The sequence below is a fragment of the Typopeltis vanoorti genome, chromosome 15, assembly GCF_054136105.1.
Source record: "Typopeltis vanoorti isolate ZY-2024b chromosome 15, IOZ_Tvanoo_1.0, whole genome shotgun sequence".
Lineage (NCBI taxonomy): Eukaryota > Metazoa > Arthropoda > Arachnida > Uropygi > Thelyphonidae > Typopeltis > Typopeltis vanoorti.
This window is the reverse complement of record NC_143563.1, coordinates 40,105,106-40,177,194: the sequence shown is the minus strand read 5'-3', so window position 1 is coordinate 40,177,194 and position 72,089 is coordinate 40,105,106. Positions and strand designations below refer to the sequence as shown.

General features: G+C 34.7%; 1 long non-coding RNA gene across 1 annotated transcript; it reads left to right on the top strand.

Moving 5' to 3' along the window:
• Window positions 1-32,063: 32,063 nt before the first annotated feature.
• LOC150098677 (uncharacterized) lies at window positions 32,064-65,154 on the top strand. The gene is made up of 7 exons (XR_016549442.1): window positions 32,064-32,161; window positions 32,481-32,598; window positions 35,748-35,900; window positions 48,960-49,075; window positions 55,129-55,247; window positions 64,612-64,781; window positions 65,057-65,154. It is a non-coding gene; the product is annotated as an uncharacterized LOC150098677 (long non-coding RNA).
• Window positions 65,155-72,089: the final 6,935 nt, after the last annotated feature.

Here is a 72,089-nt window from a genome sequence, read left to right as displayed (position 1 = left end):
CTCCAATATTATCACTATCAGATCTTATATTTCTATCATCTAAGGCACATTGTACCGCATCAATCCACCTATATCTTGGTCTTCCTCTAGGTCGTTTTCCTGCCAACCTGGCAGAGAACACTTGTTTTGCTAATCTTTCCTCGCCCATTCTGTTTAAGTGACCATACCACCTGAGATTAGCTCTACTAACGCATTCCTGGATCCGACAGTGTCAAGTTCTTTCCTAATATCCTCGTTTTTAATATGATATTGCCATTGATGCCATCTGTTCATGCCTATAATCTTTATCAGGTCTCTCATATCTGCAGTCTCTACTCTTTGGTCAAGTGTTTTACTTCTGACCCAGCTCTCAGATCCATAAGTTAAAACTGGTTTGAACACTGTCTTGTGTACGGCTAATTTAGTGTTCCGACTAATTTCTCTCTTATTCCATATGATATTGCCATTGATGCCATCTGTTCATGCCTATAATCTTTATCAGGTCTCTCATATCTGCAGTCTCTACTCTTTGGTCAAGTGTTTTACTTCTGACCCAGCTCTCAGATCCATAAGTTAAAACTGGTTTGAACACTGTCTTGTGTACGGCTAATTTAGTGTTCCGACTAATTTCTCTCTTATTCCATATGAATTTATTCAATTGACTTTCCATACCAGCTTTCTTGATTCTGTTGTCTATTACTATATTTAATTTACCATCTTCACTAAAAATCGTGCCTAAGTAGTTGAAATGATTTACTTGTTCCACAGGTTTCCCTTTCACAACACAGTTGACGTTTTCAACAATTCTACCTATTTTCATTGTCTTTGTCTTTTTGATGCTGGCCTTCATACCATATCTATTACAAGAGTTATTCAATTTAGTCAGAGAATCTAGCAGACTTGTAGCGGATTTGTTCAGAAGTATAACATTGTCCGCATAAAGCAAAGAACTCAGATTAACATCTCCAATTCTGATATCATGTTTAATACCACTTTCCTTCAAAATGTGATCCATATAGATAATGAATAACAGAGGGGATAATGTTCATCCTTCTCTGACACCAGATTTAGCATTAAACCATCTTCCTGTACTTCCTTCAATTCTAACTGCTGACTTACAACTAAAATACAGACTATAAGTATTGCTTGATATAATGCCCCATTGACACCATATAACTGTAGTATATTGAATAGCTTCTCTCTTGGCACCTTGTCATATGCCTTTTCCAGATCGACAAAACTTAAATACAGATCTTTGTTATATTCTCATGCTTTGTCAACTATTTGTCGTAAAGTGAAGATCTGATCCTAACAGCCTCTATTTGGCCTGAATCCAGCTTGTTCTTCACCAAGCTTTTCTTCCACAATTCTTCTCAACCGTTTCTCAAGTATGCTTGCATAGATCTTGCCAGGAACACTCAGTGGGGAAATACCTCTATAATTCTCACATTCAGTTTTATTTCCCTTTTTATATATGGGTACTATGAGAGCTCTACTCCAATCATCGGGAATTCGTCCCTCTGTCCAGGCTTTCTGAACTATGGAGTGTAGCCACTGTAAGACTTTTATACCACCATATTTCAGCATTTCTGGTCGAATATCATCTACTCCTGCTGCCTTTCCACATTTCAAACCTTTGATGGCTTTTTCTACTTCAAGTATGGATATGTATTCCTGACTGTATGCCTGTTGAGTGTTTTTTACCACTGTGCTATCACTGCTTGTTTCATTAGCAATTTTTCGAAGTAATTACTCCATACTTCACGGATATCTTTTTCTCCTGTTTTCATGTAAACTTTATCATCTCTAACTCCTTTTACAGCACTCTTTCCTCCATTCCTAAGCTTCTTCAACAACCTCCAGAATACCTTACCAGCTTCTTGATGTTTATTTTCTATGTTCTTGCCAAAGTCCTCCAATGACTTTTGTGTAGCTAGTTTTAAACAGTGTTTAGCATTCTTATATTTGTCTCTGTATTCTCTAAGAGCACAAGCTGACTCATTTGCCAGGAACTTTTGATATGCTTTCTTCTTTTCCTTCACTGCCTCTTTAATTTCCTGTGTCCACCATGGAGTTCTGATTTTTCTATCCTTGCAGACAACCTCACCACATGCCTCTCTGGCTGAATCAATCAATGTTTTCTTCAAGGCTTGGCACTGAATCTCCAAGGTTTGGTTCCTGTTTCAACCGCTTTCATTTTTTCTTCAATAATCTTCATGTATTTTAGTCTACAGTTCACATCTGAGAGCTGCTCAACTTTTATTTGCTTTAAAACTTTCTTACATGTTATTCTTTTCAATATGAAATTCAATTTTATCTTGCTCAAGACTAAATAGTGATCGCTTCCAATTTCAAATCCTCTGTACATTCTGGTGTCCTGGTACCAGGGAGAAAACATCACTATCAACAATAACATAGTCAATGAGACTTTTCTTGTTCCTTGCCTCTTCTCAACATGTGAATTTGTGCACATTTTTATGTTGGAACATGGTGTTAGTAATAACCAGTCCCTGTCCTGAGCAGAAATCCAACAGGTATTTGCCATTATGCTTTGCTCTTTTCTCCAAATTTTCCCAAAATATTTTTGTTTGTCTGACAATCATTTCATACTCTGCTATTTAGATCCCCAACAAGGACCAACTCTTCCTTTTTTATTGTGTCAGTTGCTTTTTCTAAAGCATCGAAAAATTCCTCCACTTCTACCTTAGTAAAACCTTCTGTGGGACCATTGGCACAAATAAGTCTCATTGTGCAATTCGCCATTCTGATATTTGCCCACATCACTTTACTTGAGACTGCATCCCATGCAAGAAGATTAGCCGCGTATTTTGTGTTGAATAGTATGGCTAGTCTTTCTTTTCCTTGATTTTCATTTCCTGAATATAACATTTTGTATTTATTGCTCAGAAAGATCTCACCAGTTTTTGTCTTTTTTGTTTCAGTCACGCCTATTATGTCGATGTGGTACTTATCTAATTCCTCAGCTAGCTCTATTTCTTTGCCATTCAGCCTTCTTATGTTGATAGTACCGATCTTTAACTCTGGTGATGTTGATTTGGGGTGTGCTTTCAAATTTGTTCCAGTAGCTGACTTTTTGCTGTTCGCTCTGGCGAAAACAACGGGGGCCGTTGTTTAACCGGGCGACGCCCCAGACGGCATGAAATTTTGTGATGTTGTACCATCATTTTCTATATTGGTTTAAGCCAGTGTTTCTCAAAGTGTGGTACGCGAATGGTCGTTAGGGGGTACTTGGCAATTTCTGGCAATGCATAATTAAAGGAGTCATATTTTTCAACAAACAGTGCAATTAGAGACAACTGGGATAATAACGGCATTAAGTAATGAATCACATTCCCCCCTCCCCCCAACAGAAACTGCTGTAAAGACACAAGCAAAACCATATGTTGCCGGTGGAACATATGGTTTGCTTCCCCCCATCGTTAACGTGTTAAAACTAAGAAATATATAACGAACGTATTTCAGATATCATTGAATTTTCTTTGTCTTTGGTTCGCGCGATCTTTTGTTAATACCGCACCAATCATATGCAGTTCTTCGCTGCTCTACATATCTCAAGTCTTGTAAATTACTGGTAACTTTTGCTTGAAATAATGGGAAAGAAGATGACGCTGTTTGGGTAGATGATTTTGACGATGTACACAAAGAAACTGTTCTCAATGCCAAAAGTAGTGATAGCGAGTAGGAGCTTCTTGGTAAATCGCACCATTTTCAGTTTTTTTCTGAAAACTTTTGTTTCCAAAAATCCCCGCACATATCTCGCAACACGATTTTTTAGCTTCAATTTTGGAAAAAAAGTGAGAGTTGTATTCGAGTAAATACTGCAAATTTTTTTTAGCTTTCAAATTCTTACGTATGGATCATTGGTTAAAGATTGGATTTATAAAACCCCAAAAGAGAGCAATATAGCAAATACAAGTAGCTGTAAGCAACAAGAAAACGTTGATATTGCATCTGGATCAAATGAAATTGATGAGTGTGTCGTCTGACATCTCTAGAGAACCAACTAGGAAGAGGGATGAAAACTTCGTAAGTATGATATGAATTACTTGAAATGTGAATTTTTATGGACTGGAAATGAAGAGGAACCTATTCCAAATTTTGTTCTATTAAAATAAATCATATTTTTTGTTTATATGAACATATAAATTCAAATAAAATAGATATTTAATTTTTAATTAGTATTTTAAATTAATTTTAATTAATTAGGGGGTACTTGGTAATAATGAAAATTTAAGAAGGGGTACGCGGATATCTGAAGTTTGAGAAACACTGGTTTAAGTCAATAACAATACAATTTGGTCGGCTAAATCCGAAATTGCCAGCCCATCCTCTTTCGTTCAGTATCCAGGTAGATATCCAACAGGATGCACCACGAGAAGGTGAGGATTGGACATTAGGTCAGAAGCCTTGGTCGGTTCTCCGCATTCCTTTAAAGGCTATGTGGAGATCTCCTCTCAGTTATACAGCTTTGAACCTTAAGCACCCCATATATATATATATATATATATATATATATATATATATATATATGGAAAAAAAGTTAAAGATACCAAGTTAAAAAAAGTTAAAGATACCTGTTTTTACTCCATTTCCCAAGTAAGCAAACAGACAAACAAGTCAAGTTTGCGCCTGCAAGTGTAGCTGACCCTGCACGTAGTGCAAGACCAAGGCAACTCATGGTAAAAGTAATATATTCAGTGGCACTGGACAACGAAATTTTACAAAAGTCATGTCTAACCCCCCCCCCAAAAAAAAAAAAAATTAATTTAGTCATTTCTTATATATATTTTAGGTGCTGAACATGAATATGACAATGAAAATGCAAAATTGCCTATGGTTTGTGAGAGATCTGCAATAGTTTCTTATATTATAGGGTAATATGCACTTATCACATATACCGGTAAATATCCACTTCTATGTCTGGCATTGCTTGTATAGCTGCTCAGGATCATCTATAGTGAGCATCTAACAGTAGTCAGCCAGTGTGGAAGTGGACAACTTTCCCAGGTATTGTTTCTTTATCATGGTTATAGTGAATGTATACTAGTGGTGGTAATTCATTGCAATTTTCTGATGGAAACGTTCACTGTGGTCATCACTAACCATGATAGAGTTGTCAGAGAAGAAATCCAAGTGCGAATGGAACAAGTGTATTTTTAAGGATATATTGCAGCCAAGTTTGTGATACAGAGACAGCAAGTCCTCAACCAATTATTTGTAGTTTTCTGCCCTGACATTTCCAACGAAGTTAGTTGACACCAGACGAAACGTGTGTTGAAGACAGTCCAACAGCTCATTACCCTGTAGCAGGTTTTCGAACATCTCGTAAATTAAAAGCTCTTGGATCTTTGAGGACATACAAAAACTCCCTCTTTAATTTTTTTTTTTCTTTGCTGAGTCGAGGGAAATTGTCAACCAGGTACTTGAACGCTGATCCAGTCCAGTCCAGTCCATGACTTTTATGAAGTTTTTCACCAGCTGAATTTGAGGTGTAGATGGTAGCAGAATTTTGTGCGTTTCTGCCAGTGCTGGGTGTTGCGCATTCTTCTCTCTGTCTTTCAGAGATGTCCTCGCAGGCTATTCTCTCTTCACGTAGTGCAAAGTCCTTGCTCTGCTGTCATTCACAGAAAAACAGCAGTACTTCATATATCCCAGCTGCAGACCTGTCAACACAAACACTACCTTCAAGTCAGTCAGCCATACTTGTTGTATTGAAGACAGTCCAACAGCTGTTTTAAGTTGTCATAGTTTTCTTTCATGTAGACAGCATGTCCAACTGATATGGATGGAAGCTGGTTTCCATTATGCAGAACACCTACTTGAGACTCAATTTCAACGTCTATGAATAGTCATATCATATTCAGTGCGGGTCATTTTCAGGAAGTAGCAGTCATTTGCATGATTGCTTAGCTCCCTCCACACCATAGGAACAGCAAACAGCATCGATACTTTACCGCCTTTCAACCACTTCAGAAGATTTCTAGTACGCCTACTGCAGAATATGTGTAGGGCCCAGGTCAGTCTTACAGCTGAAATAAAGCTGATATGCCTTTTTCACTAACAGAGTGATGACCTTTTTGCAAACGTCACTTCCCCACAAATATAACAAAAAGTATTTGCACTATTAACACAAGTACAAGGCATCACTGCTGCTGGATTTGCACTGCAAAGATTGCTTGTTTAGTACTTATGACAGGAGTAAATGAGAGTGTGGGCCACACTTGCTCACTCTACATGACTTCACTTTATACTAATGGTTGTTTCATCTTACGACGGCGAAGTCGTGACTCACCTGCATTGCATCAGCCAATGATGCAATAGCTCCTGAGGGTCTTGTGTATGATATACTAAGGCAATATGTAGCAATCAGTAAATTGAAATACATCGTTGCCAAATTATACCTATGTACACAATGTGGACTGAGTCTCTCCTATACAAGAACCAATCAACAGATTTTATTGTAATTTTCATGTTCAGCACATCAAAATGAGTAAAGAATCACTATTTTCATTTCAGAGGCAAATTGTGTGTTGTCCACTGTAATCAGGGTAGTGGTCTGACATAGGACGATGAAATTCATCTCTAACCTAAAGACAACCATAAACACCCATGCTCGCTGTAAGATTCGAAACCATAGCCACTTGGTTGGAGAGTGAGTTTGCTAGCCACTTGGCCACCCAGGCTGACTAGGGGTAGCTGAGTTAGAGAAGATAGATATATATATATATATATATATATATAGGGTAAGTTGTGATAAAAGCAATGAGGTATGGTCAGGCAGGTGTGAGGAAATCACAACAAGTGGCATGGGTAGGGCTTGTTATAGACCTACAAGTGAATTGCTGTTTATTTACAAATGCCAGGAGCATCAGGAATAAGGGAGATGAAATGGTTTTGCTGATTGAGTTCATTTGCCCAAAAATTGTTGGAATAAGTAAAACATAGATGAGGATGGTATCCTGATAGGAATAGAAATGGAGGGAGTTTTCTCTGAGAATGGAAAGGACAAGAAGGGAAGAAGAATGCTGCTGAAGATAGCAGGGGAATTATGTCTCCACAAAATGAAGATGCAATAGGAAAATAGTGTCACTGGTTTGATTCAGCATTGTGTGAGGTGGAGAGTGACAGGCAGAGATATTTGGTCAGATGTTGCTATATTGGATGATTTTAAAAGTATGGTAATGTAGATTGGAATGCAGAGAGCGTATTTGTGTGTAAGGAAAATTAATATCTTGAGTTCACAAGAGAAAACTATCTTAGGCAATATATAAAGGAGGGCATTTCTGGATGAAAAGATTACCAGTTGTGTGTTACACTGATGGTAACACGGAAATTGATTTGGTTAGGCATTGTGGATTATAATGTTCAGAGGACATATTGCAAAAGTGCTAAAATAACTTGGAGATTTCCTGATTGTTGAACACTCACAGAGGTATTACTTTTACCCCTTTATATGGTAAAATCCAGGAACTATCTTGGAGGTGAGGAAGGGATGGGTAGGAGCCAAAGGCAAGTGATAAAAGTGACAGGTAAATGGAATGCACATGGAGGTTGGAGATTTGTGGGTTACAGAAACATTTTGTTATTATATGTATTAATTTTGGGAAAATTCCCATGTTATTCCTGTAACTATTATTTTTATGGCTATATAGCCTACTTTCGTTTAGGAGTGCCCCCTTTTCACAATGTCATTGGCTTTTTACTCAAAAATCTTAAGGCATTACTGATGTATTATAAAAACCGATATATGAAGAATAATATAGGAGGAAAATTCAGCCATACCTTTTTGGATGCTGTGTGCAGTCTCCTTATCCTGGCGATATACATTCATCTGCTGTTAAGCTGTTAAACGAAGGGGGTTTGGGAGAAGTGGGGGTTAAAGCAATGTGGGAAAATTATTTGAAAAAAAAACTTTTTTTTTATATGTATACTATTATTATTATTATTATTATTAAGAGTGGGCAGAGAGTGCTTTAGGAAGGGGGGGGGGGTGACAGAAGGATCTGAAATAGAAACTATTTTTTGGGGAAGAGGAAAGATTTATGGGAAAAGGTCAGGGATGTTACTGATTGATGGGAAAATTTTCAGTACGACTAATGGGGAGAAGCACAACGGGTCATCCCTGGAAATTGAGCAAGATGTGAAAACTAGATTTTTTGCTTAGAGAGTAGTGAATGAGTAAAATTGGTTTCCAACGTCATTTGTGAATGCTTTGTAAGTGAATGAGTTCAAACTGAATTGTGACAAGTATTGTGCAGATGATAATTGGTGCTTGTTGAAAAGTTACGTCCAACCTCGATAAATCTACAGAAACTACGGAGATCCTGTATAATAATCATAATAATAACTTGCTTCTGTGGATGAGAGACACCAGACATTTATACACATTATAAATTCTACGTGGAGACTGTTGATAAATTATTTTATTGGTTTAAACATTTCCTAGTGTTGAGTGCATTGTAGTACATGTCTTCAGGAAAGTGAAATTTAAAAAAATGCATTGAGTTAAATAAAAACAAATGAAAACGAGTATAACAGAATAGTTGAATAATGACCAACAATGGTGAGCGCATGTAATTGAAAACCATATGATAATGTGATTGGCTAACTATTTCATGTGAAGAGCGTCCAAGATCTGAGTGCGTGTTGGTTTTGATGAAAGAAGACACCAAACTATCTAGGATCATACCTTGTGTTCTTGCTGCATGTTGAGTTCTTTTAATATTTTTGCTGCTGCTTTGAATATTCAGAAGAAACAATTGTAGTCAATGTACGCCTTTTTTTTTTTTTTTTTTGTAATGTATGAACATATTACATAAGTAATATGTTCATACATTGAAGTTCTGGAGGGTTAACGTGGTACAATTCTTTAGAAAAGATCACAATAGCAATGACCACTTGGTGTAACTTTTACCTATTTTGATATTAAAACCTAATATTTTTAAAACTACATGCTTAGGAGGAGTTATATATAAATTCACGCGTCTGTGCAAACAAGAAGATATCGGAAATGTTCTGTTATGCATTTCTGACATCGTTATGCCTGGGAAAAAATTCTGTTTCCTGATTTGTTCATCTGCAAACTCCCGTTTACGAATGTTTTTGGGTCTATGGATTTTTTTAAAAAACTATCATTGGTTTTTATCCCAAAAGCAAATCGAAATCCGTTCTGGTTATCCCATGTTCAATGCAGTTCTGGATGAGTCCAAGAGAGTTAACACCAACCCTATAGGCAGAATGCAAAGATTCTCTAGAGACTGGAGAAGAGCAAATGAATCTGTAATGGGGTTTGTATTTAAAAAAGCAGGAAAAAAAATTAATTTCAGCCTTGATGAAATAAATATAGTGCAAAATCGCTATAGAGAATCGAGAAGAGAAAATCAATCTACATAAGTTTTGTCTTTAAAAAAGCTGAAAAATACTGAAATATATTTGTAGTAAAGTGAAGAGATCTGTGTTTTGATGTTCCACAAACCAGACCATCATGATTCTAATTTTACTTTATTTATTTTTTTTTATTACGGAATAAGAAAATACTTCACCAACACTCAAAAAATACATTGCTTCTCTCAAAAGCTGTGGTGCACCTAGAGGGGGGGTCTAGCCCCCTCCCCCCCACACACCAAAGAAAAAGGTAAAAAATACTAAAACATTTTCCAAAAATCTTTTCCTAATTAAAATTCTTTTTTTTTTAATTTATGTTGTGTCGTGTCTCTATTTTGTACTACTTATGCGTTAGCGATCGTTGCAGATGCTCAGACATAGGTCGTATGCGATGCGTAGTGTGTATTCTCAAATCGTCTACTCAATCCAACCCCCAAGATTAAATCATGAGTGCACGACTTCTAAAAAGCATCAAACACACTTTACATACATAACAAAGGAAGTGATATCACAATTGGAAGATATTTTTACACGTTTACTTGAATATTTCAAAAAAAGAAGGTCCAGAATTCTATAAAATACGCTTCCCAGTGTTAAATGATAATTTAACTCATTCTGTTTAACTCATTCTCTTATGTCCACAGATGATTTCACTACAAAATGGTTATTGGATGTCATCAAGAAGGTTGCCCAGTTGGTATGTATTTTGATTCCGGGTTCTTCCAGATTTGTGGTTACAGTCTTCTTAATCTCATTATATCAGGTATTCTTTTTGATGAAAATAGCCTTTCCACCTCCTCTGGCATTGAGCCTGTTATTTTTAAGCAGTGAATAATTTCTTAGTTTGGGGTTGTCACAGAACCGAAGGTGCGTCTCGTTAATTAGGAGGATGCCAATTCTGTAGCATTCTGCTAATGATTGTAACCCCAGAAGTTTGTTACTGAGTCCATTAGCATTCCAGAATGCAATCTGTATGGATTTATTTAAGACAGTCGTATTAACCATTGTGCAGCATAGACAATATGACTTGAGTGTTTTCCAGGAACTTGTTTGTATCACTCTGGTTGGAGTTAGTTTTGCTCAAAGCAGTTAGCATCTCTTCTAAGGCAGCAGCTAGAATAGCAGCAGAGATTTGACTGCTTTGAACAGATTCTGCTGGTTTTGTATGCGAGGAAACCACTGCGGTGAGAGCCGTGTGTTTACCGCAGAGGGTTTTCTGTTGCCGGAAGTGTTGCAGTTCCTGCTTCTCTATTTTTTGTCAAGTTAACTGGGTATAGAATGCAGCCTTTGTAGTTCGTCGGGTGCGGTCCTAAGTTTTTTGCCCTGTTCTTCATAGGATTCATAGAGTAACTCTAGTTCTTTGAAATATTCTTCGAGGGACCTGTACAGTTCACATATCAATGTTTACACTTTGTAATTTCTTGTGGCATTCATTCTTGCGAGAATATCATCCCATACGCAGGTCATGATCCCAACACCTCCAGTGACTGAAGTTGCCGTAGAATCCCACTTGCTTCACATCGCGTAACTTTCTCCTGAGTGGTGTCATTTTCAATTTCGGACCAAGTGAAAATTATTTCCTTCATCCCTCACGAAGACTCCGACAGGCATCATCACGAGCTGACCAACGAGTAGGTGAAGGACGTTTGATTACTTTTGCAGAAGTTTCCAGGTGCTTTGTTAGAACACTCTACCTATATGTTGAAGATGTGAAAAATACGTATAGTTTCTGAAGGACATCAAAGAAATCAGAATCCTGTCGGAAGAGTACCGACAGCATTCGGCAACACAAGTAACAATTAGAGACAGAGAATGTCCAGCTCACGGTGTGAATTCTGCCAATGGATTTATTTCAAGAATTCTTGCTTGCAGTCCTGTGTACTTGCCTGACATGTTACTAGCATTATGATATGCCTGCCCTCTGCAATTTACTACATCAATTCCAAACTCATTTGGTGAAGTCAAAACCGCCTCTTGTAACTCTTCAGATTTGTGACTTACGTTAGGAATGAAACGCAAGAAACGCTCCACAAGAGTTCCATGTTCTTTCATATATCGTACAGTCGTTTGATTACTTTTGCAGAAGTTTCCAGGTGCTTTGTTAGAACACTCCACCGATGTGTTGAATGAAAGACAGCTGATCAACATGAGACAAGTCTAGTGTTGATTCAACACTTATGGAATAGCACTTAGCTATTTTAATTTCTTCCAAAATAAATTTTTTTACTTTTTCGCCCGTTATTTTAATAAATTCCTCATAACTGGCAAAGGAAAGATAAGAAACGAAACCTTTTCCTTTTTTCCGGCTTTTGGCAATGTGCTCAGCAAGAAAGGGATCAAATTCACTAATTAACTCTAGACACATCATTACATTTCCATTATGCACAGAACCGAAAATGTCATCCTTTCCCCTCAAAGCAAGTCCTCTACTGGCCAATGTTTTTACAACTGCGACTACTCGTTTTAACACCGCCTTCCAGTACTTAATTTCTTCTTCCAGTTGCTGAGTTATTTGTAAGTCAATTCTCCCTGCAAGATTTGCTCTTTGTTTCAGAGCTATCGGACAGTTCATATGACTAGTTGCTTTCTCATGATGACTCACTCGTGGTTCTGCATTTTTCCAGTCATTAAATCCACTGACAAAGTGCTATAGTCAACTCCCCTGTACCAAAAAGGCGCCAAGGCGCACAGAAGATCTTTTCGGTACTAGGAGAGTAAACAAGAAAATCTCTTATTATTTTTTTTCCCATTAATCAGATTCCTCTCAATGAGTTTCGTAGAAACATGTCTTACTTTGTCAGGATAAGCTCTTTGTGATTTTGGAAGATCGCTGTCTAAATTTTGTGGAAACCCGTTAATTGCTATATACTCGCGTGTTACGTTATTTAGAATCCACTCAGCTGGGTCATCACTCACTATCACCTGTGCTACCAAATTGTTGGGATTTGCTGTAGGCATGTCATTTGAAACAGATTCAATTTTCGTCTCTCTCAACCACCTCTTGTTCTTTTTCCAAATCACATTACTGTTAGCAGATACCGACGCAAAAAAACTGTCCAGTTTTCTTGTCTTTGATACTACTTCGTTAATTTTCGCTTCCTTTTCTTTTCTCCTCTTCTTATATTCACTACCACTAAGTCACTTTCTACCGTCACTCATGTTTTAAAATTTAAATAGTAATTTAAAACACGCAGGAAGTATCGGAATGAGTTACACAATTTATAACATTTTAAAAGCAAAACAATAAAACAGTACTACCCCCACTCTGATGACAATATATGACAAGGGCACTGAAAACTGAAAATAATTTCAGATTTAGCACGTCTTAACTGCCACAAAGATATCAGGATACTGAACTAAAGAGTTGAAGGAAGGGCAAAAATTAATAATCTTAATTTAAATTCGAAATAATAAAGAAAGAAAAGTTGTTACAGTTAGTAAGAATAATACCGACACAAAATTAATTAGCATCGATCTCTCCCGACGGCGACCCCTATGGCCTTTGTGTCAAGTTACCGACAAGAATACAGTAGCTTTCCGTGCACGTGAGACTCTCGGTCTGTATAGTTATGCAGAATCTGATTACATGCCAATATGCTTGCAGACTAAACTTACAATGAAGAAAAGAAAAAAATTTCTCTACTTGTGAGTAGATGCGGCATATAATGAACATGTTATAATTACCAAAATGAGAGCCTGGAAATTTCCGTCGCCCTTCAAAATTTGCCGCTCTAGGCCCGGGCCTATAAGGCCTATACTTAAATACGCCACTTGGTTGATTCATTAATATTAATAAGGGTTTTGTTTTCACTGCTCTGGGGATTATAATCACTTGCAACATATTGGTTGTCCAGTTGAATCCCACCGCTTCACTGAAATTCTGAGTTCGCATAGATTCCAACACCTTTATCCATCTCCTTTTATCAACTGATTTTGCTGAATGATGGTACAGCTTTCTCCAGAAACATTTACAATCATTGTTTATGTATTTACTTTTGAGTGAAGAGAAAATTTGATTTGATGCCACTGGAAATTATAAGCTGAAAAATATACAAATCATAATTTTAACCTTGCATATCTCCAGTGGTATAATTTTTTTAATTGCAATAACTATGTTGAACCGTATTTTCTGTACTAAATTCTATGTATATACCGTATATTCTGGCGTATAAGACGCACTTCTTTTCTTTGAAAATAGGTCTGAAAAACAGGGTGCGCTTTAACAGGGCTGCGCCGTGTGGTTGTGCAGATTGTGCCCCGCACAAGGGCGTTTGAAGATGAGAGGCGCCATTTCACCACGGGAATTAATAATATATATATATATATATATATACAGGGTGTTCGGGATAAATTTGACAGTTTCGTAAGGAAAAAGAAAATCTTCTTTGTATCTATTAAATTTAATGAATTGACAAAAAAACATTACAGGCAGAGTTAATTACAATACTATCAACAAGATTTACTCAAAATAACCACCATTAGCATCGATCACAGCTTCAATTCTGCTTCGGAACCTCGAACAAGCTGATGCTACAGTCTCCCTGGGAAGGGCCGCAAAAACTGTTTTAATTTTATCCATTAACTGGGCTTTTGTATTACTGGAAGTGCGATTGGTGTCTTTTTCAACTGCGCCCCATACAAAATAATCCATGGGGTTAAGGTCTGGGGAGTTTGGAGGCCAAACATTTGGACTGGTGAAGTCGTAGAAATTTTCAGACAACCATTTTTGACTTTTCCCAGAGGTGTGGCAAGGGGCCGAATCCTGCTGACATACATACGGCCTACCATTGGCTACCCTTGTTATCCAGGGCTTGACTACAGTTAGCAACTCCACGAACAAAGCCCGAATTCCAATGCCAGGGTTCTTCAACACCTGTTCCTGCAGATTTGCGAGGAATTCTGCTGTACGAACGCAATCAGATCGTCTGCTAGGGATCTTTCTTCTTGCTACATCCTCGTAGTCACCATTGCAAGTCTCTAGTTCATGCCTGATTGTTTTTACTGTATTCAGGGAGCATTGGGCAGCAGTCGTAATATCCTTATTTTGATGGCGGGCACGAATCATCATGATACAAGTTATTCTCTTCCATGATTCAGGTGGGTTCCAGCTATCCATCCTTTCTGACATCTTGTATATGAATGAAGAAGGGTCCAAACTTTTAAATGAAGAGAAGTGTGTGTTAATACATGTAACTTACGGAAAAATATAATTAATTATAAATATGTCAAATTTATCCCGAACACCCTGTATATATATATATATTTTTTTTTTTATTTCACAGTATATATATATATATTTCACTGTATATATATATTTCACATATATATATACAGATTTTATTTCACAGAGTAAGCATCGACTCAGCGAAAATTGTATAAATATTCTCGATTGTTTATTATATTTTTAGTGGAAATTATTGGTTTAAGACAGACCGTGAATTCATTCTTACGCTCTTCTTTACCCATTGTGGATGTGTGATTGTGACTGAAACAGTGACATTATTCTTCAAATTTGGAAGGTAAGAAACTATAATATAACTAATTTTTTTTCGACAGTAAGCATTTGGTGAGACTTTAAAATAAAAAGGGCGATAAAATTTAGCAGCCAAAATAAATTTTGATTTTAATTGAACCTCTAGTTTTCACGAAAAACATTTATAACAATTTTTTTAAAAATAATAATAAATGGTAAATGATTGTTATTTTTGTTGTATAGTTGAATAATTTTAATTTTTTTTAATTTAATTTAATTTTTTGTAATATATATAAATGTATATATATTTTCTTCTTAACCCCTTAACCGATTATCCCGTATATATACGAGTCGCTGCTGAGGGAGCATAGCTAAAAATCCCGTATATATGCTGGGTAGAACAACTTTTACCGTTCTTCTTATTTTAAAGTCTAACCAAGTATGTTAACCCCTAGATGTCGGGAAAAAAAGCCAAAGAAGTTTTTTGGTGCACAAAACAGGAAAAGACAATCAGCGCCTCAGGCTGACGCGGCTCGACTTAAATTAATAAACATAGGTTATTTATGAGCTATAAAATTGTTTAGATGATCTAGGTTTGTTTACACATACTGCAATTGGCCCGTTTTTGGTGTATTTTGCATCATTTCATTCTGTGCATTACAGTGTTACTGTTCAGTTGCCTTTTGTTTTATAAAATATATTTATTGTTGTTTAGTAAATTTTTTGTCAATTTGGATTATTATTCACGTAAAGTAAGTACGTCTATTATATTTTTGCTGAGTGTGAAAATAAGTTAAATTGTTTCATTTTAGTTAATTATCTTATTTTGAAAACAAAAGATTTTTACTGAAATAAGAGGGCCAAAAGGCTTCACTTCGTCGATGCACAATTATTCAAATTAAGTGGATATTGAATCCAACATTATTCCAAAGCCGAATAGATAAACTACAAGAGTTGCGTGATGAATATAGAATTTCGAATCGAAACTCGTGTAGTTTCTCTATGCGGCTTTGAAATAACGTTGGATTCAATATCCACTTAATTTGAACAAAACATTTTAATGTTATGTTGGGTAGCGGTCTAGAAAATAAATAATTTTCAATAAAAGATTTATTTATATATTTCTTCTTATTTCTAATTTACTAATTTCTTTAATAAATAATTTTAATATTCTAGAAATTTCTTAATTATTAAACAGTTACCAGAATGTAAAAAATATTAAATAAATATCACTGAGAAATCAATCAGTGGCTAATATCTCTATATGTTAATTTTCAAAAAATACCTAAAATGTAAGCATATTTATTATTCAATACATCTGAAAAATCAAAATCTGTAATTAAAAAATAATAGTCAGTTTTTGGGCTGTTCACTTTAAAAAATAATAGTCAGTTAAGGGGTTAAAAATAAGTTTAAGGGGAAATTTCAGAAATTATTCTTTATTTTGTTATGACAACTTTTACCGCTCTTCTGATTGTATTTTAAAGTATAACCAAGTATGTTAACCCCTAGATGTCGGGGAAAAAAAAAGCCAAAGAAGTTATCTGGTGCACAAAACAGGAAAAGAATTGCAACGAGAACAACTGGAACATAAATTGGCTGAATCACTGAATAAATTTTTAACTTCAGGACCACATAAAACACGAAGAACAGAAAGTTCTGACGAAGCAAATACTCCATGTAGCTCTACTACAAAAAAAAAAAAAAAAGAGGACACAAGATAACTACGAAGAAACAAATGTTACATGCGAAAATGAAACTGGCCTGACTGGACTGTCTACAGAAGTTGCACCAGAAGAAATATTGGATTCCGATTCAGCGAAACCCGAAACTTCAAATTTTACTTTAAATTTTAATGTTAATGATCCAGGTACTTTGCCAAATCATCTAACTACCAAAGTTAGAGATTGTTTAGTTGAGCATTGCCCGCGTCAAGTAGTTAATAAAGAATTTCCCAAAGATGAATCTGGCCGCAAGTTTTCAGATTATCGAACTTTAGCAAATGGAGAAAAACTTTTACGAAGTTATTTAGTTTATTCAGAATCGCGAAATTCGTTTTTCTCTTATTATTGCGAAATATTTGGTAGTCAAACTTCCCAACTTACATAATGGACTGCAGAAAAAAATTATTCCATGTGCTGCTCATTCATTAAATTTGGTAGTTAATGATGCAGCTAAGATATCCTGTGAAACTGAAAAAAATTTTTTTTTTTGGGGGGGGGGGGGGTAATACAGGAATTATATAATTATTTTTCAATATCTGTGAAGCGTTGGGCTATATTAAAAAAACATATTCGTGTTTTAAATTTAAAGCCACTTTCTGCTACTAGGCGGGAAAGTAGAGTAGAAGCAATAAAGCCACTTATAAATAATATCAAGGAAATTTACCAGTCTCTTTTTGATATTACGGAAGATGAAACTAAAGATATCGATTCTAGAGTTCAGGCAGATAACTTAATTTCAAAGATTTATTCGTTTAAATTTATTTGCTCTGTTCATGTTTGGTACGAAATCTTAAGTCTCGTAAATGTTGCAAGCAAAATAATGCAGAATCCGACATTTGATATAGGAAAAATTACAGAAAATCTTGATTATGTTATACAAGAATTAAATACTCGCCGAATAGATCAATATTTTGAAAAATATTATTAGAACTGCAAAAGAAGTAGCAAACGATCTTAATATTGATCCTATTTTTCAAGACATTCGCAAAATAACGAAAATGTTTGGTTACGAAGCATCAGATTAGACAAAGCATGATCCTAAACAAAATTTTTAAATAATTTTTTTCTTCGCGGTTTGACACGACAATAACTTAAGTCACGGAAAGATTCATACTCTTAAAACAACAGCGAGGATTTTAAAGTTATAAGAGACATTAGCAAATCAAAAGATTGGAGCTATATTGATGGTATGACTTTATTTGAGGGGTTAAAAACTTTGCAATGTTTTATTAAAAAAGAGTCGGCTCCTCAGGATGTTATAAATTATATATACGAAAATAAATTAACCGACACGTTTCCTAATACTACGATTGTAATGCGTATTTATTTAACCGTAGCATCGGGGGAAAGAAGTTTTTCAAAACTGAAACTAATAAAAATTATTTGCGGTCAACACGTCTAACGGATTTATCAGTTATATCAATTTAAAATAATATTATGGATTCATTAGACATTAAAGATATTATTAAAAATTTTGTGGCGGCTAAAGCAAGACGGATAAATATGTAAAATAAATCTACATTTATCCTAATTGTTATTATAGTTAGAAGCATATCTCCAAATTATCTTTATGAAATAATATTTCTTTTTATATTAAAATAAAAATTAATATTTGTTTCTATATATATATATATATATTCTGTTGTATTTATATATTAACGAAATAAACAGTTTTGAAATTTTTTATTATTAAAAATTCCTTATTAATGAATTTTAGTGATTACAATGTTCTACTATTGTTAAATAAAATTTATTTTTATTTAACATTTAAAATTTATTTTTTAAAATTAATTTTTTTAAAATTTAATAATTTTTTAAAATTTATTAAAATTAATTTATTTTTATTTAAAATTTTTTCGCAAAAATTTTTCATGGAAACTCATTTTATAGGGGCGCTGAAAAAGTTTTGCACAAGGGCGCCTCCTACCCACGGCGTGGCATTGGGCATATCTCCGAGAGGGTATATCAGTTTCATAGTATGATTATTACAAAACAATGCACTAATTTGGCTTTGGACACACAAAACTGCAATAGGAAAATTTGTTTCTCATACTTTGTATATAAGAACTGTAACGATGAAACTAACTGTTACTAAATTCCGATTTTGTGCAATCTTCGTTAAAGTTTGGGAAAAGTATAAAATATAAAAGACAGAAACGCTAATTACTTGAAAAAGAGGGCGAAGTGTCCTAATTGTACCGCTCATGTCATTTGTCTTTTTTTCGTGTGTTGACACATCATAAAGATGGATAGAAAATCATGAAATATTTTCTGTCCATCTAATCAAAAAAGTAATTAACTAATGCTTTTTTTGCATTAGTTGATGACTACTCTTCATATGCAATTCATTCCCGAACGAAGCGTTTCCTGTATGAGAGATGAACGTAACAGTAGCTAGCATGAATTGAGCGAGTTCAAAATGAACAAGTTTCAAGTTCCAATAATACCACAGAAATGGATGAAAATCCATAGATAAACGATGGAGATTGTCTGCCAACGTAAAATTATTTGCCTTAGCTGATAGTGGCATTACTTCTTGTGGGGAATTTGTTTCTTCGAGCAATGTTGTAGAATGTTAGTATTAAAGGAATGTGGTGTAAACTCGTGATTCATTCTTCAATATGATTTTTGATTCAGATTATGTTAACAAATATCGCTTAAACATTAATGAAATTAGGGAAGAATGTCAAGTTAAACTGTTTTCTCCTTCTTTCTTTATTTTTTAATCTTATTTGTCTAAATTGCTGACTCTTATTTCTTGAAGATACGAATATGATATTAAGATATTAGAGTATGCCATTAAGAGCCATTTGAGTTTTTCTGCAAAAATTGATATTAAAGGTTTTAAAAACCACTTTCTCTCGAGTGTGTTAAAATTGCTTGCTCAGAGCTTGAACTGCTAAACTAACAAATATGATCAAATGATATTCATAAAATCAAATTTATGTATACGATAACACTTACATTCATAATTGCATTGAAACATAACCCTATACATTTATCTTTAAATGAACTTCTGTGTGGAAAATCTTAAATAGCATAAATCTTTTTACCATAAACAGGTTTGGCAAAAACTGAAAGCAAAATTAGGACTTACGTATGACAAAAAAAAAGTCTAAAAATACAAATTACACAACCAGTATGCAATCATTTCTGTAATATGTAACGAAAACAATCGGAAAGAAGTACAGCAAATAGAATTTTGATAATGCTAAAGTATACAAACGGTATCCGGAGAGTTCATCGAAAAGGCAATTAATCGAATGAACAATTCAACGAAAATGCAATTCATAAAAAAAATTCACCGAAAATTTCAACTTTTCGAAAAGATGATAAAAGTGATCCATTTAGAACAAAAACTGAACCATGCAGAGAGTGAGATAGCAATGCTACTTTAATAGGGAAAAATTACAGAAGAATATGGTTTCTCATCGTCTTTCTTGTCCGATAACTGTTTCATGTCTGTTCATGGGACCGATTTGCCTGTTTCCGGGAGAAAAAGCCCAGCCTACGCAGGCGGCTCCATTATTATTGTTACTAGTAGTAATATGCGACTTCAATACAGCAATTATTACGGGATGAATTTTATTCATCCCACAATAATTCAAATAGAATTATTATGGGATGAATAAAAGTTTCAAATAGCGAATCTGAATCAGATTCACTATTTGAAACTTTTACAATAATATGTCGAACCGTTCCAGTTTTTAGTTCAGCTATATTCCTGGCAACAAAGAAATCACGTGTCCAAATTATGTATTACAAAATATCTCTGACTTAAATGGCTTAGTAGAAGTTGTTGGTACAAGAAGCTGTCTGCACAGTTCAGTTTTTGTTCTTTATGAATCACTTTTATCATAACATTTTCTAAAAAAAAGTTTCAAAATGATATTATTATTATTATTATTATTATTTTAACGGTGTCTCCATGGAGTCAAAAGACTCATCGCGGGAGACCCGACATTGACACACTAACCATTATTTACACAATACCTGTCATACCTCTTCTTAAATTCATTCACAGTTAAAGCATTCACAACCAGTTCTGGCAAAGCATTCCACCCATTCACAACCCTCCAAGTAAAAAATCTAGTCCTAACACCCTTGTTAACCACACTCTTACACAATCTCCAGGGATGGCCCCTCGTTCTCTCACATCCTGTATTGGTCTTAAGAATATCATCAGTATCAATCCTGTAAAATCCCTTTAACAATTTAAATACCTCTATCATATCTCCTCTCCTACGTCTATCAGCTAGTTTTTGGAGCCCACAGATCATCAATATATCCTCATAGGGAACATCCCACAGACCTGCAACAATCTTTGTAACCCGCCTCTGAATCCTCTCTACCACTTCCGCCTCACCAAGAAATCCTGGCGACCAGATCTGTGCACAATAGTCCAAATGCGGCCTTATTAATGCCTTATAGAGTGGAATAATAACTTCCCTATCCCTGCTTGTTAGTGTGTTCCTCAACAACCATGTAATTTGATGTGATGTTTTGGCAATCTTAGCAATATGCCCTTTAAACTTAAGTTCTCTGTCCACAATAACTCCCAAGTCTCTTGTCTCATCAACTTCCTGCAGTTCAGTTCCGTTAATATAGTAAACAGCATGCGATGTCATTCTCCCGAAGTGCATCACCTTACACTTAGCCACGTTGAACTGACAGCCATTTACCTCAGTCCATAGCGTCAGCCTATTTAAGTCATCCTGTAAAATATCCACATCATTTGAATTGATTATCGCTCTTCCCAATTTTGCATCATCAGCAAACAAGTGGATATTTCCATTCAAGGTATTTCCAATATCATTGATGTACAAATTAAACAATAGAGGACCAAGAACTGAGCCCTGAGGTACACCACTAGTCACTTGCCTTTTCCTGGACTCAGCTCCTCCGTAAACCACTCTTTGATATCTGTCCGCCAGCCATCCTTTAATCCAAATCACCATCTTCGGATCCAAACCCATTTGCTCTAATTTATGTAACAGAGTTCCATGTGGAATCCTGTCAAAAGCCTTTGCAAAGTCAATCAGTATCACTGAGTAAGGATTTCCTTTATCCAACTCCACTGTTACTTTATTATAGAACGTAAGTAAATTACTTAGGCAAGACCTACCTTTCACAAAACCATGTTGCCCCTTATAAAGTATCATATTGCTGTCCACCCAGTCCTGAATTCTAATTTTAACTAATTTCTCCAAAATCTTAACCACCACTCCAGATATATTGATTGGTCTATAATTTGCAACATCAGTCTTAGAGCCTCCCTTGTGCAATGGAACTATTTTCCCCTCTTTCCACTCTATTGGCACTTTACCAGAACTGAGGCTTAAATTAAACATCCTGGTTAGAGGAGTTGCTAATTCTCTTGCACATTCTCGTAACACATGGGCCGATATGCCATCTAACCCAATGGCAGTGTTAGCATTAAGGTTCTTTAATATATTAAGCACCTCAATTTCATCTATCTCTATACTCTCATCAGTCAATGGCACATCTGACACTGCACTATCACTACGAAGATGGTACACTTTTGCGAAATGATCACTAAGCAACTCAACTATTTGATTAGCTTCAGTAATTTCCTTACCATCAACACTTTTTAAAGTAATCTTTCCATGGATATTCTTCCTTTTACTAGCCACATAGCGAAAGAACTCTTTAGGGTTTCTTTTGGATTCATCAGGTAGCTTCCTCTCATAATTAGCTTTGGCTTTCCTTACCATACAGGTTACTCTCTTTGCCTGTACCTTATATTGCTCATTGGAACGCTCATCACCTTTTTCTTTATATGTCTTCCACAACCTTTTCTTTATCTGCAACTCTTGTTTAATAGTATTAGTCATCCATTTTATTCCTACTTGATTTCTCCTTCTGACTCTGGGAATACAGTCTGATACAGCTTTCTTCAAATACTCCTTGAGAATCTCCCACGCACCATCAACATCTCTCCCCTTGAATTTCTCATTCCATAATACAGCTGAAAGCTGACTTCTCAGCTTGCCATAATCACCAGCCTTGTAATTCCACATATACCCATTCTTAATAGAATATTCAGTACGTCTTTCAATCTCCCAGGTCAAGACCACATGATCGCTTTCCCCAAGTGGAGACATTGTAACTAAATTACTTATTGATATGTTCTCCGATGTTATGACCAGATCTAACACTCTAGAATCTCTTGTCCCTTCCATCACCTGCTGTCTCAGGTAATTATCTCTTAACAATTGTATAAACTCCATTTCCTTTGTTCCTTGTGACCATTCCTTCCCCCAATCTATGTCCCCAAAGTTAAAATCCCCCATAATAATTACTTGACCTTTACTCATCGTGCTAATTTGCCAATACATGCTATCTATATTCTCCCTTATTAGATATTAGCAGTTCCGCTTTGATTAGATCAATTTAATGAAATTTTAGTTAAAATTTTTCGGTGAATAGTTTTTTCGATGAATTGCATTTTATACGAATTGTGGCTTGATGAATTGTTCATTCTATGAATTGCCTTTTTGATGAATTGTCTTTCGATTAACTGTTTTTTCGATGAATTTTCGTGGAACCGTATAAAAAGAAGTAACAGAGAGACAACTTTGTTTGATCTGACTGAGAGTTTGGATGAAATAAATTAAATAACTACATCTTGAGGTAAGTCGTGGTACGTATTTCAATTACCTTTCTTCTTCTGTTCGGTTTATCGTGAAGGAAAATCAAGACTTTCTGGGAGGAAAAATCCACCACCTCAGCTTCTCACCTTGAGTTGAAAAGCTCTTATCTTAAAAATTCTTCGTGAGCATAAGATGCACTAAGTGGTGTTTATAGCTGAGATGCTTAGAAAGTATTAGATAAGATATCTGAGTGCAAAAAATAGGGAAAGAAGGAAATCTGAGCTTAAAATATCGAACGAGACGACAGCAAGACATATCAAACAAGAAAGTGGCCTTAGAAGTGTCTACGCAGTTGATCTAGTACCTAAAAATAAAAATATTTGGAAACAAGTATAAAGATTTTCTGGAATTAGGTTTCATGTTGTTCCTGATTTCACAGAATAGCAAAATTTTATTAAGTAATGGAACTATCTCATTGATATATTTATATTGAAAAAATAATTAAAAGATATGTGGTTGTGTATTTTTAGAAGAGAGAAGTTATTATTTTTTAAAAAAATATTATTAATTTAGATATATATACTGGAAGTGGAACACATTCTATTAAATACCTCAGAACGTCTAGCCAATCGATATATGCATCTTCAAGTTTATACAGAATTCGTTATCGGTGAAATGTAGTTATTTCTGCATTAAATAAAATTTTGAAAGGAATATACGTAAATCTCCAACTGAAGTGGTGTTTAAGAATTCAGTACCTCTACAGAATTCTCATTACCATTGAAACCAATGTCATTGTGGGTTAGTATAAATCGATGAAAAATTTATTGCACGAGAAAAAAGAATACATGAAAGATTACATTAATTGAGAATGAATAAAACAAAAAAAAATGGTAGTTCATAATTTTAATTTAGTAAGAACTTCGCTGAGGATAAATTAGTCAGCGTAGTTGGCTGAATGGTTAGCGTATCTGCTCTATAACGAAAGGGGCTGCGAGTTCGAATCCCACTATGGGCGTGTCTTTCAATGAGAGATGAATTTCATTGCCATGTATGAGAAAACCGAAACCCCCTTGTTGGAAGGATTGAAGTGGTTTAGAAAGTACCGTGTTTGGTCTCGAGAGCGGGATTTACACATTATAAAAAATACTAAAAAGAAAAACAATTAGTCAAACCCAATACGTTTTGTGGACAGGAACAAAATTTAAAAAAATAATGCTAATATTTCACAAAAAATTATATTGTTAGTTTTAAGAGGAGCTAATTAGATAACTCTAAATATGTTATGGTAATTTTAAAAGATTTATTAATTACAAATAACATCAAAAGTGTTTTTTCTAAGTCATGTATTATGGAAGACTATTTCCAATAATACATTATGATGTATCTGATTATTTCTACATACAATAAAGTGGATAATTTTAAAGTAGAGTTCATTTTTGCAATTTAGAGAGACTCCAGATAAAAACATACAGGTTTGGTTTCATTTGAGTTGAGAAAGAGAAAAGTATGTTGCATATACAGCATATCAAACGAACAGTTCGAAGTTATAAGAATAATCAAAGCATATTAATGGCCTGGTAACCATTTGATTATATGGTCTGCCTGAGCCACGAAGGAATGGATTTAAATTGTCTAATGGTAGTATTATGTATGGAAAGTATGTTATTGAAAAATGTAAAGCGTATACTGGATAATTATAAGATTTTACGTAAACGTATGTTGATAAACTTTAAAATAAGAAACCACTAATATCGAAAGTAGTTCTTACCAGTTTTCAAACTTTATAAGATAGAATAACCGATAATAACTACTCTCACTTTGAAAATAGTAAAGAATAAACAGTATTTAGTTTTCAGAAAGATGATGAAATATTCAGAAGGGGTCCAAAAATAGTTATAAGGCCATATTTAAAATTTGATAGAATTTCATTCATGACGATGACTTTGGAAGAAATGGGAATTGTGTAATAAAAATTATATATTTTATCTTCTTCTTATCCCTTCTACGTGTCAGGCCTACTGGCCTGTTACAAAGCTATTTTAAGCCCTTTTAAGTCGTACCCATCCGGAGGATAAGTTGACTAGCCCTATGCCTCCCAGTATATTCTCTGGCTGTATCTGCGTGTGTTCACGGGACCGGTTTGTCTGCTTGCGGGACGAAAACCCAGATAAACTGGTGAGTAAAACCCTGTTGTCCACGTTCAAGACTGGCTAACTTGGCTATGTCTGAGAAAGATCTGCTTTGGTTAGATCAATTTAATGAAAATTTAGTTAACATTTTCGGTGAATTGTTTTTTTTCGATGAATTGCATTTTAGACAAATTGTCGTTCAATGAATTGTTCATTCAATGAATTGCCTTTTTGATGAACTGTCTTTCGATTAATTGTTTTTTCGATGAATTTTCGTGGAACCGTACGAAAAGGTCTAACAGAGAGTCAACTTTGATCTGACTCATAGTTTGGATGAAATAAATTAAATAACTACATCTTGGGATAAGTCATGTTACGTATTTCAATTACGTTTGTTCTTCTGTTCGGTTTATCGTGAAGGAAAATCAAGACTTTCTGGGGGAGAAAATCCACCACCTCAGCTTCTCGAACCTTGAGTTGAAAAGCTCTTATCTTAAAAGTTCTTCGTGAGCATCAGATGCACTAAGTCACTGACTACTTACTTGCTGACAGTGTTGCCAACCAGAAAAGACAAAATATCGCTACGAGTCTGTCGAAATTCCGCTACACTGAGCTGCAAATAATGTTTGCTTATCAATCCCTACAAGATAGCACATTACAGGAAGCTCCAAACCTTCCCGTCCCTTTCCTCACGTGTTCGTAATCAGGCGACTGTTGATATTGACTTTATATACACATTGAAAACTGTAAACTATTGTTGAATAATAACACAATAATGTAGGCATAATTACCGTAAAGGGAGACAAGTCACAAAACAGAAAAATGTTCCGTGAACTAGCCCAGTGAATAAAAACGTTCCGGACCTGGCGCCTGGCCCAGGCTGAATTTAACCGCTGGGATTCAGAGACGGAAAGAAAGGTGTAAGGCTTAAATTTGTAACGGATTAAGAAAAGCAAATGCATGTGATAGGATAAAACGACAAGAAAAAATCGGGATTTAATAGACAGTATTCTGGATGAGAAATTCTGTGCAAAAGGAAATTCTCTACAAAGCATAAGGAAGTCATATTAGGGAAGATGAGATGAACAGAATGGCAGTGAGAGTATGTATTAGGTCGGTATCCTCCTGATAAGTAATCAGAAAGTTTTAGGTAGACTGACAGCTAAATAATACCATGTATCAATGCTTTACTTGTCAACATTTTTGCTATGCTATTAAAGAGTGTTGCAGTGTAAGAAGAAAAGTTAAGGGGAAAGAAGAGTATTGGAGTTTCTGCTCTGGAGCCCAAATATGGTTCACATTTTCAAACCTCTTATAAACAAGGCAGTGGCTTTGAACGTAGTATTGAATATTACTACCACTGCAAGTAGTTCTGAGTATTAGAACCAAAGGTGCAATCAAACTCCTCGTGAACTGTTAACAGTTGATTTCACTGCTTATTAACATGAAACTCTAGTCTTAAAACACAGGTTTCCTGCTCTTCATATTTCATTCAATTTTATTATTGTTTCTGATTATAATGTATGCATTTATTTAACTCTCCCTGCAATAGAATTTATTACACGCCTGCAATACCCAAGTTTTACGGTTCCGTTCGAGATTTCTTCTTTCTCTTCTTCTTCGTGGAATTTTATTATTGTTTCGGATTATAAAATATGTATTTATTTCACTTTATTTGAAATATAGTTTATTAAAGCCTGTGTAACTCAGTGGATGTGGCGTTTGCACACCACGGTGCTTGGCCGCACGAAGGAAGACTTCGTTTCGAGTATAGTCGCCGACTAGAGGAAATTTTTCTAAGACATTTTTCGACCGGTTCCCGAGTTAGTCGATCTCTGGCACGGGCAAGCGGGTTTTTCCTCCCTGAAACTCAAGAAAATCGATCGTAGAACCCACATTATTTCAGACATTAAATATATTGTGTTAGGGTTAGGGACCACGAGATGGCGGCACATTTGAGCCGTCTCTCTTCACTGTGTACTGCTTAATTAGTGATAGCCTTGGGCCATCTATCTCTGATTGGTACCAGTGGAGATTGAACTGTCCACTCAGTCTCCAAAAGTTAGATCGGGCTAAATGGCCTAGCCTACTCCCCGTATACGGGAATAAAAAAAATATAAAAAAAGGCGTTAGCTAATAGACATGATATACATAATTGTAATCTTACGTTTGTCTCCGTGATTGCTTATTGCGCCCTCTAGTTTCAAACAAATTATTCATTCTGGAATAATATTAATATCAGAAGAAAACTGCCATTAGATAAATGATCAGAAGCCTGGCGTGAAAACAGTAAAGGAGAGGAGGATAATTAAACATGAAATAATAATAATAATAGAAAGCCAAAGAGAGAGAGAGAGATTTTTAGTTTGCAAATAGCAAACGCATCATCTAACGAGGACATCACTTTTCCATTCCATTTTGAAATAGGAACAGCTCTCTTGACAATTTAGACATAATTCATTCATCAGACTTGCACATTTATGACACGTATTATTCTTAATGGACACATTAAATTGTGATAACTATTAACATAATGTCACATCTACGCTAGGAAATAGGCACATTTGAAAGTCCGAATTTGAAGTCAGTCTTTTCACCGTTTGCTTACGAATACATTCTCTAGCAGGTAAGTGGTGGTATTTTTAATTTTCTCCCACTCCAATTGACTATTCATTATAGCCACAAAAAGCCATCAGATGCCTTCTTTATTCTTATATGTGTTTTTTTGTTATAGCCCTTATCTTTTTTTTTTTTTTTTTTTTTGTTAACTGAAGGGAAATGAAAGGTACAGGTGTTGCTCTGACAGTAATCAAATGAAATAATTTGGCTCCCTGTTGATAATTATTAATATCAGATCATACATTCTTCTTTTTTTTGTTTAAAATTTCGCATCTTTTGTCCCACAGACTCGTTCATAGCTAGTTCCATTTGATGAGCTCTGAGCAGCTCTTTTAAATCCGCGCACTCAACAAAAAGTAATTTTGAGAGCGTTTTGAAAAATACAATTGCAGTATATTTACGCTCATTATTGATATCAGATTAATAGAAATAATGGATATCGCCAAATCAATAGTATTATTGATTTGGATGAGCAAATATGTGCTGTGGTCTTATAAAGTTTTAAAAATCGAGTGCTAGTGGAATTAAAGAATCTTAAAAAAAATGTAAATGCATTTAACGGGTGCTGACTAGTGACTATAGTATTATTTCGACTTCCGAATTATTTCGTAGGTTTTTATGTACACTGCTCAAAACAATTAGCGATATTTTCGTTTCTGTCGGATAATTATAAACTTCTGCAAATAATTGTAACTATTGGGTACTTTTTACATGGATAAATATTTCTTACTTATGTATAGGGTGTAATTGATGAGATATTGTTTAAATAATCGATATTTATTACAAATTTAACAAATTATACATTTTAGGTTGAAATCATTTTAACAAGAATACCCCCAGGGGGAAAATGCCCATTCCCGATTCTAATATTAGCAATATTGTGTGTATATTATTTAATAACTAAATTAACTAAATAATAACGATTACTCTGCGGATCTGAAAGTAAATAATGAATTTTCATCTATATATATATATATATATATATATATATATATATATATATATATATATATATATATATATATATATATATATATATATATATATATATATATATATATATATATATATATATATATATATATATATATATATATATATATATTCATTTTCCTAAATTAACTGACTTAAAACCCGAGAATTATAACACAATGACATTTATTTGAAAAAACGCAATATGTTTCGTCAAGAATGACTTCATCAGGCGTTAAGAACATAGAAAGATATTAAAAGACACTGAAATTAACATTGACACACTCCAAAGCTATACAATTATAAAGTTGTATAGCTTTGGAGTGTGTCAATGTTAATTTCAGTGTCTTTTAATATCTTTCTATGTTCTTAACGCCTGATGAAGTCATTCTTGACGAAACATGTTGCGTTTTTTCAAATAAATGTCATTGTGTTATAATTCTCGGGTTTTAAGTCAGTTAATTTAGGAAAATGAACATATCCCAACCCCGAGTTAATAGTAATAATCATATATATAATGGTATCCACTCAGTTAGCCAGGCTGGCATTAAATGATTGATAAATATTTCATTTTGTTCAAATGAGAAAATTAATAATCAATGAGTCTTTTTATACTGATTCACAAATCTCAGTGTTTCTCCGAGAAATTCTATCTGATGAATATAGTTTCTTGTATATGCTTTCAATCAATCAATCAACACATTCATTCATACTCATCTGATATCGTCTTTACCAACTTTCTTGCCCGTCTGAACTCACCCACAACAATGAAGGATGTTTATATCCACTTCATTTAAAAATGGAGTCAGAGATCAGCCAAATTCGCTTTATTATCCTCACCTCAGTTCCTTCGAAAATAACGGAGGTAAACAACAATGAATTTCTTCTTCATCTGGCGATCCACAATTACTCGGTACTGCCAGTTGGATTCTGAGCTACCAATTCAAAGCAGTTCTAATTCTAACCAAACCAACATTAGCTACCTTTGGACACTTGCCATGATAAGGTTTTGACGTTAATATTATTATTAATTAAAATTGAAATCTATTAAGACTGAAAAGGTGGTACAAATGATGACATATTATAAGATGGATACTTGGTTTCAGCAATACGAGTGACATTGGAACATAGAAAAATATTATCGGCGATATAATCATCCAAAATTAAATAACTGGATCAATGAGGGCTCTAGTGACATGATATGTACTTAGTCCTAATTTATTAGAGTCATAATTAGACTTAATATATGTCACAGTGATCTCTTATAATACGCATTGAAAATAAAAGTCAACATTATTTACTTTTATGAGGTAATCTTGCAATCTTTTTCTGAAAGAATATTCTGTGGTTATTGATTTTATTTCATTTTGGAAGTTTATTGTAACTGCTTGTTGCTATGTATTCAGAGGATTTATTAAAAATTTCTTTGTTTGCTTTGGGAAATACCAGCAAGTTCCGGCCACAACGCTAACCATAGTCTACATTATATACACGAAAAGTTTACATTGTTATTTTTTACATATAATATACAACATAAGGATAAACTTTCTGTAATGGCAAATATTATCAATTGTAAACAGGTCATTGGTTGAATATGCGAAGTCAGTAATGGCTACAACGTTAATTATTCTATTTTGTATTCGTATCAAAGGAAGCAGATTTCTGTAATTATCTCCTTCCCAACAGGTGATCCCATATTACAGTGAGGAATTTACCCGAGACTAGTACAAGCATCTTAAACGAGCTATTATTTACATGATATAAGTTGATATTCTTAGATGAATCTGAAGTAGTATCAAAAAGCATTTTTACAAAGGTTACATTATACAGTTTTTCACAGTTGACAGTTGCTAAAAATCTAGGTTATTTATGTGCCCTCTTCAGTCCATTTGGGTCAGCATTGTTTCAGTTGTTCACAGGTAACATTTAGCTTATACTGCCTTCTTTGACTGTGTTCGTTCAAGTCATCAGATGTTTTTTATTTTTTTATTTTATCCGTATCACTTTTGTGTTGCTGTCCTTTCTCATCAGCAATTTACTGTCTCTTACCCACGCATAATTAACTGCACCAATTGTTCCCCTTGGCTTTGCTTCTTAAAGAAGTTGCTTATTACGTTTGGTCAAGTGGTCGTTTATATGCTGATGAGTATTCTGTGGGCATGCACGATGTCTTCCTTTGCAACTCCAAGTAGATTCACCAATATTTTCAGTTATAGTATGCATGTTTTCATTACAAGCTTCTTGTAAACCGTTTATTTCAATACTGTTCAACCAGGAGCACTACTGAATTTCATTTGACTTCTCATTTCAATTCGTTCATTTGTATCAGTTATTCAATTTCATTTGTTAGGTCTGCGTTTCCATTAGAAAACTCCTTAATTATTTTATTCATCGCATTTCAGCTTTAAGCAATTCTTCCAATTCCCTTCTCATTGCGGAGTCATTTCCTCTTGATTGGGTCTAGTATATATACCTAAATTCGAAACTTCCATCTTATGGTCTTCCATCATATAATGAACTACTAGAAAGCAAACTTGTAAAATGGGTTTTGCGTACCATGATGTGATGCACATCTTTCTCTCTTCTGATTTTCTCGCCATTTCCTGAATGATCTAAAACTCTTTGGCTTCGTCAGAGCCTCATGGCTTCAATTGCATTTTGTTTCTGACAGTATACTCCTTTTATCAAAGCTTGCAGTCTTCAGTCATTTCGATTATCAAGCTGTTCCAAAACCGGTGTCTCAAAAAAACTCTTCTCGTTGGGTTTCTTCACTGGAGTGGGGAAAAATCTTTGTCAATGTCAATGTGACCAAAGCTTCTTCCTAACAAGTTTGCTATAAGAAAGGTCTCAATTTTTTAAATTCACAGTTATTTGTGAATTTTAAAAGAGTTTTAATATTTTAACTTCGTTATGTTAAAATCCATAACAAGCTTTTGATGTTTTTCAGTACGAGTCTATTCATCTTGACCTAGTTAATAGAAGAACAATGGCGACAGCGAGACAGTATGCATTCAAATTATTCGAAAAATCGATGATAACTGGAGTCCCAGAGATTGTAACAACCGAAAATAATTTTCGAAAAGTTTTGAAGACTTTGATTTTCATTCTTTGCCTCGCAGGATTTATCTATCAGGCAAATGAGTTCGTCTTTTTATTCTTGAAGCACACTTGCTATCCTGAAATCAATCTAGTATTTGAAGACAAAATGGAATTTCCAGCAATTACTCTTTGTAACATGAACGGGTAAGTCGCACTTTACCTTGATTAAACGTAATTTGATTTTGAATATTCCATATATGTTAATTTAAATAATTTACATAATTACTTATAATACGTGACATTTCTAGCGTAGGTGCCGTAGTTGTAATTTATCTCACCGCGTCACGTTTCTTCTCATGGTGCGTAATATTTACAAGTTAGTTTCGTATTTTCCAATAATTCTTCAGGAAATTATTAACTCCTATTATCATAACGATTAACGAATAAATCAGATGAATTTCATATTCATCTGATTTTCCAAAGCATTCTACAAGAAATAAATCGAATTGTATTTATTTTTCAGAATTCGAAGACAAGAATACTGTGAACAAAATCCGGATAAATGTGGCACGCTAATAAAAGACAAACAATTCTGCGAAAATTACCCACATTACTGCACTGATAAAACTGAAAATTTAACGGTAAGCTAATTTATTTATATTCAGTGTGAATTAAATCAGTTCAGCTTTGAACATAATAAGTACGGTTCTCGAGAATGCATTGTTCACTGAGAGTGCAGAAGAGCAAAGTCAGAGAAACTAATGCTATTGGGGTGGATGTAGGTGGATATGCAAGTAGGCACCTATGAGAAGACCGAGTGTAAGAATTACCAAAAAAAAATTAGTATGCATCATGATTTTCCTGATGGATACCAGTGCATCAGGAAAATCATGGAAGAATCTCGGGCGTTGGTTGGTAGTATCTTGGTGAAAGGTATAGTGAGGCATTAGTGAGACTTGACTGACATGGTATAGTTGCGGGGTTAGAATGTGGAGTGAGTATTTTCTGGAGGAATGGAAATAGGATGGGGGGAGGGTATTGCTGATGATAGCAGTCAAACTGCAGCTTAATAGAATAGGAGATCATGAAGACAGGTATTTAGTATTATAGGGCGATTCACCAACACAGATATAGTCTGAAAGGATGAAATATCACTGGACAGAAAAAAATGAAATTTTTTCGTCAACTTAGGAATAATTACTTCAAAAAGCATATGGCATGGAATCCATGTCCATAACTGAAGTGGCTACATTGCCTACGGCTGTGGAGAGTGATCATGTGGTCTTGACTTTAGAGGTTGCGAAGCATGTGGAATTTTCAGTTAAGAAGTTGTGGAAATACAGAGCAGATGATTAAGACAGTCTTGGGAGAGAGCTTGAAGAGGTGTGATTGCAAGAGAATAGGCAAAGGAGTATCTGAAAGAAGCAATGTCAGACTACATACGCAATGTCCGAGGGATGAATCAGGTTGTATTTACATGAATGATTACTACCATTGAGCAAGAGCTATAAAAATGCTGTGGATTGTAATTAGGAGAGGCGATCAGCAAGCTCATGAGTAGTAAGGCTCAGGTACGCGAGATGGCTAGCATAGTGGTGACAAAGGCAAAATCAGATTATCAGAAGAAATTAGCTGAGTAGACCATGACAAATTCCAGTTCTATCGTCATGTGGCAAGTAAAATGAAGAATACCTATTCTGAAGGATAACTTTGATGATTCCTGCTGGTAACGAGGTGATAAAGTCGGACAAAATATTTGAGTTACGGAATGACCAGTTTTCATGGATCTATCGTTCAAGTGAGAATGTTGCTGTAATACATGAGACAGAAATTAATTTTAAGTGCTTACGATAGTGCAAAATCACACTGCAAATACTGTTAGATGTAATATCAGCTCTCGTGTTACAAGAATGAGCAAAGAAATTGGCGTTGCTTTATGCTATGCCTTTTAACTTAAGTCTTAAGTATGGAAAAGCCCGAAAGGAGTAGGAGGAGGGGGGGGGGGATTCCGTTTCATAAATGAGGCCATAATACTACAGTACAAAATTATAGACCACTCAGTACCTTGGGAGTGGCGACAAAAATAACGGAAGATTTCATAAAAGACAATCAGTAACGGGTGAAGACTCTGATAAGATGTGATACACCATGGCCGAAGTGATTATCAATTCAGGGAGGGTTGTGATAGATTTTGTATGGATAGTTTGGGTCTCCCGCAATGAATCTTCGAACTTCATGGCTGTACCTGTGAAGCAATAATAACAATGTTTCTTATAAAAGGATGATTTTTGATTGTTTATTAAAATTATGTTTTGTTGGGATTCCACAGCTCAACACTGATTATTACTCTCTCTCTCTCTATCCTATCCTTTCCATCCGTCCATTACGATGGGTTGAACCTTTCCCCCGCTAACGAGGGGCTTACGACGAATTAATGCCGATTCGTCACTCCTCTGCTACATCCTCTAAGTGCAGTATTCATGACTATAAACCGTGTGTGTTCACACAACCGATTTGCCTTGTTCTGAGGGACGAAAAAATCGAGTTTCCGGAAGAAAACAATCTACTTCCTTATGAGACCTGCTAAATCACTTTTCGTTGAAAGAGCCCAGATGAAGGTTCCTCACGTCACTAACGGTGATCAAACCCAGGTCTTTCTGACCAAGAGCTTCGTCTATATCGACTGAGCTACGGAGGCTCATGATTAGAATGACCATGAATTTGCTATGCTAAGCAGTTCAAGTCCCTTGTACAAATTTAAGAATATGCAGCTATACTTATGTAGCTCTTCCCCTCATAAACAGACGGCTGTCAAAAGAGAGCAACCGCTGCTTCATTTTCATCTTTTTTGTCGGAATAATTCTGACAGAGTGCTTCTTTCCAAAAGAATTGTACAACATCTTCGAGAGAAGAATGTATGTGTGGTGCTATTAAAAATATAAAGACTTATTTTAGATTTTTAGTAAATGTGATATGTGATGGCAAATGGGTGAAGCCATAATACCTAGCCAAGTTACCATTTAGCTAAACGATTCATAATATGTGATCTTTCAGAAAATGGAACAATGCATTAGGCTTCAACAATTAACTGTTTTTTTTTTTTCTCGAAAACAGTATTATGGCATAAAGACAAGATACATGTTAAATTAATGAACAAAATGCGCAGCACTACAAATTAAGCTAGTTTTGAAGTAAAATGGTCAGTGGAGGCTCGTGGCTTGAAATCGTTGGTGTGCTGCAACTTTCGAAATATACATACACACTGTAAGTACAGTGTATACGTATTTGGATAAAATATCAAAATTTTTGTAAAAATGAAAAGAAAAAAAAAATTAAACATGAAAAAATATTGTTTATTATTGATAAAATTATATAGTTTAGTATAATTCAAAATTACTTTAAAATAAAATACATTCCTTTAATTGTAATTAAAGGAAGAGATTTACAATTTTTGGACATTACAATTAAATCCTTTAATTGTAATGTCCAAATATTTAAAGAGACGGAGTAAACACAATAAGCACTACGAACACTCTACTATAGTTCGCCCACTGTTTGTAGATCTCTCCTTGACATTTTGCCAAGAATAGTCGATTCATGCTGAAGGGGAGAAAGAAATGAAGGATGTACGAATTGGTTGCCAACATGCGAAATCACGTGCTTTCTTGTTTGTTGCTGTACTAGTACTAGCTTGATTTTTGTTGTCGCTTTTTTGCATTATTTTTTTATTATTAATTTGTATGATAGATCCAGTACATTCAACAAGTTCTGTTGTTAAACGTTTCAGTAGCTCTTGCAAAAGAATATTGAATAATGTGCTGACATTCTGCGAAAAAAAATCGTCTCCTTATTCCACTTTCTCAAGTCATAAAACGTGCAAGTGCAATTGCGAGAGTATCGGGGTCGACTGCTAAAAGAATTCGTAGGGAATCAAAAGGTGAAGGTAAGCCAAAATTTAAATCTCCTAAAAAAAAAGCCGAAACCGTAGCTTTGAATGATTTTGATGTAGACGTTATAAGAACTATTTACGAATTTTACATGGTCGAGAAAAGAGTGCCAACTGTTCCGAAATTGATTCCTGTGCTTAAATAAAAAATTAATTTTCCTTGGAAAAGAGAAACTTTAAGGAAAATACTTCATTAAATCAGATTTTGTTTTAAAAAGTCCCAGAATAAAAGGAAACTTATCACGGAGCAAAGTGACACTTTTTTATCTAGAACGCAGTATTTACGAGCAAAAAGACGTTTCAGGGAGGAAAAAACCGATTGTGTATCTAGATGAAACTTGAATTGATAGTAATTTAAATTATGGAAAATGTTGGCAGTCTAAAGAAGAATGTGGAGTGCTATAAACCGAAAATGCCTCGCGGCGCATAATAATTTTGTGTGCAGGTGGAGAAATGTGTTTTTTACCGAATTCAAACTTACTATACAAAGCCAATTACCATAGGCAAATGAATTCTACGATCTTCGAAAAGTGAGCTGAAGAAAAACCGATTCCAAACCTTCCTAAAAATGCTGTTGTTATAATTGATAACGCTTCATATCACTCTATTCGATCAAACAAAGTTCCAAATTGGTCTAATAAGAAGCAAGTTCTTATGGATTGGCTCTCTGCAAATAACATTTCTCATTCCCCAGATATTCGAAAAATTGAATTGCTTAATTTGGTCAAAAGATACTCGCCCACAACTAAACTATTTAAATTCGACACAATGCTCAAAGAGCATGGATTTCTAGCGTTGAGGCTACCACCATATCATTGTGATATTAATACTATTGAGTATGTTTGGGCAGAAGTGAAAAGTTTCATTCGCCATCGCAACGTAACTGGAGATATTGACATGTCGAAACTTTTTAAGCTTTCATAACTGGCGATTGAAAGTATTACAGTTCAAAACTGGGGAAAATATTGCTTTCATGTCACCTCATTGGAAAATATGTATTGGGACAGAAACAGAATTATCGACGAATTATGAGAACCTTTGGTGATCAGTTTAAGTGAAAGTGATGGCGATTCGGACACCGATTCAGATGACTCTGAAGATTAAAAGGATTTGATAATGGTATTTTTTTCCAACCTTTTTTTGCATGGGTTTGTTAAAAGAGTCACAACAAGTCATAAATAATTAATTGGTTTAGAACATTAAAGTGTTTCAGTTCTCTCAACTGTAAGTTTAGAATATCTAAGTTCATTTGAAAAATTTTCTGTTTTTCTGTATAATTATTTTTATTTGATAGAAAATTTCTTAAAAATAAACTTAGTTAAATTTTTGTTTTATGTTATACCTTTTTTTAATTTTGTTAATACTCTACATACATTTTTCCAAATGTTATACAAGCAAAATAGTCACACTTTAAAAACTACAATGTTCGTAAAAGAAAAGCTAAATTTTCCGACCTGTAATAATAAACAAACACATCCCAGAAGACAGATTGATGACCCTATTATCGGAATGGATTCTCCTTTTTTCTGACATGCGCAGAAGTGTCGAGGGACCTCTAATCGGTGGGCGAACTATACTGGTGCAAACTGCATGTAAACAACAGTGGAACTGCGCGAGGCACCACGCTAATAGCTCGCATCTCACTATGATGTGCATATGGTTGCGCGCGTAGCAATATGACACCGTGGTAAACACAGTGCTGCTAGCTTCCATCTCCCTCCTAGGTGCTAAAAGATGGATTTTTATTATTTTTATACAAAATAAGAGAACTGTATAGGATTGTTGATGATAAAAAATAAATATTACAAGCAAATATAAATAAATTAATTAACCACGCTACCGGCCAAGACGTCTATAGACGTTCACTTTATCATGGATGCGAAGTGCTTATTAAAATTGTAATACCATTGTTATAACAAGGAAATATATGATGGATACGAAGCGTATGCGGATGCGTATTTGATCCATAACGGCCGGTAAGATGGTTAATATATTTATGTATCGAGAAAAATTGGGGCTGCTGCAGTTCCGTAATATCTATGCACGAGCTGCCCCTGAAAATGGTAAGAAATTATCAATTTTCAGGGTCGGCTTTAAATTAAATTTCTTTAGATTTCTGGAAATTTATCCAAAATAAATTACTCGTTAGAATAAATAATCTAGTAAATCACATTTTCCTGTCAGAATGTTATTAACCAGAATGAGTAGTATACTGACAACGGGGACAATTCAGCAACTCAACTTGACACAGTACATTTCTTTGAATTTTCATTCCTATGTTGTTAAGGAAATCGTGAAAAACCAAACATTTCGGGATGGTGATATGAATATAATTTTAAATAACAGTTTCATATAAGTAAGAGAAAACTAAATATAATTTAGGGAAAAAGCAAAACATCTGATAACATTTAAATTCTAAATACAAGAGAGAGAGTCATGATTGAAAGAGATCCTGTGCAAAGCCAGCTCAACAAATTGAATAATTTGTTAGATCAAACGTATTCCTCAGGTATTGAAAGTTGTATGAAAAAAAGTTGAAACGTCATAATGCTCGTCACCCACGTATTTTTGGCCTTCCTACAGTATACAAATCTGGTTATGTATTAGGTCTAATACTTCATTGTATAGGATCTCCTACTTATTGTTTGGCAAAATATCTTTCAAGACAGAACCTTTACTGGAAATTCATCTCTTATATCAAAAACAGTTTTAACTTCAAAGAAAAAATTAAAGATCTTCATCTTCGAGATTCAGAAATCATTGTTTCATTTCATGCAGTTTCACAGTTTACAAATGTACTACTTCAAGAAATTCTATAGCTTTTGAAAGTAGATTTCCCTAATGACATCATCAATTTATTCAATTTTATTATGAATGTTGGTTATATTACTTTGGCATTATAAATTATTTCAGCAGATCGACGGTACTGTGATGGGTAGACATATATCATCTGCTCTGGCTGATTATTTCATGGAGCGTTTAGAGAATTGGTTTTCTAACCACTTCTCCTCAATCTCGCCCTTTAACTAGGTATTGTAGATGATGTCATTGCAATCTGGTCTCACTCTGGAACAGAACTATTTTGATTTCTGGATAAACTCATTATATGCTCGCATCAAGTTTCACTAATGAACGTCAATCTAACAATAATCTCCTCTTTTTGGATATTTTAATACATCATAACTCTGCTGTTAATACTAGATTTTCTGTTTTACAAGATGCCAACCTTTACAGATAGATGTACCCACGCATTTTTGCATCATCATTGTTTACAGAATTAGGTATTATCAAACACCTTGTACACTGAGCATGCACAATTTATTATTCTGAGTCTTGTCTATTAGAAGAAGGTAAACTTACTCTGTTACTTAATGGATACTGTTAGACCTTGATACAAAAAATATTTGATGATTATCGTCAATATTTCAGATTGCAATCTGATGTTAAAAGGATCAGTGTACCCTACTTTATACGAACATCCCAACCCATAGCAAGGACCCTTCACAGATATAAGTTGTATACCCTTCAAACCATCTCAGAACTTGTCATCGTTAATAATACCAAAGTGGTAGGGTGGTCACTAATCACAAGATCAAGATAAGATAAGGAATCGTGACGTGATTGGCTGATCAGATTATGACGTTATTGTGTGATGACGTCATGGTATTGGAATCTTTGGAATTTCCCTGGGGGAAGATGTGTCAGTGACGTCACGTTGTTTGTTTTGTTCGCGTAGGCATTGTGGGTGTGGTTAGAGATAAGGAATCGTGACATCGTTGGTTGATAAGATGATTGTCGTCATTGTGTGTGACGTCCTGAGTATGGAATTTTCTGGAGAACATGTGTATGTGTGTGTGAAGTCACGTTCTTTGTTTGTGGGTGATGATTAGAGATAAGGAGGTGATTGGTGGGGCAGTTTAAACCAAATAGGGGTAGGGTGAAGCGACGTCAGTGTTCTGGATGTGTGTTGTTATCGATGTAGATAAGTGACGTAATTTGTTAGTTGTAAATAAGTGACGTTATTGTTTTGAATGGAAAAGGAAGATATATTAGTGGATAAGGATTTGTGCCGTGATTGGTGGGACACTATGAACAAATTAGGGGTAGGGTGAATGGAGGAAGCGACATCAGTGTCATGGATGTCTGTTGTTATGAGATGTAGATAAGTAAATGGTTTGTGTATGGAATTGTGGGTGATGGTAGAGATAAAATAGAGTATGGAATGTTTGGAATTTCACTGGGGCCCACATCTGTCAGTAACATCCTGTTGTGTGTTTAGTTCGCGTTTGGTCTTGTGATTGATAGTTAGAGATAAGATATCTTGGAATTTCCCAGGGTAACACACATCCACCATTGACGTCACATTGTGTTTTCGCTTGTCTGTAGTTGGCAGCATGAATTTTCCAGTATCAGTTTGGGGTATTTCATTCCTCAATATGGGAATTTTTAGTTTAGACTCAAGAGATGGCGGCAGCATTTGGACATTTTCTGAATAATTAATTATAGGCAATCACTGGTGTTCCCCTCGAACACGCACTTTTTTTTACTCATATACATAACTCAACCGAATATTTTGATTTGTCTAAAATTTTTTGGCTGTTGGAATTTTTAGTTTAGATTAGAGATGGCAGCAGCATTTAGACCTTTTCTGAATAAGTAATTACAAACTATCATTGGTGTCTTTCCCCCTCAATAGATGAGTATGGGAATTCTTACTTTAGAGTCGAGATGGTGACAGCATTCAGCATACCTTTTCTGAATAATTAATTTCAAACTATCATTTTTGTCCCCCGCTCAAACACACATACATGTAATTAAGGGGATAATACAAATCCCTTGTTGTTCAACTGCCAGTAAGCAAAACTCTATGATCGAGAACTACGAATCTATGAGTTTCATATATACCGAAAAACTATCGGCGAATCCAAGTGTAAATGCACACCAAGGCAACTCGAAGCAAAGGTGGAGCAAGCTCCCTCACTCTCCTTGATATTTTCTCATAATGTAAAAACACAGCCCCTAGGGGATGCCAGAAAAATAGCTGTTTGGCTTTCAATTTATGTTATAATATACAAACACACCTTTATGACATTCGTATAGTAAAGGTATGTAATTTCTTTTCACTTAAACATTGTTATCTTCCAGGTCTACCTACTCACTGATGAGACCTCAAGAAAGGTTGAAACCGGTCTGGTTAGTGACCGCTCCTCATAATGTAATTACAGTATTACATCCCCTAGGGGCTGTGTTTTTACATTATGAGAAAATATCAAGGATAGTGAGGGAGCTTGCTCCACCTTTGCTTCGAGTTGCCTTGGTGTTGTACTACCAAGTGGTCATTTACACTTGGATTCGCCGATAGATTTTCGGTATATATGAAACTCATAGATTCGTAGTTCTCGATCTTAGAGTTTTGGTTACTGGCAGTTGAACAACAAGGGATTTGTATCCCCTTCATTATTATTAAGGATGCCAGAAAAATAGCCGTTTGACATATACATACGTTATTCTTGTCAATAGATGATTATGGGAATATTTAATTAGAGTCAAGAGAGCTGGTCGCAGCATTTATACATTTTTTGAATAATTAATTATATGCTACAACTGGTGTCCCCTCAACATTTAGACATGAAAAGTCATTAATGTATCCCATGATGATACTCTATAATGTATGCACCCTATGATTATTCTTCTGAAAAATTATTCAGTATTAGAATTAGAATTGTGCTTACCAAACACATACGAGCAGTGGTCATTGAAATTACAAATATCACTTGCTATGTTTAAGTTAAACAAAAAAGATCGACTTACTTTCTTTCCAGAATGGAGCATCTTGGAATTAGCGAGGTTTTCTGAAAACAATAGATATTCCAAATTGTTGATTTTTAACCATATATCCACAGCACAACACACACAAAACACACGGGTTGAAATAACGAAAGTTCTGTAAATAACCTGAAAAGCTAGTTCACTTTTGTTCCTTTAGATTTTCAGTCTATTTGGTACTCTTTATTATTTTCCTTCTCCCTGGGATCATGGTATGTTTTTTTTTCCCCCCAAGGTGTTGAGCATAAACTCAGCGTGTCTTTTTCATGACTAATATCCGCCAGCGACCGGTAACTTTGCATCTCTCGATGCAGAGTTTTTGATATGGCTCTCTCTCTCTCTATATATATATATATTTTTTAAATTCATTGGTTATTTTTCTCTATTTTACTTAACTACATATTCTAACCAGAATAACTGACCAAATAAATAAATAAATTGTGTGTGAATCTTAAAGATGTGTCTCATTTCTGGTTGCAATTTTGTTATACCTAGGTGAGAAACAGACAGATGTGATAGCTAATAATGTAATTGTGTCTTTTGAAATGAATAAAGTACAAATGAATTAAATAGTAACACGTTTATTGCTATATCTGTAGATGTCTCCAACAGACTTGTGTATTTGTTCATCAGTTTGTAATTAAAGTGCGACTGTAAGCATTTGGTGATTTAATATTTCAGCAAGGTAATATATGCATTTGTACTTTAAATGAACAAAGAGGTGTGTTGTTTTTGTTGTTGTGTTTTCCACAGTGAAACGTTACTCAGTTATTCTGATTACAAGTTAATATAAAAATCCATAACTTTATACTTTAATGCAATTCTGTTTAATTATTGTAAAAAAAAAAGTGGGGAAACTGACATCCTGTAATTAATAATTTTAGAAAATTGTCTAATGCTGCCTATTGACATTGCTATTGTCAGATATAGCAATAAACGTGTTACTATTTAATTCATTTGTACTTTATTCATTTCAAAAGACACAATTACATTATTAGCTATCACATCTGTCTGTTTCTCACCTAGGTATAACAAAATTGCAACCAGAAATGAGACACATCTTTAAGATTCACACATATCTCAAATAGAACACAGAAGGACTGCGCAAAACATCAAAAGGAAAAATAAATTCACACAAAATTAATTAATTTATTTTAATTTATTTTGCTCAGTTATTCTGGTTACTATATGTAGTTAAACTGAATTTTAAAGTGAAATACAGATAATAACCAATCAATTTGGAAAAAAAAAATATATATATATATATACCTTTGAACATCAGTGCAAATGTTAAATCAGAAGAGTAAGAAACAAACAAAAAAAAATGTGTTTTTCACTTTATTTAATTTCTGTATGTTAGATTTAGATATACAATATTGTGAATAATATTTCAGTCAAATAAAAGGTAACATAGAAATTAACAAAGTACACTACAGAGCTAATATTCATTTGAAATATAAGAAAACCCTAACGAAGTTTTCCAACCTAAACACACGATTTCTCACCTAGGTACAACAAAATTGCCACTGAAAATGAGACTCATCTTTAAGATAACAAAACTAAAAATCTACAGTGGGGGAAAATAAATTCACACACAATTTATTTATTTATTTGCTCAGTTATTCTGGTTAGAATATGTGGTTAACTGAATTTTAAAGTAAAATAGAGAAAATAACCAATGAATTTGAAAAAATATATATAGAGAGAGAGCCATATCAAAAACTCCGCATCGAGAGATGCAAAGTTACCGGTTGCTGGTGGATATTAGTCATGAAAAAGACATGCTGAGTTTATGCTCAACACCTCGGGGGAAAAAACCATAGCATGATTCCAGGGCGAAGGAAAATAATGAAGAGTACCAAACGTAACGAAAATCTAAGGGAACAAAAGTGAACTAGCTTTTCAGGTTATTTACAGAACTTTCATTATTTCAACCCTTGTGTTTTGTGTGTGTTGTGCTGTGGATGTATGGTTAAAAATCAACAATTTGGAATATCTATTGTTTTAATAGATATGAATATCTATTGTTTTAATAGAATGGGGCATCTTGGAACTTGCAAAGAAAACTTCGCTAGTTCCAAGCCCCATTCTGGAAAGAAAGTAAGTTGATCTTTTTTGTTTAACTTAAACATTGCGAGTGATATTTGTAATTTCAATGACCACTGCTCGTATATTTTTGGTAAGCACAATTCTAATTCTAATACTGAATAGTTTTTCAGAAGAATAATCATAGAGTACATATATTGTAGAGTATCACCATGGGATACATTAACGACTTTTCATGTCTAAATATGTGTGGTTGAGGGACACCAGTGATAGCCCATAATTAATTATTCAGAAAATGTCTAAATGCTGCCTCCATCTCTTGAGTCTAAACTAAAAATTCCCATATTGAGGAATGAAATACCCCAAACCGATATTGAAAAATCCGTGATGCCAACTATAGCCAAGCAAAAACAGAACTTGACATCAATGGTGGATTTGTGTTACCCTGGGAAATTCCAAGATAACTTATCTCTAACCCTCACCCATAAAACTCTATGCAAACCAAACACACAACAGGATGTCACTGACAGATGGGGGACCCCAGCGAAATTCCAAACATTCCATACTCTATCTTATATCTACCATCACCCACAATTCCATACACAAACCATTTACTTATCTACATCTCATAACAGCAGACATCCATGACACTGATGTCGCTTCCCCCATTCCCCCTACCCCTAATTTGTTCATAGTGTCCTACCAATCACGGCACAAATCCTTATCCACTAATATATCTTCCTTTTCCATTGAAAACGATAATGTCACTTATTTACAACTAACAAATTATGTCACTTCTCTTCATCTGATAACAACACACATCCAGGACACTGACGTCGCTTCCCCCATTCACCCTACCCCTATTTGGTTTAAACTGCCCCACCAATCACGACACGACTCCCTATCTCTAATCAACACCCACAATGCCATATGCGAAGAAAACAATCATCATGACATCACACACAATGACGACAATCATCTTATCAACCAATGGCATCACAATTCCTTATCTCTAACCATCACCCCTAATGCCAAATGCGAACAAAACAAACAATGTGACGTCACTGACAGATCTTCCCCCAGGAAAATTCCATTCTTTCCAATACCATGACGTCACTCACACAATGACGTCATCATCTTATCAGCCAATCACGTTACGATTCCTTATCTTATCTTGATCTTGTCATTAGTGACCACTGTACTATTTACCTAGTAAAGATACATTATCACCTTTATTATTGTTTGCATTAGACTGGCCATTCTGCTACTATTAGAATCCAAGAATATCAAGATTATAATAAGATTTTGGGATTTCGAAGGTTCAGGCCTTGCTTCTCATGCCATCGACACTAGACACAGAGGTCACTGAAACTATACAAGATGCTACTATGCACTATGTTCAAATTTGATCATCTATTTTTTGAATCATGTGCAGGATTACTCCATCAACCTAATTTTAATCTGGCAGACTATATGCCTATCTCCAAGTTTTAGGAAGTGATTGTGTTTGATTGTTTACAATTTTTAATTAATTAATTATTTATGCCTCTATTCCCATGTCTCTGAACTATAATACTGTTTCCTCCTACTGTTCAGCTACTACCGAGACACGTGATATTAAGCGCATGTTACATTACTCGTTCTTGTATTTAGAATTTCATACATGAGTGGCTTGTTAAAAAAGTCAAAAAATTATGGCGTCGTTGAAGAATGATCTGATTCCTCAGATACCCATTTGTCTTTAACTTCCATGAAGTTGCAAAGGGAACACCCCTTCGTTAAGCTTAGAATCGTTAAGTTTAGTTTAGTGAAAAAATTAGAGAACTTTTTGGATACTGCTAGACCTTGTCTTTAGAGTGCCTGCATATAAACTTTCATTTCCCCTGACAATATTAGCATTTTCATAATGAGATGAACAGTTTATGCATTTGTCTTCAGACGATTTTAGTTACTCTGGTTGAGAAAACAGGTTTATTATTATTATTATTATTATTATTATTATTATTATTATTATTATTATTATTATTATAATAACTTCACTTCGATTCCAGATCAAAGTTGGAATAGCCATACAAACTACCTACATACCAGGCTTAGGATAATAGCAAGCAAACTATACAGATTAAAAGACATTGCCCCAACCCACATAAAAATACTAATCTATAAAGCATTATGTGAAAACATTTTAAGATATGCAATCACATCATACGCATTCTGCGCAGACTACAGACTTAACAGGCTACAATGGTTGCAAGATAAAATGATAAAACTGATATTCTGGGAACAACCCACTCTTATGCAGGAAGCATGGACAAAACACAAAATATTTAAGGTGAAACACTTACGCCACTACACAGTCATGTTAAAACACTACTACAGCCCAACATATAGAGTAACCAGAACAACATATCAAATAACAAGACCACAGTCAACAAACTACATAACATATAAGTACAACAATCACCACGGCAAAGCCACCCGAAACTTCTATGTACCTGACATGATAAACAAACTGCCGTTCGACAACAGAAACCTAGGAACATACAGAGAGCTGAAACAGGCACTATATAAATATTATAGCGAGAATGAAAATTAGAGCAATTCCTGTTTCTCTCTCCCCCACCACACATACACACACACAAACCACGACAACCCCCCCCCTCTCAAAAAACTACCACTACAAGAACACAAAGAAACAAACACACCATGTCTAAATCCAACCCTATTTGCACAAAAAAAAAAAAAAAAGTTAAACTGTAATAGCAGTCAAAGTCTTTCAAACACGTACCAACAAACAGTAAAATCAACACCTGGCTTGTGACCACTATAGGAACACAACCATGAAACCACCACCCTCTGTCATCTATTATCTTCCTCAGATAAGCTCTGCTAAGCTTCGAGGAAGAAAATTACTAATTTGCAAGTATCTGTTATACACACTTGTAATGCGTTATAAATATTATATACATATAATTACTACAGCAACTATGTATGCAATTCATCTGAGACATAAAAAAAAAAAAAATCTGTATAATCCTTATTGTAAATACTGTAAATATTATTATTGTATGTAACTTATACTGAGACATAATAAAATGTAAAAAAAAAAAAAAAAAAAAATTATTATTATTATTATTGAATTGTGTGTGTATGCTGCATTACTGCATTGTATCGTGAATTATGTGCACATTGGTGCCAATCCATATTTAGCTAGTTTAAAAAAATTTATATTCATATTTATAAAATGTACTCTGCATTTTGTATATCGAATTTTCGTACTGTACAGAAAAGATAATATGTTTTTCATTGTGTGTGTGCAGATACTCTGTGTGATAGTAAACCTTATCATTTTCATTGTAAAAACAAATAAGTCGTTTATAAAAAAAAAAAAAAAAAAAATTATTATTATAATTATTATTATTATATTCTAAATTCAAAAATTCTGTATAAACCTTATTGTAAATATTGTAAATATTATTATTGTATGTAATTTATACTGAGACATAATAAAATGTTTAAAATAAAAATAAAAAAAATTATCGTATCCATTCACAACAACGCAAATATCGCTTACACAAATATGCAACACGACATCAATCAAATCACTAACTGGTTAACTGGAAATTGCATATATATATATATATAAACCTCGGAAAGACAAAGCTAATGATATTCAAAAACTCCCAAACCCTGCCCACAAACAAAATATCTCGCTATCGATATTCACCCTCCTATACACAAAGCGCTGAACCTGAAACCACAACCATCACACATGTGAAAACAACACGCTATCTTGGACTTCACTTCGATGTTGATCAAGGTTGTAATAGCCATATAAACTACCTACACATCAAGCTTAGGATAATAGCAAGCAAACAATACCAATTAAAAGACATTGCCCTGTCACACATAAAAATACTAATCTATAAAGCATTATGTGAAAATATTTTAAGATATGCAATCACATGATATGCATTCTGTCAGACTACAGACTTAACAGGCTACAATGGTTGCAAGATAAAATGGTAAAAGTGGTATTCCGGGAACAGCCCACTCTTATGCAGGAAGCACGGACAAAACACAAAATATTTTAGGTGAAAATATTTTAGGCCACAGTTTATTCCATGACGCTCGACAGCGGTGATTCATGACAACAATACAGTACGTACTGTACAGTATAAAAAGCAAACGTGAACACACAATAAATCAAAATAGGCCTCAGTATAACCATACAATCGACAGTATGAAAAACTAAATACTGTACTGTACTAATAATAAAATAAATAATAATAGTTAAAATAATAATTATTAAATAAAAATAACAGTACACATAATAATAATACGTAATAAATAAAACTTTTTTTTCTCTTTCAAACCGCAGTTATACATATATATATATATATATATATATATATATATAAGTTGAAAAAAGTGAAAACAAGGGTGTTAAGTTTATCGAAATATCAGTACCAAGAGATGGTCGGATTGACAACAAAGAAAATGAAAAAATTACAAAATATCGCAATTTGCAAATTCGAAGTTGAACGAATCTAGCAAAAGAAAACGAAAGTTGCTCCCATAATAATAGGTGCTTTAGGCGCCATCCCTAAAACATTGAAAAAACATCTAGAAGCACTCGAGTTAGATGGATTAAAAATTGGGCAGCTGCAAAAGGCCGCTTTGTTCGGCACAGCTTTCATTTTCAGAAAGTATTTCCACAACTCATAGGCCCTTGGGTAGGGCTCGAATTAGTGAAATATAACCAGCCTTTTCTTAAGACTGAGGAAGCAAATCAAGCTTAGATGAATATTATATATATATATATATGTGTATTTTTTTTTTTTTTTTTTTTTTCAGGGTTGCGAACTATTCCTGTTCCTGTTCGCAACCCTGAAAATAGTTCAGGGTTGCGAACAGGATTACTACATTTTTGTAATTTTATTCGCTTGTCAGCTTAATTCTATCACTGCTGAGCCAAAGGAATGCTTAGAACCGGTTTCAGTCCTAATGAAAATTTCGTTGAAGAGTAAAGAATTTAATGTAGATATTTTATAGAATGGAATTAAATGTAGGTATTAAGAAATAAATGTGAATTTCTTTGTTTGTTTATATACATTTTGCAGAACATGCATAATAGTATTCAAAGAATGAATAATATAAATATTTTTTTCATTTTCTTTCCAGTTTCCTTCTTCACTTTCTGCATATGCAACCTACGAGGATGCACTGCGTTATGGACCTACAAGAGAAGATACGATAGTTAAGTGTTGGAGTCAGTTTGTTGATAACAGAGCATGCGAGTACGTGACTTTGCCCTCTAAATAAGAGCACAGAATATTTTCTAAACAGACAAAGATAAAGGGGAAATGAATTTTGTAACCTACCGTATATTATCGCGTATAATGCGATCCACGTATAATGCGAACTAGAAATTTTGTTTGAAAACTAGCCCTAAAATGCCATGTCCACGTATAATGCGATCTGTTAATCTTGTTCCATAACATTATAAATAATACAATACGAATTAACGAAAGAAATGTTTATTTTAAAACAAAATGTCAAAATCCTTTAAATTCTTCATCTTTTGAGTCGTCAAACATTTCATTTATAAATTCATCTGTAGGGATTGCGTCATCTGTGTAGCAGTTGTCGTCATCGTCTTCATGCTATCATTTCAGATGGTATCGAATCCCATGCTTCTTTAACTCAGCTGGTTACTAGGGTGATCTCAGACTTCTGAAAATTCCCACCATTTGTCATCTTCACCAAATCAGATGACATCCATTCTCTCCATTTTTCACGTAAGTGATCTTTAAATGGCTTATTCAAGCTGACATCAAGCAGCTGCAAAACGGAAGTTAGCCCACCCAGTATGACTACTAGGTCTGTACGTAGCTCACGTGCTTTCTCTTTGCTTGCCTCTGTTAAATGCGCCCGGAACAAATCCCAGACTAGCATGCTTTGTTAACGTAACAAGCTACCAGGACGTATGTTCCATACTTGGTCCAGCCACAATTGTACACCTTCTTCATCCATCCAAACTTTCTGATTGGCGCGAACAATTACACCTGGTGGAAATTTCATATGCTTCGGAATTTTCTTCCTTTTAAATATCACTGTTGGCTTTAATTTGGCTCCGTCTGCCATGCATGCTAGAACAAATGAGTTTTTTCATGTCCCGTTGTTTTTATGAAGACACCCTTTTCACCAACTGAGTTTACTGTTCGATTCCCTATCAAAATATCAAAGTTCATATCAAAATACATGGGCGTCTCATCCATATTGCCAATTTGGGAAAGTTCATATCCGTGACACTTCCGTAATTTTATGATAAATTATGGAAGGACTGAACTTTTTCTTCAAGCTGCTTTGGTAACTTCTGCGCAATTTTTGTTCGGTGTCGTAATGTTAATGCTTTGCGTTCCATAAATCTGTTGCACCACCCAGGCGAAGCAAGAAAATATGAAATACCTGGTGTGTCCTTGAATTCACCATTCTTGAGTTGTAGAACTCGAAAACGAATTGCATTTCTTGTTACTATAATGCCATCTTGTCGTTGCGTCAAAATCCATTCATTTAGCTCTTCTTCGAGTCTGGAAAGGATGCTACATCTCCACGACGGGCACGTTTCGTTTTGGGGATTTTTTTAAGGCTGTCTTTTTGCTTATGCCAAAGTCTAATATTACTCTCTGCTACACCAAATTCTCTCATAGCAACACTGTTATTATGTTCTTCTGCAAACTGCACGACACGCAATTTAAATCCTGCTTCAAAAGATGAACGTTTACGTTTCTGTTGGCTCATTTTCAGGCTAGGTTTGTTTAACGAATAATATTTAAAACGAACTGTGGTTAAACTGATATACTAACTGTGCTCTATCATTGGGCGACGGAGAGCGCAGGCGCAGATTTGATGCGCGCTCGGTCGCCGAATACGAGTGGGTCAAATAGATTTGGTTGCATAGGCATTAGGTAGTATATATTGTGTGTGAAAGTCTAATAAGATGTTATATTTTTTAGGATCCGCATATAATACGAACTCCTAACTTTAAGTAGTATTTTTTACCATAAATTTTTCGCATTATACGCAATAATATACGGTATTTTGAAAATAGCAGAGCTGTTTTCAAAATCGTGCACGTGATTTGATCTCATCTAATTTTCCCTTTCAGTCGTTTCCGACCGTAGGTGACTTTGTAGGCAAAGTATTCCTGGTGAGATTTTTACAGGGTAGTTCACCACTGCTTTCTCCAGCCCCTCAATTTTATCCAGGCTCGGAACCGGCATATGGCTGGGACGTATTCATGGCTGTAATTAACGTGTGTTTACGGGATCGGATTGCCTGTTCTGTGGGATGAAAAAACCCGAGTTTCCGGGTGAAAAACCCCGTATGAGACTGCTAACTCACCTTTAGTCGAAAGAGACCAGATAAAGTTTCCTCACGTCACTGACGGGAATCGAACCCAGGTCTTTCCGACCAAAGTGCTTCGTCTATACTGACTGAGCTACGGAGGCTCCGCACTTGACCTGAAGAACGTAATAAGGTTGGCCTAGTTGGACACATACGTGGACAACATCGCTGTACCACCCATAGTTACGAATCCCACTACGGGCGTTGTTGTTTGTGAAAGTGCACGTGCACGTTTTTTTTTTTTTTTTCCAAGCCTTTCCAAACCTGAAGAGACTTGGAAAAAGTTCCATGTTTGGTCTCTAAATTAGGATATGCGATAGCCTATTGTGGAAGCGATTTACGTTAAAAGTTGTGTAATCTCATGGTCAAAATATATCGACGATGAACAGTTCATCGTTGATTATCGTTATTTAAATTAAATAGTTCATCGTGAACTATTTCAAAGTTACTCTTTATTGCTAAATCCTCATTTGAAAAATATATGTATTATCTATGCGAATCACTATGTACGGCTGCATATTCATGTTGCACGATGCCATGGTATATATTACTAGAAAATAAAGCCGTACGATAGGTACAAACACAAAAGCGAAAAAGAAAAAATGTATCCGTTTTCTAAACAGATTAAATAGATTATTTTTTCTCAGGGGTACTTTACGGGAAATCACAGGTCAAACTATGTGATCTGGAGGAGTAGGTTTCCTTTGAAAGAAACTGATTTTGTTAACTTTCCTCTTCATTATTTGTTATCATGCTATGCAATCATGGCCTATGCTCCAATATAGTTAGGAATCCCTGATTTCCATCAATACCGAACTTGCTAGAATAAATGCATCACGAAAACTAAGTTAGTGCAAGACAAACAAGGAGTGCTTCGTTCACTACTAAACAATGACAAAAAAGTAACTCTTGGTATATCTTTGCACAAATAACGTGCTTCCTCATAATGTGTTAAGAAATATTGTGAAGCCTTCTATCACAGTAGAAGCAGATACCAGTGTTTCTGTAGCCGATGGGAGGTCAGATCGTAACTTTATCGGGGTAGTACTCCTGTTTCGGTATTTAAATAATCGAACATATCGGTGATCCGCTGCGATTGTAGCACATCGCCTTCTTTCGTTGTATATCTGGGATGCTGTTTACGACGCTTTGAATTGTTTACAGTCAGTGAATCACGGATCGACTCACAAGCAACCGTCTGGTTACTTCCGTCTGACTTTGTTCGGCCTCTATTCGTAGGACGACTAGAAACCCGAATTCGTCTGTTAAATGATATGCAGACAAAATCAACAACGTTTTCCATCGCGAAATGTCTTATTCTCACTCCAGACACGAAATGGAAACCCACTTCAAAACGTTCGCTTTATTCCGGATCTCATTTGCATATACTGATGACTGTGCCATTCATTTTTATAAGATACCCAGAATCAGCGTCAATTTTTACATAATATACCAGACTTTCATATCTATTTTTTACCTTTCACCCCCGATGTATAGCGAATTTTATCTTTGTTCCTTAATTTGTGGAAACCTGCTACGATTTTTATTTCCCCTAAAGGAACTAGAGGCTTCGTTTTGGCCCTATCTGACTTTTGAAGACAGAGGGGAGTGAATCTTCAGCCTTAACCAATCAGAGATTAGACCGAAGTCTGTCACTAATTTTGAACGACATCTGGTGAAGAGAATACTGCAGAAACTGCCTAATGTAAATTTCATAATCTCATGATCCTTATCCTTAATGAAATATAAGATTGTCCGAATTAGAGCGAGTTCTGCCGTCATTATTCTTGAGTTGCTGATTGAAAAACCCGAGTTCCTAGGGGGAAAAAACTCTACTTTTCCTTGCTTGACAGAAATGGACTAACTCGAGAACCGGTCGCATAAAATCTTAGGGAAAATTGGTCTGGTGAGCGAATGGAATCATATTTAAACGTTTTGCCATATCCATAGACCTATCCTATCCTATTCCCACAGCAATACGGCTTGTGGGTGTAGCTATGTGCTACCATACTAGAGAGATGATTATGAGCAGGTAGTTTCACGTTGCCTTCCGCCCCCATCACTATTGCTACACTGTCACACACACACACCATTGCATTAACAACAAAAATACCTGCCAATATCCCGAAATCAAACTGTAACACATGCAAAATACCTCGGCTTTTACATAGATTGCCACCTTAAATGGACAAAACATATAGATTACCTACCCACTAAACTCCGCATCATTGCAGCAAAACTCTTCTAAGTAAAAGACATGATTCCATCTAACATAAAAAAACTTCTATACCACGGTATCTGTGAATCTCTACTCAGTTACGGTATAACCGTCTACACAAACACCTCAGCCACCTAACAAAATTAGTAATATAACATAGGAAAATCGTGTCAACAGTAATTTCGAGACCTTATACGCAACAGCCAATATCCGAAACGCTTATGGCAATAAACAGAATCCTAAACATTAAAAATCTGAAACACTACATAATGTTACTAAGAAATTACTTCAACATCGCCTATCGTAACAACAGAGATACATATCGCATAACCCGACCCACAACAACTCTATACATCCCTAGACCCTTCAACAACTCTATACATCCCTAGACCCTTCAACAACTCATTCTTTTGTAAGATCACATCTCATACCCACGCTACTTAACAACCGACCAAGAAATTTAAAACACATAGAACATTAAAATACGAACTCTGGAAAATATACCAATACAGCAATATAGCATTAACACGTACGTACACATGACAAATCACCAGCATCCAACGCCTACATTCCATCCATATACAGTACCAAATAACATGAATAACAAAAGCTAATCCTACTCTTTTTATAAAAGCTAACTCTAGCTTCAAAGTACGAGGGAGGGATTAGCCCGCCTCATTCAACTAATCCTCATAATCATGGACTGCAAATTATTGTAATGTATATGTTCAATACCGTGTATAATAATAAATGATGATACTGATATGAAAAGAAAATTATGTGTATTTATGTTGAAAGAAAAAAATATTAAAAAGAAATAAGGTACTTTAAAGTGCGTACATAATTTTGTACAGAGCAGAAAATGTAATATGTGTTAACTGTACATATGTAAATACTCTGTATGATGATAATAGAAGAAAAATATTATTTTTATCAAAAAAACCAAAAAAAAAAAACAATATATCTACCCTATATATATAAAATGATAAGCCTTTTTATGTCACGTTTTTTGAAGCGTTTTAAAACTGCGGGGCTACCCTGAGTGTCGAGTCTTCAAAATTCAAGGAGAACCAGCCTACCAGTCTGGAACTCAGGGGGGGTGCAGGGGGGAGTCCCCCTTTTGAAGACTCGACACTCAGGGGATACCCTAGGCCCCAGGGGGGAAGTATCCCGTTTAGAGTCTTCAAAATTCGAGTCATCAGAATTCAAGGAGAACTGACCTACCAGTCCGAAACTCGGGGGTTTGGGCGCCAGGGGGCGGCACCCCCCTTTCGAATCTTCAAAATTCAAGGAAAACCGGCCTACCAGTCCGGAACAGGGGAGCGTATCCCCCATAGTATATATATATATATATATATATAGAGAGAGAGAGAGAGAGAGAGAGAGTAATTATATCCATTGATATTGTATATATAGAGTGAAAAAAAACAAAAAAATCTGTTATAATCATCACTGTTAATGTTATAATAATATACATTGTAAACAATTATTATTATTAGTAGTAGTAGTATTAATTAATAAACATTATGTAATGAGAAATAAAAGGTTAAAAAATTATTAGTATTAAAATTATTATTATTAAAATATTATTATTATTATTATTAAAATATTATTATTGAATATTATTATTATTGTTATTAATATTATTAATATTAAAAGTATTATTATTACTATTTGATGTTTAACGATCTATATATTAATTTTGGATTCTTTCTCGTATTTTAGAGAATATGTAACTGATCGAATATTTGCAACAAAGTTTGTTGGGCAAAGAAAGTGCCAAACCTTATTTTCTAAATTAGAAGATCCAACCAAAGAACAAGCGTTTGTTGAATTTTCAGGAGGTAGGTGAGCCCTGCATGCAAAACATGCCTTGGTAAGTTTTGTAATTTGGTATACTTTAGTGACATAAATGACATATTAACACTACATAGTATTGTACACCCACACTTCGTAGAGCCGACCATGGCTTTGTGCCCAGAATAGTCAATTCATGCTGAAGGGAAGAAAGAAATAAAAGATGCATATATTGGTCATCAACAAGCGAAATCACATGCTTTATACATAAATTTTCCAACTGTTGTACAAGCAAAATAGTTACCACTTTAAGAACTAGAATTTTCATAAAAGAAAATCTAATATTCCGACGTATAATAATAAACACCTCATGCCACAAGACGGATTGATTACTCTATTATTGGAATGGATTCTCCTTCTTTTGACATGCGCAGAAGTGTCGAAGGGTCTCGCATCTGTGGGCGTACTATATGTGATCTTTATTTTTGTGGTTCTATTCCGTGAATGCATATTTTAGAGGCTATTCAATCCTGACGTTCATTATATACCCCTTCCTCTGTGATTTCACACTTTTTTTTTTCTCATTACAGAAATATCTTGGCCTGAATCTTTATAGGTGACGAAAACTGATGACATTCTGCATAAGATACATTTACTAAGAGTCATTGCGAAAACTTATCGTTTAATTTAAATAATTTCTTTCTTGGAACTATTAGCCACCAAAATGGCACCGAAATTTCAAGCATTACAATGAATATATACCTTAATGGCATTGACTTCAGCCCTTGGGCATTATTATAAGCAATTCTAAACATTGTAGAATATCGAACATAAAACACCAATAGTTTATTACGCGAATAATGTCTTTATCTACTATTTTGTTTGATCTTATAAATACAAAACAAAATAATTTAGTTTAAGAATGTCTTCGGCTGCCTGTTATCAATTAAAATGCGACACCACATCTACTAGGATGGTCTAAAAGGTTCTCTGCCTCGACCATAGACGGCAACACTATCGGTAACATTTGTTTTCTAAGTCGGCACGTCTGTCATAAGCATCCATATGAAATTGCAAGTCACTCTATCAAGTAGTTTGTTTTACACAGCTGTCTGAAGCAAAAGTGTCTGTATCCCTTGAAATGGATAAAATTGAGTATGATGCAGTAGTAGTAGGAGGGTTACTAGTGACCAGATCAAGATAAGATAAGGAATCGTGACGTGATTGGTTGTTCATTAGATGACATCATTGTGCATGACGTCATGAGTTTGTAATATTTGGAATTTCCTTGGGCATATGTGTCAGTGACGTCAGTTCCTGTGTTTTGGTTCGCGTATGGAATTATGGGTGACGGTAGAGATAAGGATTCGTGTTGCGATTGGTGGGAGCACTTCTGACAAGATCACGATTAAGATAACAAAAGGAATTGTGATGTGGGTGTGTGTTATCAGATGTAGATAAGTGACATCATTTGTTAGTTGTAAATAAGTGACATTGTTTTGAATGGAAAGGAAGATATATTAGTGGATAAGGAATCGTGTTGTGATTGGTGGGACACTTCTGACAAGATCAAGATAAGATAAGGAATCGTGATGTGAATGTTTGTTGTTATAGATTTTGGAATGTTTGGAATTTTGCTGGGTCCTCGTCTGTCAGGGACCTCACGTGGTGTGTGTTTGGTTCATTTAAAGCATTGTGGGTGTTATTTTGAGATAAGAATTGTGATGTTATGTGTTTGGAAAATTCTGGGCAACATATGTCTCTCTGTGACATCACATGCTGTTTTGTTTGGCTATGGAATTGTGGGCGATGTTTTTGAGATAGATATCTTGAAATTTTCCCAGGGTGACACACATCCGTCATTGTCATCATGTTTTGTGTTTGGTTGTCTATAGATGGGTATACTGATTTTCCATACATTTTGGGGTATTTCTTTCCTGTTAAAAGATGGGAATTCTTAGAGTAAAGTCTAGTGGTGGCAGTGTTTCGAGCTTTTCTGAATAATTTAATTATATGCTAATGTCACTCAAACATGCACATTTTTTTCTATAGATGGCTGTACTAATTTGGTAATGACTGTACAAATTTGGTTTGTGTTTGGTAATGTAAAAATAACAGGTGAGCCACAAAATTCTTTGAAAGTTTCTTTGTGAAAAGTTCTAATTGTATAGAATTTTGTAACAGAAAGTTAACATAAAATATAAGATCAGAGCTAATAATCAGTGAAATAATAATAATAATAATAACATTAAATAACTATTTATTTGTGGTGCCATATGAAGTAATCTAAGAAGAAGAAGGAGAATGAAGGAAAACGAATATGAAAAATCGACAGTGGGTGAAAAATGCGAATTTTCGGTCATCATTGTTATACTTGATGGTCAATTTCTTTTGAATTAGATTTCAAGTTTATTTCCTAAAGAAATTTGTATTTCTGATGGAATTATTGTAAGATATGCATTGACAAAATCACCTTGTAGTTGGAAAGAATTACTTGAAAGAGTTAAAAAACAGAATTCTTGGTTAACAAAATATAACCATCAGCTTAAGTGGGAAATTGGTTCACAATCTCTGGACAAACTAAGGAATTGGATGATAGAATCAACATGCAAATATCAAATATTACTCGCTAAAGGAAGAGAAAAATCCAAAACACTAATGACGTTAATAGGAGGCCTGTTCTTGATTTAAATGAAATCGGATGCCCAAAACGTGAAAACATAAACACGTACGTTTAAATGCTTTTGGAAACCTATCGAAAGATTCTGTGCATTTAATAATTCTCAGAAGTATATGTATTGGTTTCAAAAAAATAAAATTGCAACCTTTAATTTTACTACAGTAATAAATTTCCAATGATCACCAAATGAAAATTAATTTTCAGATGAAAGTCACATTGTCAAAAACCACATGATGGCAATTCCACACGCATGGATAGAACCTTTGAACAACAATGCAAATTTAACAATAAGAAGATTAAGGAACAAAAAAATAGATTGTATTTTTTACTTTATTTATTTTCTGTATGTTAGATTCAGTAAATACAATTTGTAAATAATATTTCATTCAAATAAAATGTGTAAATTTAAATGAAGAAATTGGGTGTAGTTGATGTGTTATACACATTTAAGTAAGACCATAACATTTTTTTTCTCCTTGTAAAATTTCATGGCACAAACTAACCAGAGACTTTTTTTGAAAATCCATTCAGTGGGACTGTGTAAACTCTTGGAAGCAAAAGGAAATGGGTATTAAATTAATAGGCAGAATTTTAGTGGAGAATATTTCACCTGAAAGGGACAATTCATTTATTATATATGTAGATACCTCTATATCGTACTTAAAATACTACTGTTAGAATTTGGTTATTTACAATGGGACATTAGATATTTTAACCATCAAGTTACTAAACTCTTAAAAATTTATTGTATAAATAAAAATTTATCGTAGCATGAAGATAACAAGTGAATCAACATGCATATATCAAAAAATACTTGCCATTGGAAGAGAAAAATCAAAAAACATTAACAAACTTAATAGCCACACCCGTTCTTCATTTAAATGATATCAAATGATGAAAACAATATGTGCATGAATTTCAAAACTTTGAAAAGGTGATGAATTTCTTGTTTGTTGGGATCATAAATATTTGTATTGTAAAGAATATCTAATATAATAATTGTGTTAAAATAGATATATATATATATATATATATCCCTACTGTGAAAAAAATGTCAGGCTGAGAGGACCACACTCAATAGGGACTAACAGAAATGAGTTTTACATATTTGAACTATGTAAAAACCATAGTTCAACTTGTTTTGAAATGTCACATGGAGAAAAATCACATGAATTACACGTAAGCACCAGTGGCAAATCATACACTATGAACATCAGCGCAAATGTGAAATCAAAAGAATAAGAAAAAAAATACTGTCTTTTTCACTTTATTTAATTTCTGTATGTTAGATTCAGTAAATACAATTTGTTAATAATATTAGTCAAATAAAAGGTAACATAGAAATTAACAAAGTATATATATTACAGAGCTAATATTCATTTGAAATAAATTCCACTTTCCTAGCCACACAAAATGTAATCAGGAATGAATAATTTTAGGATATGTGTCATGAGAATTTTACACTAGAAAAACAGTCGTACCTCCCCAAACTGATAATACCGCACAAAACATCAAGGTTAGCAAAAGACAAGTGCTGTGAATATATGTTAGCCCCAGTAACCTATAATGAAAAAGTCAACTGGATTTTCAGACTTGTGTTTGTGTTTTGTGCTGTGAATATGTGTTAAAAATCAACAATTTGGAATATTCAGAAAACCCAGATAATACCAAGATGTTCCCATTCTGGAAAGAAATGTAAGTTAATTTTTTTTAACTTAAACATAACAATTGATAATTGTAATTTCAATAATCACTGCTCGTATGTTTTGGTAAGCGTAATTCTAATACTGAATAGTTTTTTTTACATAAGAATAATCACAGGGTATATATTTGAGTATAAACTTGGATACATTAGTGGCTTTCATGTCTAATGTGTGTGTGTGGGGGGGTTTGGAGATGTGCCCCACCAGCATATAATTAAATTATTCAGAAAATCCTAAACACGGCTGCCATCACGACTCTACTCTACGAATTCCCACCCTTTAATAGGAAAGAAATACCCCAAAATATAGTGGAAAATTAGTACAGCCATCAATTGACAACCAAATACAAAACATGATGACAATGATGGATGTGTGTCACCCTGGGAAAATTCCAAGATATCTTATCTAAAAAACATCGCCCACAATTCCATAGCCAAACCAAAACACCATGTGATATGACAGAGAGACATATGTTCCCAGAAATTTCCAAACACATAACATCATGATTCTTATCTCAAAAAAACACCCACAATGCTTTAAGTGAACCAAACACACACCACGTGAGGTCCCTGACAGACGAGGACCCAGCAAAATTCCAAACATTCCAAAATCTATAATAACACACATCACGTCACGATTCCTTATCTTATCTTGATCTTGATCTTGTCAGAAGTGTCCCACTAATCACGACACGATTCCTTATCCACTAATATATCTTCCTTTCCATTCAAAACAATAACATCACTTATTTACAACTAACAAATTATGTCACTTATCTTCATCTGATAACAAACATTCACGTCACGATTCCTTATCTTCTTTGATCTTGATCTTGTCAGAAGTGTCCCACCAATCACGACACGATTCCTTATACACTAATACATCTCCCTTTCCGTTCAAAACAACAGTCACTTATTTACAACTAACAAATGACGTCACTTATTTACAACTAACAAATGATGTCACTTATCTACATCTGATAACAACACACACACGCACGACACGATTCCTTATCTTATCTTAATCTTGATCTTGTCAGACGTGCCCCACCAATCTCAACACGAATCCTTATCTCTACCATCACCCATAATTCCATACGCGAACCAAAACACAAGAACTGACGTCACTGACACATATGCCCAAGGAAATTCCAAATATTACAAACTCATGACGTCATCTAATGAACAACCAATGACGTCACTATTCCTTATCTTATCTTGATGTTGATCTGGTCACTAGTGACCCTACTACTATTTGTGGTTATTATAAAATTCTTTGTAAGAGAACGTTTAACACCAAAAGAAATTCATTTGAAGTTCATAGAAGTTTCTGGGCACTCTTCTCTTTCGTTTTCGACAACTAAGAAATGGGCTGCCGAGTTTAAACCTGGCCGTACCAGTCTTGAAGATAATCCAAGTGAAGGACGTCCAAAAAGTGTAACAACACCAGATATCATTGATCAAGTGCACGATATGGTATTGGATGACCAGCGAATCAAAATGCATGGAATTGCTGAGACTATAGGTATTTCAAAAGAACGTGTAGGATATATTTTACATGAAGAATTGCACATGAAAAAGCTTTGCATAAGATGGCTGCCAGACTTGCTCACAGCAGTTCAAAAACGCACTCACATGAAAATCTCTGAACGTTTCAGAGATTTGGAGCGTTTCAACAAGAATAAAACTGATTTTGTGTGTCGATATATTACTACGGATGAGGCGTGGATTCACCATAAGAAACCAGACAAACAGCAGTTAAAACAGTGGACAGAAGCCAGTTCTTCAGTGCCAAAGAAGACAAAGTCGGTTCCATCAGCTGGAAAGGTCATGGCATCGGTGTTTGGGGATGCTAATGGCATTTGGTTTATTAATTATCTTGAAAATGGTAAAACAATAACTGGGTAATATTATTCCGATCTTTTGACCAGACTAGACGAAAAAATTCGTGAGAAAAGACCCGGTTTGCAGAAGAAAAAATTCATCTTTCTACAGGACAACGCACCAGTCCACAATACGTATATCGTTTGCATCTGAGAGACATAGGTGAACTTTTGAAGACAAGGGAAAAAAAATTGCCTTTATGGGTGAACCACATATGCCATGTGGATGGGAGTTGGAGGGTCAGGTGAAACACTGGGAGTAGGGGGGAAAATCATTTTAATATCGTCGTCCAGAAAAAAAAAAAAAACAGCAAATGGCAGCCTTATTGTGGAGGCTGTTTTTCCCTAGAATATCTTGAAGTCCCTAGTTTCTTTTTTCCCCAAACTATGAATGCTACAAAATACTTAACCATTGTGGCGTTGCTATGGAGTATAAGTGCAGATGCAGATGCACTCCATGGCGACATTGTCTTCTCAGAACTGGTATGGTCCAGTGTGATGCACCATGCGCCTGTAAAAATTCGATGCAGCAAGAAAAATTTCTTGCTTAATAAGTACATCTAGTTTTTACAAATAGACAAAACTCAGAATGCCTGTAAATAACCTTTTCCTTTAGTATTCAGTATTGTATGTAGCATGTGGACAGCTCAATGGGAATTAGCTATCTCTTTGAAAACAAAAGATGTAAAATTGCTCAAGGCTAAAGGAAACGCTATACAGTCGGAAAGCCGTTTGAAATTTTGTTTACAAGTTCGATCCTAAGTAACCTCAAGGTCAATACAGAAAGGGGGCGGAAAAATTCAAACCAATATTCCGCTAGCCGACATAATCTGATCAGAACATGAAGACGAATAATGAAAGCGATCGGCGAAAGTTCCAGAAAAAGGAATCACATAATAACTTAAGGGGTTAGCATAAGTGCACGCAAGGAGTGCACGGGGTTGAGAAAACTGAACCGAGATTTTGGAGGGAGAAAAATAGAGGGAGAGAGAAATTTAGAATGAAGCCCTGACGTGCCGAGGAGAAAACCCAAGGAGGGAAGCCGAAGGTCAAAAGGGAGAAATGCTGCATGCTGTCATAGCCCAGAAGCGGGGACATTCAAGACCAGCCAAGGAGCAGCCGAACTTGTCCGTGAGCCATTCCGTTCTACCAAGTCCGTGAAGGTCCCGAAAAATCGCGACCCTTTGCCAGTATGTTTAAAACACCGAGGAACAGTCACCCAAATCCCGCGAGCTGACCTGATGAATAGGTCCACGGTGATCCATGGACCTAGAAGAAAGAATTAAAAGGGAAAGAAATAGGATTGTAGGAAGTCGCCGCCAGCGGAAATTTTGAAGGATGCGCCCTTACAGAAGACAGTCCATGTGAGTCAGAATATATTTTGTTAAGACTGTGTGAAAATTTTAGGATAGGTTAATGAACTGACAATTCAATTAAGAGGGACATTATTAGCCTGAGTATACTTAAAAACTTGTTCTGTCGGAATTTCGTTGGTGCATTTTTGAACAAGTTTAGCTAATTCCTAGGGAATGTTTTTATGTTATGGCTTAATCTAATGCTTATTTATATTCATGTATGGTTAACCTTAAGACATGGATGGCGCAATCGATACCCTAAATAAATATTTCCATTACTCTCAGGTGGAAAAAATAAATATAGATTTCGGAAGGTAGAGATACACAAAATAAAACAGAGAAAAGGAAAAAATAAGATTTAAACAACGATTACGATTATAGATATATATATAAGAGTACAAGAAAGGACATCATTACACCCCCGTTGCCTGAGTCGCTGAGAGTGGTTCGACAAGGATGACAGCGATTTTCAAGTGTCACAATTGCAGCCGATTGGCAATCTATAGAACAAATTCTATTAGATGACATTTATCTATAGATTCCTCACTTGAATACACCACTCCAAAAGGCTGTCAGATCTACGGGAAACTACATGTCGTGTTAGAACTACCTCCTGCAATGTTAAAAGGTCTTAATAATAATAAAAAGTCATGACACGCTGGATAGTAGCCGTTCCGGCAGCAAGAGTTGGCCATTGATATTCTGACTGAATAGTGCATGTCTTTATTATATACAGAAAGATAATATGAGCAGCCAACATTTCTGCAGAATGTAATCTATATATGGTCCTAGAAAGCCGATGTAGATTAAATATTCTCAACAAAAAAGAAACAAACAAACAAAAAAAACGAAAACTTAATTATATATAAAATTAATTAAACAACTGTAATTTACATCGCTGTGCCTATTTAGATTCGTGATAAATTCCGTGATTATAGATTCATCCTGTAACTTTATTTTCTGCTTCTTCTTCGATCAGTGATTGACTAGTGGAACTTTTTCTAGGCATATTTATTAGCACGTTATTTCTCAAGTTAGTCGATCTTTGATGCAAGAAAATAACAGTTTATCTACTAGAAACTCGAGTTAGTTAACTGAAAAACGTGCTAATAATTCAAGTGGTTTTACACATTATTAACAGTTAGTATTAGGAACATGAAATAAAGACAGTGTTTTCATATTATTATCACAATTAGTCTACAAAAAAGAGTTTATAATTTTAACCGCTTTTGCAACTAATTTCTGAACGAACGACTAGGTGAAATGGTAATGTTTGTTTATCGTTTGTAACCCCTATTTACCCACAGGCAACTGAGCACAGGTGTAGATATAATTTCATGGGCATAAAGAGAGAGACAGAGAGAGAGAAGCATCTGTCGCCGTGCTCCCACGCCATACTTCTACAGGTATAATGCAATTTTTGAGATCCTGTGAGTTCTACTGTTGATCTGCTTAAATTTTGAGATTAACATGTTTGAGTTTCGGTACAAAAAAATCTACTTGATTGTTCCAAAGATCGACTATCTCGCAAACCAGCTGATAAAAGGCTTATAAAACGTTCTAACTACGTTCTGAGCATAATCCAATCTATAAATAGTCTTCCTTCTGGCTTCCTATCTCTATGGTACGAAATGAGATTTCAACAAGCATACACACGCAACTAAAATGCTAAAATTATTAAAGACATTTAAAATACGAAACTGATGTTACTAAAACAAATCTGTTGCATTCACAATAAAATAAATAATATTTTAAAGTACATTCTAGTAATTCTTAATTTACTCATTTCAGTGGTTGCAGATATCCTTACATTACACTTCGCATTCCAGGGTCATCAATATTCCCATCCAAAAATGAAGCCGAGTGGAACACTTGAGATTCATTCGCCATTTTCTATCCCTGAAATTAAATTTGATCATATTATTGAACCCGATAAAGTTTACACAATCACCATAAAAGCTGTAAGTAACAACTGTTTATTTAAATATAAAAAAAACGAATTAGTTAAATAAGGTTGACAGTTTGAAGTAAATGAAACTATATATAGCTTATAATATAAATTATATATTAAATGTAATTAATAAATCTATATTTAATTAATTATGTATTAAATTTAACTAATCTTATTACAATTGCTTTAAACTTAATAAAGCAGTGTGTATATATAGTTTGGTAATACCGCTATTTAGCTATTTAATTATTATGATTTTATCAATATAATTTAATATTTCTTTAGGCAAAAACAACACTTCTTCCTCCTCCATATCAGACGAACTGCACTGATTATGTTTCTCAGTGGCAAGCGAATGGGGGTTCAGGACCTTTGACGTTTGAAGTAATTTTCATCTCGATCAAATTTTCCCCAATAATGGTAAAGTGGAAACCATGTATTGTTTATACCGTTAATGTGTTTAGAAGAAAAAGAAGACTGAATAATGCTAATTCTTTGGCGTAATTTTTATAGCTGGCACTAATATGGGAAGAGCTTGTTAGTTTATACAAGGCACGTTAAAAAAAAAAAGAACCGAACTATTGCAATAAATACTTTACTGCTTATTTAACAACATTTTGAGTACTATTATTTGAGTACTATACGGCAGTAGAGGGGGACGACATTTTCAAAGTCGTCGTGGATCAGCATCCAAGTCTGGTTTTTCCACAATTCAGGCCTTTTCCAGTGCACAGCATTTCACAAAAGCTCTAAAACTTCTTGGCACAACTCTTTGTTCACCACCTGATTTGGTGGCACAAACTCTATAATTGACTAGGAGGAACTTTTGGTAGAGGAGACCGTTTCCCCACCCACTGGGATGACTAGGGGAAACTTTTCGGTAGAGCAGACCGTTTCCCCACCCACTGGGATGACTGCACCTTGGTTTCGACATAATAACCATAAACCTACGTCTCAATTTTTACCAAGTTTGCTGCAAAATTCTCCCCCCCCCCCACACACACACACGTTGTTCTTTAAGTTCTTTCATAGTCACTTTGACACTAATCCGACGAACAGCTTGTGCACGTGCTCACTTCAATGGATGTAACTCGACGACTAATGCTCATAGCTGAACGAAGCAAAGTTGCTGCTAGGTGCGCTCAATAGCCGAAGCTCCTCTCTCTCTATGCCGGTTGCCGCGCTATTTAAAAAGTTCGGTTCTTTTTTGTTGAACGTGCCTCGTATAAATTTGTGTGTGTGTGTGTGTGTGTGTGTGTGTGTGTGTGTGTGTGTGTGTGTGTGTGTGTGTGTGTGTGTGTGTGTGTGTGATAAAGATACCAAGAAATTTTATATTTTATCTACTTGGTTTTGAGCCTTTTCCCAAGTATGCAAAACAAAGTTTCGCGGGTGAAATATATTCACGTCTGAGCTACTTGTATATAGAGGCTGATGACTTTATATCACTTGCCTCAGTATGTATCCCATAATGCAAAGCACACCTTCTTTCAGGCGTGTAGAATGCAATGCATAATTGGAAGGGAAGGGCCACTACCCAGACCGATTTCGAGGTCTCTTCAGTGGGAGCCAGACACGGGAGAGATACCGAGGTGGAAGTAATGCAGAAGTCATATAGCACTGTCCAGAAAAGGATTAAAACGAAGTATATAAATTATAAAATTTTTTGGTATATTTAAAGTATATTAAACCCAATTTAAAAAAACATTCTATATATATATATATATATATATATATATAGTATCCTTCTTATTTCACAGGGATGCTATCATACTTGTGTGATTGACACTTCCCTAAGTAATTGCCTCCAGAAATGCATAGGAGAACCTTCTCTTTATCCTTATACGGATAAGCCATGTTACAATGGTAAGATTGTAAAACAAATAACTAATATGATTTAATGAATTTAACTGATAATTTTCGCAATTTATTTGACTACAAAGAGTAATTTAAGTTTTGGTGAGTTTCCTTATTTGAAATTAAAATTGGAAGTATATCAGGTCGTAACTAAAGGCCTAGAATATGTCAAAGTAAGTTAGGTTTTCAACAAGATAGAGTTTCCGAATCACTTAGCAGAAATAATAATGCATTTTTGTAACTCTATTGACAAAGAGTTTGATGTATAACACTTATTAGGATTATGTTCTGTGTAATCAACTGCTTTTTTCAACATTTTTTATTCCTTCCCGTTTGACTAATTTCAACACGAAGTCTACCGCTGGACTAAATTAACAGAACAAAAATACAAACAAATAAAATGTTGCACATTTTGTTTCTAACAGTATACTCAAACGAGCCTATTTGATATAAAGGTATTGTGGTCTGCAAACTTTGAGTGTTCAATATAGATTGATCCACTACTCACAGGTCTGCACAGAATACAAATTACTCACTCCTATATAAAAAAAAATAATAATAATAAAATATAATTGTGGGTTAGCCACATTTCCAGCATCATCAGGATGTCAAGTCATCAAAGATGAGTTCCCTCACAGTATAACTGACTAGGAGGAACTTGACTATAAAGGTAGGATTAACCACGACCACCACGTCATTATAACTAAGACAAATACTGTATATGCAGTAGACTGAATGGAATGCATAAACTACTAACTAAAAAGGCCTACGAATAAAGTTCTTTACGTAATTGATGGGAAAATCCAAGTCTTTCTAATCGAGAAACCTATAATATGCCTTATGCTCATTAAAGTTTCATCGTCATACATACGTTAAGTTTTATATCTTTTATTTAAAAAAAATTGTTGCTTATTCAGTTCGCTTTAGCCGTGTCCTCATTGCTTTGTAAGTTTGCTTAATTTGAAATCTTAAAAAAAAAAATTTGTGTGTGTGTGTGAAATATTATTTTCACCTTTTTCGTCAAGAGCTGAGTTAACTGTTCATCGGGAACACTCCGATGCGATGTATTCTTGCGCAAAAAATCAAATAATAAAAATAATAATCTTTATCCTGATCATATTAGCAGGCTACATCATAACCCACAAAAAAAAAAAAAAAGTAAACTTAACGTATAAAGAATTTTTTCACCATTCGTTTATTTATAATCTTCCAGATAATATTATATAATTATATATATGATACATAATGTATGTATGTATGTATGCGTATATATATATTTTTTTTCTTTTTCTTTTTTTCAGCTGATTATATTTGTCCTGTTCTGGGGGAATACTGGAAAACCTGCTCTGGGAAATGTAGCCAAGAATGCGAGTAAGTTTTTTTGTTTTGTTTTTTCCCAGTAGATTTGTTTTGTAATAGAGACGGATCATGAGATGATATTAGACTTGAATTGTATAATATCACCTTGTGATCACCTTGATTTTTTTTTTTTTTAATGTGGTTACTACCCATGAAAGGTTATTACTAAACCTATAGTACATTTGTAACGTAGGTGGGCTACAGATTTGGTTTCCATTTTTATCACTTTTAGATATATTTTTTGAAATTTTCTATTTATTTTTACACAGTTCGGAAGCCCTGCTCTAGAGATCAAACGTGCAACTTTCAGCCACTTCAGACCTCCAATAAGCGTGGCGGTAGTCTCACACCCGGCGATGAAATTCATCTTCCGCCTAACGACAATCAAAAATGTTCCATGTATAAGGCGGGATTCGAACCAGCGACCACTTGGTTGGAGAGTGGATACGCTAACCAATCTGCCAACAAGGCCTATTTGTTGGCAGAATGGCAAGAATCACTTCCCCTCCCATTCGGTCGAAAATATTTCAATGGTAACCCACTCGCAATAGGATGTAAACTTCTTAAAGACTTGTCTGCTGAAAATGAAGGTACCATGCCTAGTATAGTAAAGAGTAAAGCGATGGATTTTAATTTGTTATTTTGCCGTAACTCGCTCTCGTCACTCAAAAATATTAACTGATCTCTTCGATACGCGCAGATGAGCGCGTATCGACGAGATCGGTGAATGCAGCAACCACTATCTTACCTTTAATATTTTAGCCATCTCAATAACAGCAACTTCTCTTCGGTGTCACGCAATAATAATAATAATATTTTTATTTTATTTTTATTGTTCTTTCAAATATTTACATATGTACAATAATCATCTATTCAGTATATTATTTTACAAGGTTCAGCATTTTGTGCTACATATAATGAGATTTAAATAGTAATGATGATAACAGTTTTTTTTTTTTTATATTTATAACAATCATAATAATAATTTACAATTATATTGTTCAGAGTTACATAAGTTGTATAATATTACATGTTGTGGTTTACTATTTTTTTTTTCAAGTTTGAAAGGGTGTGATTATACAACAGTATTTACACATATGCAATCTAAATATTATGTTTCCTAATTTTCACAAACATACGGTGTAAACTCATGATTTACTTTTAAAAGATTTTTGTTTTTTTACATTGCATACATTTGTTACAGTTATTTATACATTACATACATTTGTTACAATTATTATATACATTACATTCATTTGTTTACGTATGATACATTACTTGCATTTGTTTACATGTGATATTTACATTACGTACATCGGTTTACATATAATGCGTAATACATACATTATATACATAGGTTTTCATGTCATACGTACATTACATGCATTTGGTTACATATGATACACCTTGGATGAGAACTAATTTCTTTGCTTTCATCCTCAAAGCTTATATGTAAGCTTATCTGAGGATGACACCAGTTGGTTATTATGTATTGTTTTTTTTTTTTTTTTTGCTGTGTTGGGATGCTACGAAATCTATAATTGAGAAATTCGTGCGTGCGCGCACACACACACACACACACACACACACACAAGCTTGGAATGTCTTGATGCATTGCTAAACTGGAAGCCTGAACGAATATATTGTGTTTCATTAAGTTTGTATGGTATTTTGGGTGCGTGTTTCTTGTTCATAGTATGCCTTAGAGCTCTTTTCAGGCTATTGTAGTTTGTAAGGTTTCGGTAATTTGTTTATCATGTCTGGGATGTAAAAGTTTTGCGTGGCCTTTCCGTAGTGATTATTGTATTTATATGTGATATAATTAGTAGTCTGAGGTCTTGTTATACGGTATGTATTTCTGACTGTCCTATAGTTGGCATCGAAATAATGTTTTAGCAAGGCTACATAGTGACATAAATGTTTTGCTGTCAGTATTTTGTGTTCTGCCATTGCAATGTTTATAAGTCGTGATTTTCTCTTTGTTCCCAAAAGATCAGTTTTGTCATTTTGTTCTGTAGCGACATTAATCTATTTAATTTGTAGGGTGCACACAAAGCATACGTTGTTATAACGTATCTTAGTATATTTTGGCATAGTGCTTTGTATATTAGTGTTTTTAGGCGTATGGAGTTTGTTGTGTAGATGGTTTATATGGCTATTCCAGTTCATATCTGCATCGAAGTAAATTCCAAGGTATCGTATTGTTTCCACCTGAGTGATTGTAGTGGATTTGCTGTTCTGTGTGTTTTTTGTGTTGGAAAGTGGATGTTGGATGGTTATATATTTGTTATCAGCTGGTCGAGTCAGTGGATTTCTGAATATCATTAATTTTGTCTTTTCTGAGTTTAGGTGTATGGAGTTTTTCGTGAGCCAGTCTATGATGAGATTTATATCATGTTGCATATTTGTTTGGGCTATGTTTGCGTTATTATGGATGGATATTATTGCTGTATCATCTGCGTATTGGAATATCTTACCTTTGAGTGGTAACTGATTAATATCATGCGTGTAAATGTTGAATAGAGTTGGGGAGAGTACAGCTCCCTGTGGTACTCCACAGGTTACTGGTAGCTCTCTGCTTCGGTTTGAACCAATACGTGTGATATGCTTTCTATTTTGGAGGTAGTTTGTAAACCACCTGTGAAGAGGCCCGTCTATTCTAACATGCCTCAGCTTTTCTAACAAGGTTTGATGTGTAAGTGTATCGAATGCTTTAGTTAGATCTATAAAGACTACCATGGCAATTTTGTTTTTGTCTAAGGCGGTATTAATTATGTCTGTAAAGTCTTCCAAGAGAGATGTTGTTCCCTTATTTTTCTGAAAACCATATTGTGTTTTGGGGATAATATGAAAGATCTCAGTGTATGCTGTGAGTTTCTTCAGTATGATCCGCTCCATGATTTGATTGATAATTGGTGATGTTGCTATGGGTCTGTAATTGCTGATTAAATTTCTTTTTCCTTGTTTGTATATGGGTGTGATTATGGCGGTCTTTAGCATACTTGGTATCTGTCCTGTTTTAAATATTTTATTTATTAGTTTTAGTAGGATAGGACTTAAACTAGTTGCATGTTGCTTTATATCTTTAGGTCTGATACCATCTATTACTGGGCCTTTGTTTGGTTTGATTTGATGTATTGCTGAGAGAAGTTCTGCTTCTTTTATGGTTGGGAACCATAATGTCTGTTTTGATCGCGGTCCAAGTGGAGGGTCTTGTTTTGTGATTGGGGGATATTTCTGTGAAGTTCTTGGATGGAGTCTGCAAAGTATTGGTTAAAGTCATTTGCAAGTTGTTGGATAGGTTTTTCGTCTTTCATGAAGCTGTGTTTTATGGTTTCAGAGGCAGTGGTGTTGGGAACAGAATCTAGCATCTCATTAATCAGATGCCAGGTTTGTTTCAAGTTGTTTTGTGCGGATGTTAGTTTGTCTCTATAGTAGCTTCTTTTTGCATTTCTGATTTGTGTTGTAAGGCGATTCCTTGTTATCTTATATTCAGTTTTTAAAGTTGTGTTATTTGGATATCGCTTTAATTCTTTCCATAATGCGTCCTTTCTGTGTATTTCTAGGATTAAGTTTTGTGTTATCCAAGGATTTTGTGTTGTTTTTGATCGAATTCGGACTTTCTTTGTAGCTTTCGTATATATTTCCTCCAGTGTGAGTTTAATGTTGTTGTATAAGATATCTGATGCCAGGTGTTCCCAGTCTGTTTTTCTTATTTCATGGTTGACTGTTTCTTCGTCTATTATTGTTTTCTGTCGTTTTTCTTCTGTGGGACATTGCATGCGTGTTGTCTTGGTGTGCAGGTTTAGAACGGTGAAGTAATGGTCTGCTACTTTGCACTTTATGATTGATGCAGTGTAACTATTTGGTGGTGCTCGGACATTTATGTGGTCTAGACAGGAGGCAGTGATAGTATTTCCGAATATTTCTTCTCTAGTACATGATGTTATTGTTGGTATTAGATTGTACATCGATAGTGTGTCTAGGTATTGTACAGTGTTGTTCTGGTTTTCATTTGCAATATTTATGTTTATGTCGCTAATTATCATTAGGTGTTCGGTTGAGCTTGGCTTGAAAGCCAGCAATTGAGTTCGTGTAGGAATTT